At 44.9% G+C, this 60,102-nt stretch overlaps 2 protein-coding genes and 1 non-coding gene across 3 annotated transcripts in view; 2 read left to right on the top strand and 1 right to left on the bottom strand.

The window, feature by feature from the left end:
• The window catches only part of Pask (PAS domain containing serine/threonine kinase), a 29,866-nt gene extending 9,227 nt beyond the window's left edge, over positions 1-20,639 (bottom strand). Inside the window, exons 1-13 of the mRNA XM_055616763.1 lie at positions 20,450-20,639; positions 18,714-18,949; positions 17,574-17,744; positions 14,716-14,856; positions 14,119-14,253; positions 10,381-10,641; positions 8,506-8,674; positions 7,189-7,342; positions 4,642-6,116; positions 4,359-4,540; positions 3,820-3,987; positions 212-337; positions 1-102 (exon numbers count right to left, since the gene is read on the bottom strand). The exon at positions 1-102 is cut by the window's left edge and continues 33 nt beyond it. Coding sequence (XP_055472738.1) covers positions 1-102; positions 212-337; positions 3,820-3,987; positions 4,359-4,540; positions 4,642-6,116; positions 7,189-7,342; positions 8,506-8,674; positions 10,381-10,641; positions 14,119-14,253; positions 14,716-14,856; positions 17,574-17,744; positions 18,714-18,949; positions 20,450-20,636 — 3,507 coding nt within the window. The 5' untranslated portion in view covers positions 20,637-20,639. The remainder of the gene's footprint in view (positions 103-211; positions 338-3,819; positions 3,988-4,358; positions 4,541-4,641; positions 6,117-7,188; positions 7,343-8,505; positions 8,675-10,380; positions 10,642-14,118; positions 14,254-14,715; positions 14,857-17,573; positions 17,745-18,713; positions 18,950-20,449) is intronic.
• Positions 20,640-25,653: 5,014 nt separating this feature from the next.
• On the top strand, positions 25,654-53,363 carry Ppp1r7 (protein phosphatase 1 regulatory subunit 7). Its single transcript, XM_055616582.1, has 10 exons — positions 25,654-25,715; positions 28,467-28,595; positions 33,163-33,218; positions 34,246-34,311; positions 34,800-34,930; positions 36,354-36,516; positions 39,253-39,369; positions 42,051-42,155; positions 46,048-46,134; positions 52,013-53,363. The coding sequence occupies exons 1-10, from the start codon at positions 25,664-25,666 to the stop codon at positions 52,187-52,189; spliced, it is 1,083 nt and encodes a 360-aa protein (XP_055472557.1). The 5' UTR covers positions 25,654-25,663; the 3' UTR covers positions 52,190-53,363.
• Positions 50,176-50,277, top strand: LOC129684067 (U6 spliceosomal RNA). The gene has a single exon (XR_008721257.1). It is a non-coding gene; the product is annotated as a U6 spliceosomal RNA (small nuclear RNA).
• Positions 53,364-60,102: the final 6,739 nt, after the last annotated feature.

Genomic DNA, 60,102 nt, shown 5'->3' with positions numbered 1-60,102 from the left:
CAAGCAGGGATGGCGGTCAATGAAAGCAAAGAGGTCCAGGCCAGAGCCATGTTTTTCCATCACTAGCTGAAAGAACCCTTCGTTTTCAAATATATCCAGAACCTGAAAGAGACAAGGCTAGGTCTAGCTTTGTCTAGAAACATCTCCAACGTATAAATTAATGTTACAGAAGCAACATGAGGGTGACAGCACACAGAAAATCAACATCTACCTTGATTATGTTCTCATGTTCCACCTTGCACAGAATTGAGATCTCTAAAGTAACTTTTCCAAGTTTAGGATCCTCAATCCAACAATCGTCCAAAACTTTCTCTTTCTTAATAAACTTCACCACCACCTATACAAGAGAAAAGAGAAGGGTCCTCTACCATCTGTTAAACCCCCAAGACCCATGGCCATAAAAGGAGAAATGCAGCATGCCCTGCAACAAGAAAAAAGAAGGAGGCAGCAGCTTAACAGAAATGATGGTCATTTCTACCTGCCTATTAAGGGCAAGATGGGGTACATGGGGGTCCCTGGAAGTGCTAAGGAGCCATAGCCAGTGCTGGAGAAAAAAGTCTCAGAAACCTTAGAGCAAGTGTTCTCACAACACTTCATATCACCTCGAAGAAAATGAAATAAGCTAAAAAGTAGAGAAAATAAAGAAAACTGTAGGGGGTTGGTCTGATTCTTTATTTTGATGCTAATTTCTGGCCCTCAAGATCTGGTTACTGTCTGGATACACCTATCCTTGTTGTGTAAACCTGCCTAAGAGGTACCTACCTGATTGGTTGATTAAAGGCCTAAAACTTGGGCACAGTAGAATGGGGTAGGCATGGCTAAGGTTCCTGGGCTTTGGGAACTGCAGAATCACAGGAAACAGACAGACTAGAAGAGAGAAGGCAGAAGAACACTGTGATGGGTTAGCATGGAGAAAAAAAAAACACCTGGTCTGGGAGGAAGGACTCCAAGGATAGTGTGGATGGAGAAAACACCAAGATGAAAAATATAAGCACTTATCTTGGGATTACAGATGGAAGATAGACTAGATGAGGATGTTTAAGGTGAATGGCATTGGATGAGGGCTGGGAGGTGGATGGTAAGGTTGTTGAGACAGTGTAGGTATACTATCTGCCCAGCCCAAGGTGTTCTAAGGATATCATAACATATAATAGGTGTCTGTATATTACTTGATTGTGATAGCAGGTTAAAAAAATATCACCGCAACAATTACAGGGCTAATAATAAACATACACTCAACACCAATTTTTATTTAGAACACAAAACTGTCATCATTAGACAAGTGTTCAGCCCTGATACTGAAATTAACTAGGGAGCCCTTCAAGCCTGACATGTGTAGTACACATGAGAAACATCACATGGCAACAGCAAGTGACATTCAGTTACGAGGTGTAATAGGACAAAGTTCCATTGTAAAGAAAGAAAGACTTCATGTCATTCACCACAAGACAGGCTCGCCACTCAAGAGATAATGGTGGGGGTGGAAACAGAAGTAGCAGTCCGAAGTTTCTGCACTATATAACTATTTCTCACTCTGATCGGGAGAGAAGGGACATGGTTTGGGCGAAGCAGACAGATTCAGAAGATAATAGGGAAGAAAGGCTACTATGACTTGCCCAGGAGAGATATGAGAGAACTCAGAAAGATAAGGCAGAAGCAAGCCAGTAGGATTCTGAGGAACTTAAGAGGGGCTCAATGCCCAGGAAGAGAGGTCAACAGCCAGCAGATACAGTTTCAGACATCATACATAGATGCCTGATGCCCATCAACCTACACAGAGCAAGAAGACAAAAAAGGAAGGCAATCTCCAGGAGCTACCACACATTCCTAAAGTGAATTCAGAAAAATAAGGAAGAGGATTGATTAAAAACAAAAGAATAAGGTCTTTTAAAATAAAGCTTTAAACATCCAGATCCCGGTCTTACCAAGCATCAGGCAAGAATAAATACACACAAACTCCTAAATATATCCTGGTAATTTTTGAAATACACATACATGTAAAAACATATAAAATTAATCTACCCTCCCAAAAAAATCAATGCAGTGAGTTCAGCAAATATTCAGGGTACCAAGTGAAAAGAGAATCATCAATTTTAGGGCTAGCAAGATGGCTCAGCAGGTAGCTTGCTGCCAAGTCTGATAACCTGAGTTCAGTTCCCAGAAGTCAGATAGTGAAAGTAGAAAACCAAATCTTCCAAAGTTGTCCTCTGGCCTCCTCATACACTATGTAGCATGCACTTATATATACATCATGCATGTACACACATACAATAATAATAAAAAAATTGAGACAGGTCTAAGTAGGCCTGACTGTCCTGGAACTCACTATGTAGACCAGGCTAGCCTTTAACTCACAGAGCTCTGCCTGCCTCTGCCTCCTGAGTGCTGGGATAAAAGGCATGTTCCACCAAACCAGGCTTATAATCAACAAATTTTAAATAAAAATAAATACAGCAGCTAACTGAAGCTAGCAGTTATACATAAGCAAGGATGGAATCCATAAGCCTAAGAAAATCCATTAGTGTTATCATTGTATTTAAAAGGGAAGCAGATCAAGTCAGTAAGTGCTGGAAAGATATCATTCAACAGTTAACCACTCAAACTCATTCTGAAAAAGAAAAAAGAAAAAAATTCAGGGACAAGTGGGATGGCTCAGTGGGTAAAGGTGTCTGCCAACAAGCCTGACCAACTGAATTTGCTCCCCAGAACCCATATGGTGGAAAAACAGAACCAACTCCTTTAAGTGTTCTTTGATTCCATACATGTACACACACGCACAGACACAGACACACACACACACAAATAAATGTAAAAAATTAGCCCATCCAGCTGGTCTAACAATAAAATACAATGTCTTCAAAACTAAAGGTACCACAGTGACAGAGTGAAAGCCAGGGTAATCAGTGCCATAACTGTCAAGTAACGCTGGTCTGGGGTCCTAGCCAATGTGACAGGAAGAAGGATGAAAAGTGGACCAAAGAAAGGCAAGTCAAAATGGCTAAGCTATGGAGGAAAATCCCAAAATATGCTCTGAAAAAATTATTAGAACCAGAGAGACTATGATACAGCAACTAAGATACAGATCTTTGGGGCATTCTAGCAACAATGATAAGAAAGCACTCTATGGCAATGCTCCAGGGCCCTCGAGGAGCTGGCTGGTAGTTGTACACCTGGGGAGCCTAATGGTGTCCAAAGGAAGAAGTTGATGTGCTTCTGAGTAGGATGGTTGGTACTAAAACCACAGCATGCCAGTGGGATTTGGGAGTAAAGGACAATGAGTTCCAAGGCTCAGGTAGATAAGGAATGCATAGGAATAACCCTAATTACTGAGGAGGGAGGCCAGTTGGAGGAATTCAGTGTACCTAAAAGAATGCCTGGCACGCCAAAGGCATGTGAGAACTATCACAAAAAAATCTTTGGTAGACCCTGAGAGTATTTGTCAGATAGCCTGCTTCTTTGTTTAGTGGGGACATTATTTTTCCAGATGAGGTCCTAAGTTTAGTTTTAAAAGTGAGTTTTGCATGCCCATGAGGCATCATGGCATGTGTACAGCAGAAGAATAATATAAACCTCATGCTCAGAAGAGGGGAGTCATTAACATAGTAATGAGCTTGACCAGAGCCCAAGAGCCTGCAAGAAAAGCTGGGACTAAATATGAAACTCAACAGGGCTATTGTCTGGAGTTAAGAGTGTGTGATGCAGAGGCTTCCTCCTATATCTAGAAAGTACCCATATCCTGGTCCCTCCTCCTCCATTACAAGTCTCAGAGTCATAGATTGGGCACTTCCAGTAGGGTCATCCCCACATGAGCCCAAGCACCTCTTTGTTGTGCTCCTTCTCCACTGCAGTCCACACAAAGCCAAAGGCCCCGCTGCCAAGTGGGCTGATGGTACTATACTTCTGGGAGTACTCGCCCTCACAAGCTGCCAGCCCCTCCAGCTCTGCAGGTACTGGGGATTCCTCAAACCAAGGCTTGGCTTTGAGCATCTGTGGACACAAAGAAAGGTCTGGGACATCACAAGCCACCTCACCTTCATCAGTACAGCACCTGCAACCCATGCTGTTCTTATCTCCTGGGCTCACAGTGAGCTGATCTGACAATCTCCAGGGAGCCCTCGGGCAGTATGCACGCATTAACCCAAACTGTTTATGTCTAAATGCATCCACATCCCACTGCACAAGGCATATATCCATTTAAAGTCCTACATTTGCTTTATAGTTACACAGGGCTCTAGAAGAATGTTAAAAAGCCACATGCAGAAACTCCACCCATTCCAGCCAAAAAGGCAGCAGTGCCAGCTGAGAAACCTGCAGCACAACAAAAAGTGAAGAGAACTGAGCTGACCACAGATACCAACCTCTCCAAAGCTGGATCCAGAGAGCTCAGATATGGAGTGGGTAGAACTAGGCAGACTGGCAAGGAGCAGGCGGGTTCGATTAGCTGAGTCCTGGTGGCTGTGTAAGAGGTCCTTCACCAGCCAGCAACAGAACAGGGTCGCAGAGCTCTGGAGCTCCACGCGCTTCACTTCAAACTGTATACCTGTAGGGCAGGAAGGTGAGGAAGTACAGAGCTCTGCTGATCCCTCCAATGACCTCATTAAACAATGCTATGATTTAAAAAAACACTTCCCCAGAACATACTTAGCCATAAGCCATCTCGGTGGTAGCAGCATCCAGAATAGATGCCCTCCTGAATCTCGTGCTGCAAGGTGGTGGCCCCAGGTGCCACAGGAGTGGAAGTGACCTGGGTACTCAACATGGGCTTCTCTGCTGATAGACGCATATCATCCGGATCAGGATCTGGACTAGGAGGGCCACAACTTGGGCCTTCTATGTCACTAGTTTTATAATGTTCAGAGGATACCAAAGAAATGTCAGACAGTTCTGTTCGATCAAGTCCTGTGCCTATCTCCTGGAACTGTTGGCCTTCACCAAGGTCAAAATAGGTGCCAGTCAGGAGCAACATCTCTCGGTCACCTAGAATATCTGAACTCTGTCTGTGCAGAACACCCACATCTAAATCTGAGCCCACCACTGAAAGAGAAGGTGTCTCACTGAGTTCAGATGTAGTACAGGAACAATGTGATGGAGTGCGGTCTGTCTGGTCATTGAGAAAGAGCTCCCTGAGGTTCCAGGAACAAGAATTCACATCAGCCTCCTGGGCTTTCCCTGCCTCCAGGACACCAGGGAGGTCAGTGGCCAAAGCATAGCAGGCTGAGGAGCTGCCTAAGTGGCTAGCATGTAGGTCTTGGCTTCCCAGATCACAGAAGGGTACAGGGGCAGTGAAAGGAGGATATTCTGCTGGGACAAGCTCCATACAGGGAATGCCCATAGTTCCCTCAAAGCTCGACTTGGATAACTGCTCCTTAATCAAGCAAGTCTGCAGCTCTTCTCGGTCATTTCTCACTCCTGACCATGGTTCATCCAGAGTGGGTGTCCCAAGCAAAACACATGCCATTCCAGGGGGGCTGGGAGCCAAGTCCTGGCCTTGCTGCTGTAAGATCTGCTCACTTCTATACTGTGAGCAATTTGTCAGGAAGCTCCCTCCTGCTTGCTGCCCTGTGGTGTGGGGCTCCGGCATGGTGGCATCAGCCCAGGAGTTAGGACCGCTGGGGCTGCTGTCACCCATAATCTCCAAATGAGCTTCCTGATACAGACTGCATGTGTCCGCACTGCAGCTTCTGTTCTTAGCTGGGACTACAGGCTCAGAATTGTCACATGAAGCAAACTGTTTTGCATCCATTGGTTTGGACCTGCTTTCTTCTAAAAAACTCTTCCTGTAGCTCTCTGCTTCTGAAGGAGTCTCCTTTCCCAAAACATGAATATGCTGGCCTGAAAGCAATAACTGCTCATCGTGGATTGGCAGGCTTCCTTTTGTGGTGTCTTGCTGGCCCTTGGGCAACAACCATTTCCTGTGGGTTAGTGGGCTTTCTTCTGAGATATTTTTCTGAACTTCAGATAATAAATGTTCATTAAAGACTGGAGAGGATATTTCTGGGGTAGCTGGCTTGTTCTGAGATAGTAACTGTCCACCATGGGCTAGCAGGTTTCTCTTTGGAATGTTTTGCTGGTCTGTGTGTAATGAATGCTCACCGTACACTGGGTTGCTGTCCACCCTGGAGACAGGAATTTGAATAACAGTTACTAGTGACAATGAGAGGTCATACTGACTTTCCCTCTATGAGAGACAAGTACAATGAATTTAGCATGGGAAATTTATGACAGAAAGACCCAAATTTGTAACTAAACTAAAAAATAAAATATCTAAAATATTTTCATATAAATCTACATTTACCAAGGATGAATCAAAAAGCAACTAAAATGGATTTCAGAGTGTTCAATAAACTCACGACAGCAGACTATGACTGGGTCTCAACACCATTCAACACCTAGTTGCACAAAGATGAGGAGACTAGAGCAAGGACCAAGAAGGACAAGAGGAGCAGAGCTGGGGTGAGCACATTTAGTGTGAGCAAGCTGTACAAGTAGGGAGGGCTGCCACATAGTCTAGGCAGAGTGACCAACCTTGACCAGCCCTTCCTTCATTGTGTCCACAAGCTTGCTATATTGTATCTGCTCAGATCAATCATGTCTAAGGTCAAGCACCTGGTGATGAGATATACTACTGTGGTCTTGAAATGGAAATCAAATTATATGGCAGAAGTTCATGACGATAAGGGGAAAGGTCTATTTGAGGATGGTGCCACAGTGAAAGACGTTGTGGGTCGAGTTCTAAAGGTAAAGGCTTCCTGGAGAAGCAGGAATGAGATGAAGGTCTGCAGAGAAGAGGCAAAAAAACAGTCTACCCACTACTCTCTAGCCTCTCTGTCCATTCCTCCCATGTCACAGGATGAGTCTTGCATTCTCTAGGAACAGAGTACAGAGTCAACCAGAGGATGAAGGCTTAAGGGACACAGACCAGAAAAGCTTCATTGAGACTCTGCCAAGAGGTCTGGATAGTCCCTGGGCATGGTATTCATTCACCCTCTTGGAATCTCCAAATGCTGCTGGATGCTGGTGGTTCACCTGCTCCTATACCCTATTTACCCCAAACCCTGACAAATAGCTCTGGGATTTTAGAGACAGAGTAGATGACCGGTACACATTCCATCACTTACATTACCTATGAGCTGAATATTACCAAACTGGGTGTTTAGTAAACTTGGAGCTTCCCATCAAGGCACTTACCCCAGGGAGGACTGAGATGACTGAGAAGGAAGTATCCGGCATCCAGTTTCCAATCGTGTCTCAGTCTTAGGGGAAACTTGTTTTCCTACCAGCTTCAGGGTCTCATCTTGTGATAACACGTGGTCACAGGCCAACGCCACATCTACCCTAGGATCTAACAGCAAAATCAAGAGTGTTTTCTATTCCCAACCACTGTGTTAAAATATACCTGTATCAAAACCTCAAATAATCAGACAGCCTACACTTACCATATATATCAGTACACCAACAGCTTCGCTTTCTACTAGCATTGATCCCTCATATTTGCTTCTGTTTTATCATTTTTCTCCCCTCCCTAGATTAGAGATCCTGCCCACTCCACATCACCGAGATTTACAGGCCCCAGCACTGCACAGGAATTCCCAAGAGATCAAGACACTTGAATCTGCAGAGCATCTGCAAGTCCCACTCTCTCAGTATCCTGAGACAAGAGATCTTTTGGGACAGAAAGCTTACACTATCTCTACAAACTAGTCTCTAAAGACCTTAAACTATGGGATATATATTTGTGTGTGTGTGTGTATATATATATATATATATATATACACACACACACACACACACACACACAACAGGTATGTTACATAATTTAGAAACAGTTATGATAAGCTACAACAATTCAATCTTATACTACATGAAACTACATAAATGTATTGTTATTGAGGCACCTTCTTGTTTCTAGATAGGCTTGAGAGAGGGTTTCTCTGTGTAGCCTTAGCTGTCCTGGACTCACTTTGTAAACCAGACTGGCCTCGAACTCAAGGAGATCGGCCTGCCTTTGCCTCCTAGAATGCTGGGATTACAGGCATGAGCCACCATGTCCAGCTCGAGATAGGGTCTTTCTATGTATTCCAGGCTGACCTCATATAACTACATGGCCTCAAATAACTGCAACCCTCCAACTTGGGATTACACATGTACCTGGTTATAAATTCTCTTTAAATAGACAAGACTTAGGCCAGTGATTTGTATCTAACATACGCACAAGTGATTCAGTCTTGGAGGACTTCCTAATTCCCTTCTAGATGACAATATGTTAGTTTAAAAAAAAAAAAAAAAAGACAGAAACAAACAAGCCATAACCGTCCCATCTCCTAGGAAGGAAAAACGAGAGGCCTGTACAAGACAGCCTCAAACTAAGACAGAGCTTCTCACACCTCTGTCCACTCTTCGGAAAGGTCACCAGCAGCTTCTCTGTTCATCTCTGTCACAGTGCCACCAACCTGTAAGGGGCTACAAAGCCACAGAAATGCTGTGGTGGAGGAGGCTATGCCTTACCCTGGGCCCCACCGGCCAGTTCCCAGTCCTGCTGGGCTTTGGAGTTCATCTTTCCACGCCCACTCTTGCTGCCAATGTCCAGGCAGTTGACCAGATCTGGCAGTTGTACAGAACTGTCATAAGCAAGGTCCATGTAGTGGTAGAAACCAGGAATCAGAAAAGTGATGTTCTAGGAAGCAAAGCAGTGACATTTCAGAACCTAGAAGGATCCATTCTGATCCACTGAACTCATCCTCTTTGGAAAAAGTGAAAATAGCAACAATGTGAACAGTTCAGCCCTCAGAATGAAAAAGATCTGGATCACACACATTTGGCTAATCTACAGGTCCTCTCGCATTTGACATATAATTTACTTTTTTTCTTTATTTTTAGTAAAAAAGAAAAACCTAATACACTCTAAGGCAAGTTATACAAATACCTTTATGTCATCCAAGCAGACATCTGGCATTTGACTTCACATTTACCTAGAGCAGAGACCATGCTCACTGGGCCTAACTAACCAGGCCAAGCTAACATCTTAAAGCTTTTAGTCCAAGAACACTGATGTGTACCCATCAGGGGCCATATTAGCACACTAAGAACAGAAGATGCTACTTCTGAACATGTATGTGGCCCCATGCCTAAACAGCTGCCTGTGCCACAAGAATCCAAGCAACTCTAACCTCGATGAAAGTCAAGAATCTATACCTATGAAGCAAGCTGAAAGGATCAATGCCTGTAATACTCTTGCAGAAAGCCATCATCCAGGGATTCTGCTAGCTGCCGTTTAATCATATATAACTCGATTGAACTAAACTTTTCAGTTAGTTACTCTTTAGGGTTTTATTGAAAAGCAGAATAACCTCTTTTTAGAGCCTCATAGGAGAATACTCTAACCACCTGTCACACATAGTCTCATATTACCCAGTAGAAATGACAAGGAGAGATAAAGGCTTCTGCCTTAGAGGCAGTCCCCAAGTGATCAAGGTGGCAAGTAAAGGACCACAAGCATTTGCACTAGGAACCAGGTGAGCCTGGTAGGCACTCAAAAGGTGTCAAAGCAGAGGAGGGATATGCAGATGGCAAAAGCTGGCAGGAATAGCTCCCAAGGCTGCTCTAGCATATGGAGCTATGTATCCTCGCACAGAGCTCACACCACTGTGATCCATCTCTAGATAAGAGGTGGTGGGGGCTGTGAGGCATGACTTGTGAGGCTGAGGTAAGCCTTAAAAGGTAGGATGTTCCCATGAATGTCCAAACAACATCCAAGCCAAGAATGTCAGCCATCAAGCTTGCCCAGGGTTACCACACTCTGCTAGTGGATCGACCCAGTTGGCACCATGTAAAGCAAAATGGCCTTTCCATACTCAGGCTGGGCCAACAGTCTGATTCGTGGCCAAAGTGCATGACTTGGAGTGTGTTAAACATTGTCTGTGGAGGCTTGGACAAAGCTATGATGAGACTGCACCCTGCAGGTCTGGGTGAGGATAAAGGGGAAGCTAGGGCCTAAATTCTGCTGAGTAAGATGCCTACGAAACCCCAGACCCAGGAAGGGAAGTTTCAGAACCCCTTCTCTTTCGCTGCCAAACACCAACCATGCTCAGGACATGTGAACAAGCAGTATCTACAGTGTGACCAAAACCTAGTTCAATAATGGGCAAACCAGAGGCAGCTGGGTGACAACAGAGATCCCAAGCACAGGACCATCATCCTTTTCAGGAATGATCCAGGAGACAACCAGTCCAAAAGTAGCCCCTGCTGTGGGGCCCATGAAGATGAGATGATTGCTTGTTGAGTGGAATGGATATAGCCTGTAAGTGTTACAACTCATCAGGCTCAGGTCCTATGACACATGCACAACAGTTTCCTCAGAGTACTGAGGACCTGGGAAACTACCTTGCCCAGGAGCTCGGTCTTTCCATAACCAAACAACATTAGTGCAAAGCTGTGGTTGACGCCATAAATTGTGCCGTCAGGCAGGAGGGTGATGAGTCCACTGATGGTGCAGAACACCCACACAGATGCCTGGTAACCTGGTTCAGAGGTAGCCTCACTGTCAGCTGCAGCCTCTTCACTGGGCTTGGATTTCAGCTTCAGACTGAGCGGGAAGGTGGTGCCGTCTCTGGCTCTCCCAACAGACCTTTGAATCTTGAGACTCTGAAAGATAGGACAGCCTGCCTCAGGATTATAGCAGCACTATGTGGGCTCAGTCCTGAGCTGTGACATTTCAAATCCCAGCTCCACTCACATAACTGTACTAGGAACATCCCTCATCCATGGCATTCTATCCCCTAGCCCCACCCTGGCCCAAGAATTCAGAACCTTGCAAAGCAGCAGTAGGTGGGGAGGACCAGGGTCCAGACCAAATACATAATAAAAGGACCAAGGTACTTTAAGGTTTTATTGAAACACAGAATAACCTCTTTTTAGAGCCTTGTAGAATACTCTAACCACCTGTCACACAGTATCGTCCCTAGCAAAGATGGACCCAGTCTCATCCCAAGCAGGCATCTGTACCAAACTACAGCCTGCTGGCATCCACAGGCGACACCCATATCCTCAGCTCAAAGTATGAAAGGGGAAGAAAGCTGTCATGTTTCTCCAGCACCTTATGGTCTCAGTGAATGCAGGATCCATCTATGAGAGTAATTATGACAATTAGGGTCATCATGACAGTCTAGAACCACCTTCAAGACAGGCCTCTGAGCATGCCCACAGGAGGTTATTTTGACTGCAGTGACTGAGGTAGGAAGACCCACCCACTGTGGGCAGCACCATTTCCTGGCTGGGAACCTGGACTGTACAGTGGAGAAAGGAAGCTGAGCAACAGCATGCAGCCATCACTCTCTGCTTCCTGATAATGATGCAATGTGACCAGCTTCTTCATACTCCTGATGCCTTAGATTGTACCCTCAAGCCAAAATAAACCCTTTCTGTAACTTGCTTTTGTCAGAGTATTTTTTTTTTCATAGCAATAGCAGTAGCCATGACTCCACCCTAGTCTTCTGTCCTTCCAACCTAGAGGCATTGGTTTCCTGCTGTCACTCTGAGGGACCATCCCATCTATCTTCTCAGCTCTTCCCCCAACATACAACCATTATATACTGTCCTTACATTATATACTATCAGCTTCTATTATTTGTAAAGACTTTGAATACACCAGGCATGTGGTGTACACTGTAATCCTAGTACTTGAATGGCAGTAACACATGGAATCTGTAAATTTGGGGCCAGGCTAATCTACACAGAGTTCCAGGACAGCAAGGACTACATAGAGAAAATGTGTCTCAAATAAAGTAAAATAAAATAAAATACAAACAACTAATACAGTATTCTTAACCAGGATGAATCAGGTTTCAGGTAAGAGCCTGGATCTAAACTTTTATTTTTTTTTCATTGTTTCAGGGACCATCCTGGAAGACATGAGAAGTTAGGGACCTTGTTGGATGCCTGGTGGCTCATCTACTCTGACCTGAAAATAGTGAGTACCCAGTCTATGAGTACTGAGTAATGAAAATTCAAGACCCACCTACCGCAGAGGAACTGCTGACCAGGACCCACTTCTGCCAATCCCACCTAACCCCAAGACCCACGAGCACAGCAATGAAAGAACACAAGTTAGTTCCCTTGTATAGTTTCCATCTGCTCCCAGGGGAGATGGTGACTTGTTTTGGGCTAAGAACATACTTCCAGTGTCTTCTCTTGCCATCTCCAGGACACCTGCCTCAGAAAATTAGAAGTCTGCCTGAGAGCTAGACTATAGGACTGCTGTATAGGACTGTTACCAACCAATGCCCTGCCAATCTGTTAGCTACTTCCTCAGAGTAGAACAGAGAATGCAGAAAAAAAGATGGGAGCAGGGCTGCATCTCATGAACCAGAAAATTTGACACATATAAGCCAGCACAGAGGATCGAGTTTAGAGAACCACATCTGGGGAATATTCTGTATGACTTCTCTTTTAAAAACAAATAAAAAGCAAGCAGACTGTGATGGCGTATACCTGTAATCCCAGCACTCAGGGAGGCAGAGGCAGGCAGATCTCTGTGAGTTTGAGGCCAACCTGGTCTACACAGTAAGTCCAGGACAGCCAAGGCTACACAGAGAATTCTATCTGTCTCAAAAAAAAAAAAAAAAAAAAAAAAAGAAAAAAGAAAAACTTACTTCTCTTACAAAGCTCTGTTGGTAGTGCCGTTGGTTGGCACTCTTAATCCCAGGGTCATGGGTTCAAGCCCCACATTGACGCCAAATATGTTGTAGAATGGATATTAGACTCTAGAGAGCTTCCCTACACTAACTAGTTCCCAAATAATTGAGACAGAGACCTTTTGCATTTATAAAAGCTTTAAAGCACCATAGCTGAACAGATATCAATCCTCTGAGCTATTTTGCTATTTCCCAGCTACACACCCCAAGTTACCTGCCATAATTGTTCCTGCCTGGGGTGCTTCTGTTCCATCAGGACAGTTTTCATGGCCACGTGCTCATGATCCATACTGCCCATGGCTGCTTCCTTCTCTCTAGCTTCCTTTCCTGCTTCTCTCTCCTGCCTCAAGGCCCATCTCACCCCAAGCCCAGGAACTGAAGCTCTGCCTACCTCTCGTCTGCCTAGCTATGGGCTATCGGCAACTTTATTTAACCAGTCAGAGAATATTCGTGAGCAAAGTTTATACAACATCACCTGATGTATGTAAGAATGTGCTCTTATGGATAGCAACAAGATCTGGGGAGCCAGAATTTTGAATCTGAATACACTGCACCAGACTAACCCCCAACATTGGTCAAAACAGCTGTCCAGTCAGTCCATTTCCAAAGGCACAGAAATGACAGCAGGTAAAGCCCTCGGGTCCCTGAGTGGAGGCCACACACTGGCTGAAAAATGGGAACCCTAAAAATTCAACATGAGTCAAGCTTCCACCGTACCCCAATCTCTCATCTCCCGTCTGAGATATGGCTGTCCACCTCCAGGAGGTGATGCCTGACTAACAAATACCTAATGCTGTTCAAGCATTATTTCTAAATGCGTCTTTGAGGGTGTCTCCAGGCATGTCTGTGATTCTGAGTGGTCTGAATAAAAAAAGTCATGCTCAATGTGGGCAGCACCATGCAGTCAGCTCAAGGTCTGAAGAGAAAATGGGGGAAGGACTAGTGGGAACCTCTGTTTTGCATCTGAGATGCCCCATGTCAGAACTCCAGGCTCTCTGGGCTTTGAACTCTAGGATTTCCCTCAGAGGCCCTCCAGGTTCTCAGTCCTTCAACCTTGGGTGAGGGACACCCAAGGCATACACCAGGGTCTCCAGGTTGGTACAACAGCCTCATAATTACAAGCATCAGTTTCCCCAAACTCATCATGTGTCTCTGTACAAAACCCTATCTGTTCTGTTTGGAGAACTCTATCAGGGTACAAGGTTTCCCTACAGATCAGCCCATCCTCCGAGACCATGGAAAGAGAGGGCTGAGGAGACAAGGCTAGTCAGCCAAGAGACCACTCAGACTCTGGACCTTGGTTGAGCCACAATGTTCAGAGAATTAAAGCTAGAGCTTGCCCTGGACAAGAATGATCCTGAAATCAAGTTACAGGGTCTAGTCTAAGAACCCAAGACGCAACACCCAGTGCAGATGGTTGAGAACCTACCTTTGGGATGTGTTGGCCAGGAGGAGGGAGCTGCATGTATGGAATCAAGTCTGTGACATACTGCCCAACTACATCCTTTGAAGATGTGAACCCATGGAGATGAGCAAAGAGACTGTCACATGATGTGATAGTTCCCTGGGGGGAAAAAAAAGCAATGGTCCTGACAGAAGCTTCTCACACTTCTTTAAAATTCACTGAAGGTTATGCTCTAGTGTTTATAAACTAAATGCAAGAACAATGTTACAACTTCTGCAACCAAAATGCAAGAGGCATGTCATGGGCTTTCACAAGAACAATAACATTTTCTCAAGTACTCTCCAAAAGCCCACACCAGAATCTTCAGTAACAACATCCCAGTTCATGCTCAAGTACTATTCTAAAAGTGTGACATCTTTAAGCTTAAGAACAATCCTAAATAGTTAATCCTAAGAAAACTTGTGACATCTGTGACTGGACTCCTTGCCCAAGCATGCAGTTAGTAAGGGCCATAGCCAAGACAAACCTCCAGTTAGCTCTGGTACTTCCTTCCTGAAGTTATGAAAGGAAGAGAGAGCAGTGTGTTAACAGAAGATAGCTGAGGTTTTAAAATACACTCACATCACTCTGGAAGGCAACCCAGGCCGAGACCCTCTCCACAGGCTCCAGAACTACCACACAGCACAAGCCGCCATCTTGTTGCAACCTCTTTATCCATACAGAGACTGGAATCTTCTCGCCGCTTCGGCTGACAATGTCCACCTGCAGACACACATTTACTGAACCAGGGTGCGCAGCATCTGCAGTGTGGACCCTGCAACTAGCATGGGAAAGTGCTTGTCATCAGGAGAGACCCTCCCCTGTGCATTAATGCTTCGGTGCAGTTAAGCTCCACCCACCTTTCAGAAATCTACCACAGTATAAAGGAGGTTGTAGTCCTTGGCACTACCATCGAGTGATTTTTTTTTTTTTTTATCAAGAGAGCTTTCATAGTCAATGTGAATGGCTAATCTTGGATTGCCACACTTGACTGAGAAACATCTAGAAAACTCTTGAAGCACACACAGGGTTTATCTATGATGGCACTTGAAGAGAGGACTGGTGTGAGTCAATGGACCAAGAAGGCAAAAGAAGCTGGAGCCTATATGGAAAAGAAAAGCAGCACATAAGAAAAACCTCACATGCACACTCAACTATATTTTTGCTTTCGGTATTGGTACGTTTTGTTGCTTCTATTTGTTTTAAAATAGGTTCTCATGCAGGAAAGGCTAACCCCAAGCCCCCTACATAGCCCAAGCTGGCCTTCAAATTCTTGTCTCCTACATAGTGGGATTATAGGTATAAATTATCTGGCTTTATGACTTGAGTGTGTGCTTTTTGCTACTACTATCATTCATGGACACTGAACTCCAGAGTAGTCACCCTTGAATAGTGCACACTTGCATCAGCAACTTTCTGGGACTTCATCCTCCAGACTGAGGTTCCATCATCAGTGCCTGTGGTTCTGAGGCATTTGGATTCCTAAACTGAGTAGTGATTGGTTCCACTGATTCTTCAGCCTGCTTAGTTACTGGAGAACTATCTAGCTTCCAACCATGCGAATAAATTTATTCAGATACATAGTTGATTTTGTGCTTCTAAAAAAACTGACCAATATACTCAGCTTCACAGTAAAGGTAGCAGGAAAAAAAGGTAGTATCTTAAGGAAATGTGCACCAAAGGCTGAGAGACAGCTCAGTGGTTAAAAGCACTTGCTGCTCTTCCAAAGGATCTGAGTTCAGTGCCACATTAGGCAACTCAAAATTGCCTATAACCCTAGATCCAGGGGCTACCACACCTTACTCTGGCTTCCCTGGCTTCCCATATATATGTGTACATATACATACACATGCACATAAACAAAAATAAGTATTTTTAAAAGGAAAACAAAATAAAGAGGCATGAACATGTGCTGAAGGCTATAATTAATTTCTTAGTAGTAATCAGCTTCTTAATCCAGTAATTTGTTGATACAACTGTCTGTCCAAGTTGTGCCTGGGGCTCAGGCCTCAGCATTCAGTAATTCAACTCACCTGCCAATGTCCCAGATACACCCAGCAGCCTAAGAGGAAGAAACAAAACTCTCCAAACAAAACACTCCCATCCCACCACCAAACACACAGTAAATAAATAGAATATGTGGATTTAAAGGTAAGAATCAGGTTCAATAACACAATTATATCATTTCGGAGGGCTTAGGAGATGGTTCAGCAGCTAAAGTACTTGCCATACAAACCTGAAAACCTGTGTCAGGATCCTCAAAGACTCACTTAAATGCTGGGTGAGAGTGGAGGCCCATCTGTAAGTCCGTCCTCAGAAGCCAGTCTAAACCCCAGAGCAAGCCAGCCACCAAAGCTAGCTATTAGAGAGAACCCTGGGTCTGAGAGGCCTGCCTCAATGCATAAGGTGGGAGAGGGATGGAGGATGGTCCCTGACACCAAACTCAAAGCTGCCACATGCACGCACACACACATTAAAAATAAAATAAAATTTTAAAATGGGGGAAATTATATCACTTTCCTAGGACTCTCACATGATATCTGCAGTATTATTTTTAAATGTAGTCCAAGCCTCAACCTTTACCAAAACATGGTGCTCTCCAAAGACAGCAAAGAATCACAGCCATTATATACAATCTTAGGGATACTTTGGTTTTAAAGGGCCCATCCCTCTTCTCATCTGAGGTAGAGAAATAGTACCATGTAATGGAAGTTTTAGTTTCTTTAAAAACTGTTATGTTGTGGAAAAATGTTTTTGTTTTAATCCCAAGTGTGGGATTTTAGTTTGGGCTTTATTTTGTCCACAGCTGATAATTGCTTTGTGTGGGGCATGGTCTTTGACAGCTGGTAATGGCATGCCTCGTGGGGCATGGAAAAGGGCGTGATCTAGAGCCCTGAGGATATAAATATGAGAACCCAGAAAGAGAAAGTGTGGCGGGAAGTGGAGGCATGTGGCGAGTGGCAGTTTGGAAAGACCAGAGCCAGATGGCGTGGCAGCTTGAAGACAGAGAGAAACATTTCAACACAGCAATTTGGAGGAGAATTCTTGCTGCTTTTGCTGTTCATGAAGAACTGGTATATCCCCAAAAGAACATAGCCAGGCAAAGTAAAGGGGTCTATGCCCCCTCTCCCCACTAACCTTTTCTCTCCTACCTAGGGTTGGGGGGTTGGAAGAGAGAAGCATTAAGGAACCCCAAAAAAATAGAGCTTAAAAATGAGCACAACAATACCAAGAGCAAGTTTCAGTGAAGATGCTAACGTTGCAGGTGCTGCCAACTTCACGGCAGAACAGGTCAAAGTCAGAACTGAGGCAGAGAAATGGAGGCCTTCCCTTTATATGCTACTCTTGACTTAAAGGCAGGGAAAGCATCCCTCTAACCCTCCAACTCAACCCTATGCATGCACTCATACAAACCTGTGCATGAGCACATACTCACTCACCACTGTGCCGAACACCACTGCAGCATGGCCATCAGCCTCTACATGCTCCTCGCTGAGGGCTTCCACCACTTCGGAATCGGACTTGAGGAAGAACTGTGCAAGCTTCTGGCCAATCAGGTCATGACTGCTATACCCTAGGAGACTGCAGGCTTTGTCATTGGCAACCAGAATCTGCAGAGTACACACATATCACCAGCAATTCCTCAGGCCCCTAGAAACAACCAAGGAGAAAACAACACAGGAAGCAACAAGGAGGCCCAAGACCTGCCCTTTCCCAGTACTGCCTCTAGGATAGCAGTTTTCAACCTGTGAGTTGAGACCCGTTTGGTAAGCCTCTATCTCCAAAATATTTACATTATGACTCATAACAGTAGCAAAATTACAAAGTAGGAATAAAAATGATTTTATGTTTGGGGGTCACCGCAACATGAGGAACCACATTAAAGGGCTGTTGCAGCACTAGGAAGGTTGAGAACTGTAGCACCTTCCCATCAGGGGCTCAGATACTGATGCTCACACTATGAACCTCAGGCATCTTTACCTCACAGATACAGCCATCACAACCAACTATACCCAGGACACTCCACCAGTCAAAACAAGCACATGCTAACCAAGAATAGGAAGCTAGAAAATGGCTGGAGGGATAGCTCAGCAGATAAAGGTGCTTACCATCAAGCCTAACAACTTGACTTCAGTCCCTGGGACCCACAAGGTAGGAGAAAACTGACTCTCATAGGTTATCCTAATCTGCACACTCACACTGTGGCACACATGTGCCAAAACACACACAGACATGTAATATGACCAATTAACCTAAAAGGCTACAATGAAAATGTAGAGATTTGTATCACACTCCACTCCTGCCTAACAGTCTCAGCTCCTATAGAGATGAATCAACACGATACAAACACATTTCATTCAGGCACTGAATGTCACTTACATTTAAGCATAACAAAGCATGCACCCCATCCTTTCTATCAAACCTGTCCTAAAAGGATAAATTCTTATCTCTTTGCAATCATATGGGTAAAACCATCTATTTTTCTAATTACACTTAAAACACAAATTCTTCTATTGAAGGGACCACATTTGACAACTTCAAATCCACAGCCATGCTGGGCCTCAAACTGCAGCAAATACCTCTGTGGTCTTGGCATCCACGGTAAAGACAGCCTTGTTGGGGTTGCACACAGGGGCCGAGAGCAGGGGTGCAGAGCACCCTGTAGCCAGGCCACGCAGCAGGGAGCAGCAGGATGTACTGCCCAGTGGCCCAGCTGCAGGGTCGGCATGCTCAAGCGCAGCGGTGCAGTGCAGTTTGCTTGTGCAGATGTTCTGGGCAGCCAAGGATGAAAGACAGTAAGAGCTCCACCTGTCCTCTGTGAGAAGAGGAAGGACAGAAAGCATTAGATCTCAAATGGCTGCCAAAACAGGCCTCTAAAGCAGGCAGAGTACACAGCCTACACAGGCCTCAAGCACTTGTTTAACCCACAGTGCTAACACACAAGCTGTCACTGAATGAGCCTCTCCAAAATAGCCCATGGGCCCTCAGCAGCGTGGATCAATATTCTCCAAGAAGTTCAGACAGCTCAAGATAAACATTCTGTGTATGTCATAATCTTAAGGCCTTGCTTGCCCTTCATTCCCAGAAAGTTCTTGCTTACAATGTCTCCTCTCAAATATCAGTCACCTCTAGCCACTGGCCTAGCCACTTGTTCCTGGGAAATGTCATACAATTCAAAGGCTACCTGTCGCCCACCCCTCTGCCTGCTTCCTCCCATGTGCTTTTTCCCCACCACTTAAAGGAGATGTTCATAGGCTCTCCAATGGCTCCAAAATGCTCAATTAGTGAACCCCAAGTCTTCAAACCACTCCACCTACTTACTAGAAGCACTGAGCTCCTCTTCCACTACCACCTCCAGCCAGACCCCTATTTAAGCACCTGAGTGTCTTTCCCTTCCCCACCTCTCACCACCAACTGACCCGTCCACCCCACCCATTCCTTGGTACCTTTACTACCCTGGAAAGACAGTATTTTGGCCCACACACCTGTATCTAGCTCCAATCATCTCCAAGACTCAACTCCCCGCGCCTCCCACTCTGGCTTCCATTCTTCCTAACCAAACACATATAACCTGAGTCTTCACCACTCTCCTGTCCCATCCTTTCTCCTTTCCTCTGTGTCCATCATCTAGAATCAAGACTTCCTCAGGACATGGCCTTGGCTTAACCTTCCAAGGCCACCCACTTAACCCAGTAGTGACCATGCCAGTGACCTCCTCACACCTTTACCTCTTGCCCCTGTTCCCTGGGCAGATGCCTGTGATATCCTCTTGAAACCAATCTACCATAGCAACACTGACATACAGAACCTGGCCAATGCCAGGGGATGCAGCCTCCTGGGAAGCTGTGGCCTCTGCCTTGCTTTCAGCAGCACCACTGGCCCTCTCCCAGGATTCACTGTTCGCACTGTCCCAAGATACAAACACCAGCTGGGCCTCAATATGTGATGCCCCAGCAAGCTGCTCTATGACCTCAAGACAGGATCCTAACTCTTCCCCGTGTTCTGCCTCTTGCTCCTGGACACCTCTGTCATCCTAAAGGATTTCCCTGCTGTCTAGATCCTCCTCAATTTCAAGCACACACCTTGCTGTTCCTCAGTCCTCCCCAACCCCAATCCCACCACTCTGTCACACATTTGACAGGCTTTTTCCTCCTGGCTATGACCTAGGACCAGGGGCATAGCCCAGTACCTTGGAAGACACCTCTGAAAACATAAACCATCTTTTGGTTCTGGACAACAGGACTCCCAGGGAAGGAAACTACAACTCTGTTTTCAGTTCACAAGATTGATGCCCACAACATCACAAGGTGATTACCAGAGAGTGCTATCCGGCTCTGGCAGAGTCTAGAAAGCCCATTCTTCCTGCTCAGATGTCTGTGGGCTATGGAGAGTGGCTTGCTGGGCTCAGAGGCGTCCTGGGTAGCTAGGCCTTCCTGAGCAGGAGGACTCTCAGACAAGCATCTCCAGTCATCAGCAGAAACAGGTGAACCTCTGTCCTCCATGGAGAGCAGGCCAACTGTTCACCACACACCTGCCTCCAGCAGCCTCCACCTGAAAAACAGTGTGCAATTAACATCTACAGTACAGAACACAAAAGCAGTCCAGCCAGCCTAAGTCCTGGCATCCTGGATCAGGGCCTATAGTGAGTGCAGTGAAGTCAAGTCTGTGCCACACAAAGCTTTCTTAGAGAAATACACAAAAATCATGGGAAAACAAGAAGGGAAGTCAGAAAGACTCTAAAAATGCAGTAGGAGGGGCCACAAGAGAAAGCAGGAAATGCGGGTCCACATGTGCGGAAATGCTCCCAAGCCAAGGTCTTTACAGATGCCATAAGAACCAGCCACACACACAGAGCATACAACAAAAGCAAGACCATATTCAGAGAAAAGTCAGGTCAGCGCATGTGTTGTTTCCAACACTTTATTTTGACATAAGTGTAGACTCAAATACAGATATTAAGAAAAAAAAAACACAGAAGAAGCTTGTCATCCTTACTGAGTTTCTGCGTGACAACAAATTTCATTTTAGAGCTACAACACAGTGTCACTAGGAAACTAACCTTACTATCACAGGTGTTGACCCACCCTCCTGGGTGTATGCTGAGTTCCTGCAGCTTTGACCCAAGTGCTCAGTCCCAATGACTTCCCATAGTGAGTGGCTCCATGCATCTGATTGGCAAGCATGTCAACCCTAGCTCCCCATGCTTAAGGCTACTCACAGTCAGCCAGCCACTAAAAAGAAAGTATTCTCTGCCAGGAGCAGGCAAGGCCCATTAGTTGTAAGCACCTGTTATAATTAACAAGTCATGAACTTGATTATACCTTGGTCACTAGTTGATCTCAATGCAGTGTCTGGTAGACTCACAAATCTATGGGCCTTAGCCAAAAGCTCCTGAGCATAGCAAGGCAGGGCCCCTTACATAGAAAAAAACAAAATGCTGGCATCACAACATTCCATGAAGCTACACAAAGTAAGTAAAGGGACAACAGGACAAAGTCAATTTCAGAAGCAGACCAACAAATATAAGCCTGACATACATGGGAAATTCATGAGGTCTCCCCCAGCACAACTACACTGAATAGATAACAGGCCTTCAAGTTGTCCTCTAACCCACCTTGTGCTTCTACATATATACATGTACACACATACATACCTTATGCATATATAATAACAAAATTAGAATACAAATAAAGTGAACTTTGATCCTCCCAAAAAAAAAAAAAAAAGAAAGAAAAAGCCAAGGCTAGGAATGAGGTCTGAGCAACCCATGTATTTTATAATAACGAGCACTCACCAAGAATGCCATTCTATACATCTCTGAGACGAAAGGAGGGGAACTTCCAAAAGGTAAATATGACATGAACTGAAATCAGAGGCAAGGTATCCTACAACGCGTAAAACAGGAGAGGGAGTCTAGAGGAGAGCTACTGTGGCCCCAACTCTGTAAAACCATTATGTCCTAGTAATTTCAGAATCAAAGACTGTGAAACACAGATAGGCCCAAAGTTTTTCAAAATTACCATCTTCAAACCAACTGAGAAGAAAAGCCACCTTCCTGAGAGGCTACACTGCAGAGACTAATCTAGAGAACTCCACATAAACAACAAAATACACAAGGACAATTCCAGGCCAGGATGGTTGACAATGGTAAAGGTTGTCAAACTAGTCAGGTAGAAAGGCAAGTAGGCAAAAAGTAGAGAGAAGGGAAGGAAGGAAAGAGGGCAAACAGGCAAAAGGAAAATAAAACTTAAATACTCATCAAGAAGAAAGCTCTGGTATAAACAGCAGTGAAAACAAAGAAATTATGTACAAGAACCAATTTTAGCAGTATAAGGATTGTAAAAACCTTCCAGTTACAAAAGGTTATGCACAACAAGATTCCTTTCTTATAATATTTTTAAAAATTCAATACCCTGCTTAAAATATAGACATATAGGATAAGACTTCAACAAGACTGGAAACCCATACTTCAGGCAAACAGTTCCCTTGAATCTGGCAGAGCACTAACATTAGGAGAAAAAAACAGAACAGCCTCTTACTTAATTAGGTAGTGGGTTTAAATGTGTTTGTTTTAATTTTTTAAATTCTTTTTATGTATATGTGTCTGTATATCTATAGCCATTCAGGGTATATATATTGTGCATTCAGGAGCCTAAAGAACTCAAAAGAGGCATCCTATTCCCTGGAACTGTAATTATAGACAGCTGAGTCACTATGTATGTGCCATGAACTGAACCCAGGTCTTCTATAAAACAGTAAATGCTCATAACTGCTAGCCATCTCTACAGCCCTCACTTTATTTTCATTATGTTGGGTTTTTTGTTGTTGTTTTGGTTTGTTTGGAGTTGTTTTGTTTTGAGACAGGGTTTCTCTGTGTAGCCTTGGCTGTCTCTGCCTCTCTCAGTGCTGGGACTGAAGGCATGTGCTACCACACCCAGCTATTTTCATTATGATGCATGATTTTAAAACTTATTTTTATTACATTTGTTTGTGTGGGTGTGTGTGTGGGTGTGTGTGTGTGAGAAAGAGAGAGAGAGAGAGCACCCTGGTGGAGATCAGAAAACAACTTTCAATTTTCTGTTTTCAGCTGTCAGTTCTCTCTTCCTACCATTTGGGTCCCAGGAATCAAATTCAAATTGTCAGACCTTGGCAGGAAGTGTCTTTCCCCAATGAGCCATATTGCTGGGCCCAAAGTGTAGGGCTTTGTTTCCTTTTGTTTTCTGAGGCAAGGTTTCCAGAGGTGTTGGAAGTACTGGGAAGACAGGAAGGAGCCATCAGCCTGACAACTGTTATTTCTGTGTGGAGGTGGGTGACAATTAAGCCCAAAGCTAGCCACATGTTCACCAAACCCTCCAACACTGACTGATAATGTAGGACTATTTGCCTTCATTATTTTTTGTGTTATATACATAGGCATATGTGCTTGATTTGAGATCCTCAAAAGCAAAAGCTCAATATGAAATAAAAGATGAATAGCTACATAGTGTCTAAGGCTATATGACACCACCTTGTCTCAAACAAAAGGGTGTGTACGAGATACAAGTCTTCAGACTACAGGACTTCCCTTCAAATAGCAGCATGAATGTCAAAGGTGTACATCTTCTCTCGGCATCCGAACGCACGAAATGCTGCTACAGCAAACAATGTGCAATCACTCTGCGGTTCTCTACTTCCAGACCCAAACTCTGAACAAAGCTCAGGACATTTAACTGTGGCTTCTAAACACACTGCCAATGTCATAAAACCTGACGTCGTTTAGAAGTTGTATAACTTCAGAATACATTGTTATGAAATCTTAATTTATATATTAAAAAAATACCACATCAAACTAAATTGTCAATGCTACCAATTTTTACTATAAAATACATAAGCAGGCTGGAGAGATGGCTCTGCAGTTAAGAGCACTGGCTGTTCTTTCAGAGGATATGGGTTCAATTCCCAGCGCCCATATGGCAGCTCGCACCTGACTGTAGCTCCAATTCCAGGAAATTGGGCACTTTCACAGACATTCATGCAGGCGAAACACCAATGCACCAAAAAAATAAGGAAAAAGTAATACAGAAACTGGGGAAGATGGCTCTTTGTATTAAAAGCTCTAGCGATAGTTGGGTGTGATGGCGCACACCTTTAATCTCAGCACTTGGGAGGCAGAGGCAGGCGGATCTCTGTGAGTTCGAGGCCAGCCTGATGTACAGAGTGAGTCCAGGACAGCCAGGGCTACACAGAGAGAAAAGCTGTCTCTGTGGGAAAAATACACACACATACACACACAAAACAACAACCTCTTGCCATGCAAATATGAAGACCTGAGTTTAAATCTTTATCCACATGAAAAGCCAGGCATGGCTGCACATACCTGCAACCCCAGCATTAGGGGGTTAAGACAAGCGAGTCCCCAGAGCTCACTGGCCCGCTAGTCTAATAAAACGAAAGCTAGTTCAGTCGGGGACTTTCGGGCGCTGGCGGCTCCAGTGCGCGGGTCAAACGGCCGGAACCCGCCACCACCCCAGGCCGGGGACGGGCGGAGGGAGTGCGGGCGCGTGAGCCAAGTGCCGAGGCCGCCTCCACGTCTACGCGGGAGTGAGCCTCGCCGCTACCCGGAGCTCTTTCGAACGCAGGTGTCTCACCTGAGGCAGGCGACCGTGTGCTGGATTCACAACGGGAAGATCCGCGCGCGTCTAGCCCACAGACCAATCGCAGAACGACTTGCGCAGAGTGACAGGAGACAGGAACCAACCAGACACCTCGACAGGCGGGCCTCAGGGAAAGCGAGCGGCGGAGCGCGCGCAAACGGTTGCTAGGGACGCGTCGGACTCCCCCTACAGCGCCTCCAAGGAGCCAAAAAAAGGCCGGTCTTTCCGTTTTCCTCCCCCGACCCCCACACCAAGCGACTGTAGTTTACTCCTACAGCGGAACCGAGGACAGTAAGCGATGCGCAGGCCGCCTTTCGACGGCCACATTTTCAAGGTGAGGACGGTGAACGGAAACGGATGACTCGGTAGAGTTCGCCGTGGGCTAGAGGCGGCGAACGTGCGCCCCGGAGCCGGACAGCGCCCCCCACTCCCGCCTTCCTCCAGCATCCGCGGAAGGCGGCCCGTGGAACCAGAACAAACTGGTCTCCCTGGCCTACCGACCCATCTGCAGAGACACAGCAGCGAGGATGCAAGTCTAACCTGCCTCACCTGTGGCCTGCAGAGCTCTCCTGGCCGCAGTCCCTCCGAAGTGGGCACGGTGACTTGAGCGAACCCGCAAGCTCGAAGTATCTCCCATACTGCCTAATACCTTACTGGGATGTTCGCTTTCGCCGTACTCGCCCAGACTCCACTCATTGATCAAACACCTAACTCAGTTGGAGTTGGGGGAGCTGGAGCGCCTGCTGGAACTACAAGTCCCATGAAGCACTGCGTCCGCGCAAGCGTGTCAGCTCGCGCTTCTATGCTTGGTTCCATTGGCTGGTTGACTGAGTCTGAAGTCCCGATTGGCCCATGGCCTGAGGCGACAGATTCCGGAAAGGGGAAGAGCAGCCAATATGGCGGCGGAGCGCGGCGAGGGGCAGCAACAGTCGCAAGAGATGATGGAGGGTGAGCGGCCCCTGCGGGCGACCGGGAAGCGGCGAGCTGGGGGCTGGGCGGGCACGGCCTCTGGCGGGATCGGAACTCGGACTCCAGTCTCCGGCCACAGCCACGGAGCTCTGACAGCTGCTAAACGGGCTGGACAGGGCGGGGGAGGCTCGGAGTCCGGGAGCTCCGACCCGGGGGCGGCAGCGGCCAGAAGAACCAGAGCCCCAGGAACAACGTGGCGCGAGCCCGCCCAGGGATTGGGGACGGATGAGGAAGCCGCGGCTATAGGAACCTAGTCTTAAAGCTCCGAGATTGACAGGCGAGGGGCCGGGGGACAGTCCTCTGTAAGCTCATTGGGAAACTGAGGCTTCAGGCGTGGGTACCTGCAAAGTCTACAGTTTGTTCACGCGGCGTGGGTGGAAAAGAGTCTGCTCTGGAAGAGAATGGGTTGTGGCAGAGGGATGGGTAACAAGGCGCTCCAGAGACTGGGTTTACAAGACAGTGTCTTATTTTCTAGGGGTTCAAGTCTCAAAAGGACTAAATTCAACTTTCTTCCCTTTTTCACTCTGTTGGATTATGTTATATGCATATATAAATATATAGCTTTTGTCCACAGTTGTGTAGCTACGTAAATATTACATGTGTGCTTACATATTATATGTATAGTATGTGTGCACTTACTCTGTATATACATATGTGTGTGTATAGATATACATATATCTCTGTGTGTGTTTACTTACCTTACTCATTGTAGCCTCAAGTGAGTCTTAAATTCCTTTGAAAGACTCCTATTTCGATGAGAATTGCTCACTTCTGGAAGGTCACTCACTTCTCTGAGAAGAGTCCTAGGGAAGAGCAAGGGATGGGGGTGCGGAAGAAAAGACCAGTGAGTTTCAAGAGTGGTGAACGCTTCCCTGAATTGGGCCTTGAAAAATCACTAGATGTCACCCAGACTGGGACGGGTTGGGAGGACCAGTGTCGTGCCAGAGAAAGGAAACCCAGTCAAAAACAGAGGAGTATGGAAAAGTGACCTAAATTAGCAGTCATATGCAGTGGGGATTGGAAAGAGCCAGCAAGGCTGCTCAGAAAAGCTCTTGGAGAGCTAGAGGTCGGGTTTTTTTGTTTGTTCCATTGGTTTGGGTTTTTTTTGTTTGATTGTTTGGTTTTTGGTTCTTTGAGACAAGGTTTCTTTATGTACTTGGCTGTCCTAGCCTCACTTTGTAGACCAGGCTGGCCTTAATCCATGTGCCTCTGCCTCCCCAAGTACTGGGATTACAGGTGTACTCAGCCTGTTTTAACTCTTGAATCTTTCCTAAGCAAGGAAATGCTTCTTCCCATCCTCCTCTTCCTTCCTACAGTGCACCGCTCTCCCTTCTTTCTCTGTTTCTCTGTAAAGAGCAAATACAAAAGCCAGGCTTTTCTCTCTTCCACTCCCACACATGTCATTACCAGCTGACATTTATGTTTCTACAGCCCTGCATCTTTTTAGAGGGTTTGTTGTTGTTGTTGTTTGGTTGTTTTGTTTGGGGAGGGGGTTGTTTGTTTTTGGCTTAGTTTGGTTTTGCTTTGTTTTTTAGGGTAGGCTGTCAATATATAGCTTTGGCTGTCCTGAAGTTTGCAGTGTAGACCAGGCTGACCTAGAACTCTTTAGAGATCCACCCGCATCAATCTGCCAGAGTGCTAGCATTTAAAGGCATGAGCCACCATGCCCAGTGACCTCCATATTTTGACACCTTCTCTATCACTGTTATACCTTAATTCAAACTTTCCTCCTCTTAACAGATTTCATTGTCTTTTTACTAGCTTATCATACCCATAGCTACATGGTCACATTCTTGCACATTGTCCCAGGCTCCAGAACCTCTCTGCTACCCTGAGGATAGAGGCACAGGTTACAACTACTGTCCCTTAAGTCTTCTGGCTCCTCCTGAGGGAGGTGCAGACTGTAATAGTTCAGAACCTAGTTTCCCTAATCCTTGATCACAGACTATCCTGGGCTTCTTGGCTTAATACATTCTCCTACATGTCGTACACATGAGACATTCTTGTGCCCTTTCTCATTCAGTCCTGACAAGGGTAATTGCTCCACTAACTCTTTTCTACAGATATGAATATTGTGGTTTAGAAAAAATCATTTTCCAAAGCAACATTTCATTGTTGCTTTATTCATAATTCAGAATCTGTTTATTTACTCAAAAAGCTTTGCATTGCCAACACTCTGTCCTGTGATCATTTAACATCAGCAGTTTACCTGGGGCATTTGGCACTATTGACACATTCTCATTTTCATTAGAGCTCCTCCCTGCCCACAGTCTGATTTTAGCTAGTCTTGATTTCTTTCAGAATGTGGGCCTGTAAATTGAGCCAGTTATCTTGGCCAATGAATAGTGAGACATCAATGAAGGTATGTGACAAAAGGGTCACAGTGGTTCCCTCTTGTGGACATAAGGTCAAATGTGAGCGCTGCCTGGAATGTACTTCACTAAGTGGTGCCATTAGTGTTCCTGATTGCAGATGATCCAGGTTTCAGAACACTTGACAATTCTTTACAAGCTCTTGGAGGAGAAGAACAGCATGTTCATTGTGTCTATGTGGTCTACCGTTTCCTGCCTCTATAACTTAGTGTTTGGATGTAGAAAACATTCAAGTGTTCATAAACTGAATTCAACTATTTTAGAAAGACGCCTTGCTTACTTACAACTGGTGTTAATCTCTTCTATGTTCCTCAAATTGTCACATGAAGTGAATTCTCACTGATGTGTGTGGGTTCAGTTGACAGGCGGGTTGAATCTGAAGAATCAGGTGATGAGGAAGGGAAGAAGCACGGCGCTGGCATCGTGACAGACCTCAGTGAGCAAAGCCTGAAGGATGGAGTAACACGAGGGGCAGAGGACCCAGAAGGTACTAGGCTTAGTTAACCTTGGACTCACCAAATAGGGGGAAGGGTTCTGTTGAAGACTGCTGCTTCTTTGTACACAATGTCTCCTCACAGCAGTAGTTATGTTCCTCAAATGTCCTCAGGAGACTGGGCAAGTAGGCATGCTGGCAGAGGGCAGCCTGCTCTCTAGAGTGCTGCCTCAGCAAATGACTGATTTACATTTATGAGTACAGTGGGTCCATTTCTGCTGAAAGGACAGTAGTACTACTGATGGTATTGGCATTAGTGTATCACCTAGAACAGAGACAGAAAATGATTTTTTAATCCTTTACTCAAAAAGCAAATTTTGAAGAGAACATGGTGGATGACTGCTATGCTTCTATATCCTGCCACAGTGATGAGGAATTGCTTCTGATCCAACCTCATTTCTTTTCTTTGAGACAGGGTCTCACTGTGTAGTCCTGCTTGGTCTTCAAACCATTATATAGAAAAGGCTGGCCTAGAACTAACATCTGCCTGCCTCTGCCTCCTGAATGCTAGGATTAAGGGTATGTACTACCATGCCTACATCCATTTCAACATTTATATAGGCCTGAGAATCACCTTAATCACAAGCAGAGATGTTAGGATAATCCCTTCATTTGGAACTGAACAGCTTCCTGTGGGAGTTTTAGACCCTCCTCAATAATAGTCTATGCTTATGTGTTTGCTTAGAAATGTAGTTTACATGGAAAAGAATGAAAGAAAACATGAACACAGAAAAATGTCCCAGCTGAATTGTTAGGTTTGTGGGGGCATATAAATTTCTAAGTAGTATGCATTTTAAAATGTTTTTTAGTTTTAAAATGAGTATTTAGTTTTTCCTGCTTAAAAAGAAAATACATTAGCATTGCTTAGAATCTCTTTTTAACAGCAGGCTTGAGAGAAAATTCTGCCTCTTACATTTTTCCAGATCTGTGTGGATTTTTCAGGTATTCATAATTATGCATTACCTTTATAAAAATAAATTTGTAAAAACCTAGCTACTTTTTAAAATAGCATTGTGCGCTGTGTGCCAGCAAAGATGATTGGTAACTATGGTAACCAAATTTTAAGGCAAAAGGAGATTACCACAAAAGTACCCGCCAGTTAGTTTAGAACTTCAGAGCTGGTATCTGGAGGTGATGTGGGTGGATAAAGCAAATGGGCTCTGTCCTCATTGTTGGCAGTTACGAAGGGCTGAGATCTGTGCCACTGAAATGGAGGCAACCTACAAGACTTGGAAGTTAGAGCAGCATGGTCCTGAGCTTTGTGTTCTGGCTAGCAATGTGATTGTGATGGGTCATTCATTGTAAGACTCTAATGTATGCTAGGTGAAAAGAGCCCTATGCCAGCCAGAGATCCCTACTGCAAAGCAGGCCAGTTGGGCTAGAGCCCAGCTTAAAGTCCACACTCTTACCTCCAGATGACTAGAACATGTAATAATTCTGTGGGGACATGTATTTCTAGTCCTTGGAGAAACTAGAACTGTTCTTACTTATTTTTACCTAAGTCTCAGCAAAACACATTCAAACATGTCAGTTATTACTTTCTTGTATTTCTCAACTTTGTGTGTATATGTGTGCATGTTCACGCTTGTGAAGTGTGTGTATGTGCAGGCATATGTTTGAGTATGTGTGCTAGTAGATGCTAGAAGACAGTCTCAGGTATTGTTTGTTCCTTAGGCACTGTTTACTTTGTCTTTTACTCTCCTGGAAATTGCCATTTAGGCTAGACTGACAGCAGTAAGCCAGTATGGTTTGACTTCTCAAGTACCAGGATTACAAATGCACCACCGTGCTCAGAGATCTAACCCATGTCCTGTGCTTCTACAAACACTTCACTAAGCTATCTCCCAGCTTTCCTGGCCACCACTCCTTTTTGTTTTTGTTTTTGTTTTTTTTTTGTTGTTGTTGTTTTTGTTTTTTTTTTTTTTTAGTACTAGGTATTGAACCCAGAGCCTTAAGTACTCTGTAGCTGAGCTCTGTCTTCAGCCCTATAGTCTAAAAAATATACCACTTTGTGGCATTCGGAAGTAAGTTCCACTTGGTAACCTTGTTCTGGGTTAAGCTAGTATTTCAAGTAGGGACAGGAACATCCCAAAGGGAACTTTGGACTGTGGACTGAGGAGCCTAGGGTAGCCCAGTTCCAACTTCTTGTAATTTTACAATGTCTGACTTGGACACTAGTGACCTGGCTACCTTGCCTGAGTTGTAATGTGTCTCCTGCCACAGCTTCCTGAGCTCGTGACAGTGAATTACTGCTGTCTTTTGAGGACAAGGAGATCTTGTAATGTCTTCTTAGTCTTGTCTAGTTCCTTTTATTTAACACCAGATTGGTTGGTATCCAATTGTGTTGGTATCTAATAAATGATGGGTAAACTATAGAAAAACAACATTTTAATTGGATACTGTTGATTGTTGTAGAAAAGACATCATGGAAAGTCAGTGAAGTGAATTCAGGCTTGTAGGGCCAATTTGTCTTTGTTAAGCTGGGCCCCTGCCGCATGATCCTCTCTGAGACCTCCAATGAAGAAACATGCTGACCAGCACATAGTCTACTAATGTTTGGGGAAGCTAGACAGGGGCTGATGTGTAAAGATGTGTGGCGTGTCAAGGATGTACGAACTGGCTCCACTGCAGATGCAAGTACTTGTTTGCTCTAAGGAAAATAAAGAGGAAGAAGAAAGGCCTAGAAAAAATAGTAAACAGTGATAAGAAGTTCAAGGAAATGGAGGAGAAAAAGAAAGAGAGCATTCTGGGATAGAACAAAGAGTTTAGACTCAAAAGAAGCACTCAAAAAAGCAGTCTCCTTCCTATAGAAAGTTTCAAAATAGAAAGGGTCTTAAGAGAAACACCATCTGTGAAGCTAGGTATAGTGGTACATGTCTGTCATCCAGCATCTGAAAATCTGAAACAGGATTAAAAATTCAAGGCCAAGGGCTAGAGGGATAGCTTAGTTTAAAACTGTATGCACTTCTGTGCCCACCCCAGCTCTGAATAATGACATGGAGACTTATATTTATTTATAATAGCTTTTGCCCTTCTCATTCTTGTTCCCTACTAGCTCTTATAACTTAAATTAACCCATTTATATTCATCTCTGTTCTGACACATAGTTCATTACCTCGCAGTCTCTAGTTCTGGCACTTGCTTCTTCCTTCATGTCTGGCTGGCAAATTCTCCTGCACATACTTCTTTCCCAGAGTTCCAATCTCTGCCTGGAAGTCCTGCCTCTCTCTCCCGCCTTTGCTATAGGCCATTCAGTTCTTTATTCAAGCAATCAAAAGGTGATGGAGAACAATGCTTACAAAATACTAAGGCAGGAGATGCTTCATAAAAACAACAATATCAAAGTTTGGCCTATATCAGCTGTATCAACTGGGTACAAAAATCAACCTTTGAATAACATGAGGACAGTTTTTACACAGTGCATAAAAAGATCACCCTAACACTTAGTGGTTAACAGCACTGGCTGCTTGTCCAGAGGACATGAGTTCAATTCCACATGTTGGCACACAACCATCTTGTGACTAGTTCCAGGGAGATAATGGAATTACAGGCCTCTACTGGCCTTGCAAGTGATGGAGAGATATACATGCAGACAAAGCATCCATGTGCATAAGTAAATACAAAAGTTCAAGGCCAGCCTACGCTACACAATTGATCTAAAATGGGGGGTTGTAATTGGGGGAGCAGGAATCCAATTAAAATAGATAGCTTTATTTGGATCAATTAGTGTAAACTAAGGAAAGAAATTATAAGATCACTGGGAAAAGTGGGTAACACTTTGATGGTAGGAAAAATGCTGTTACCCTCAAAGTATTATAGGGAATGTGTGCACACATATTTGCATTTCTATGTGTCATAGTTCTTTCAACATCATACTTAATCAGGTTCTAATGAAATTAAAACAAGGAACCGTTCATATGAAGCTCTCCCCTGCAGCAGGGAGCAATTTATAGCTGGCTCTCAAGGGTGGATAGTCTCATGAAATCCAAATGGACTTCTCTGCTGGAACAAGTTTACCAGGCTTCCAGTTGAGACGTACACTTAAATTATTTAATGAAGCAATTTGAGCCTGTCTGTTGAGCTCTGCTTCATTTTGTTTCCCTCTTTTCAGAGAAGTATCTGTAGATGCTGGGCTACTTTCCAAAGCAATAAAAGGCACATCCCAGAACATGTAATATGCCCCACATGATCTGTATTCAAGTGGCTTGATTTATTGCCCCAAACAAAAGGGAAAGAATAAATGGGTAGATAGGCTGCTTGGCACACTCCCCAGACTCCAAGGGGACATGCTTCCCAGCAGTGACGAGGCTTGAGTAGGTTCACCAAGACTCAGGCAAGCTGTCGCTCTCCTCTTTCCCACCAGATCAAGCTGCATGGGATTTTTGTGAGAGGTTCAGAAGCATGCATGTACACTTGGAGATTTTGCTGTCACCCTTTTCCTCTCTAGTGTCCCCTGCTTTATAAAACTTCTTTAGCCCTAGGGCAAAGGGGCAACCCTTTATTAAGACCTGTCGCCACTGACTCTTACAAACAAAATTGTTTCTTCTTTCTTTCTTTGTAGAGGAACATGAGCTGACAGTGGATATGGAAACCATCAGCCTAGATGGAGATGCAGAGGTAATGCTGCCTGCCTGGCCCAGCCTCAGGGGCCGTGGTTACAGATGATGGTCCTAACCATTAGCTTATCTTTTTTTTTTTTTCTTTTTGGTGAGGGGGAAATTAGTTTTTTATTTTGTTTTTGTTTTTTCCTTTTTCTCTTTTTTGGGGGTTTTTTGATTGTTGTTTTTTATTTTTATTTTTGGGGGTTTTGTTTGGTTTTTAGATTTTTCAAGACAGGGTTTCTCTGTAGCCTTGGCTGTTCTGGACTCACTTTGTAGACCAGGCTCACCGCGAACTCACAGAGATCCGCCTAACTCTGCCTCCCCAAATGCTGGGATTACAGGTGTGTGCCATCATGTCTGGCTCATTAGCTTATCTTCCTCTCCCTCTCCCGCCTTTTTTTTTTTTTTCAAGACTGGGTTTCTCTGTGTAGCCTTGGCTCTCCTGGACTCACTTTGTAGACCAGGCTAGACTCACAAAGATCTGCCTGTCTCTGCCTCCCAGGGTGCTGGGATTAGAGGAGTGTACCACCATGCCCTAGTTAGCATATCTTTTATAAAGTCGACAAATTAGTGACATCTAAGCCTCCCTTGATTGGGTTGGTTTCATGTATTTTAACTATTTTTAATACCAGTGGTTGAAATCTATTTCTGTGTAACCAAATGAAATGTTTTTGACTCACAAGTTACTTGAGTCCATTGATCATGTTGATGGTGGGGTCCTCACAACCCCCATTTATGGAAAACTCTGTGTGTGCATGTTTAAGTGTGTTTGTGTCCAGTTGCTAAGGGATTTAATTCAGACTGACAACTAGATTAGTTTTACGTAAAACTAATACACTAAATCATAGCTAAACAACAACAACAACAAAAAGCTAAACCTGGTGACCTTCCCTGTGTCTTTATCACTGTCATATGCCAGTCACAATGGATCTGCTTAGCATCACATCATCTGCCCTGCTCCCCACTTGAGAATCTCCTGAACAGCTTCTGGCCAGGTCTCCAAAAACTCTGGCAGATCTGAGCATGATTCCTCTGTGTTTCAGGATGTTGATCTGAATCATTATCGAATTGGAAAGATTGAAGGTTTTGAGGTGCTGAAGAAAGTGAAGGTGAGAGGGATCTGTCCTTGCATACAAGGTGACTTGGTAACATTTACTTGGGGAATATACACAATTCTTGTTCCTGTCATGTGGGTGGTACTGGCCTATTATTTTCATATGTCTGTTATGAATGGGGCAGGTGTTTTCCTGCATTTGGGTAGCTCAAGCCTGGCTGGGTTCTGAGGCTGCCTCAGTGAGCACTTGCAGAGTCTTCTGTCTCACTGCAGTTAAGTTTGCTTCTCAAAATGGAGCCTAGTAAAGGCTCCAAGTCCTGGCACATGGAGAAGCCCTTATTCAGTCCCTCCCTCCCCAGACAGCTATGTTCAAGTATGGGGTCAGCCTGGCTTCCCTTTAGGCCTATGCCTGTCCTCAATACAGGAGGTTAATTCCAGCTTCTCACCCTTAACTCACCTGCCTCCTGAAGGCCAACATAAAACAGCCCCTGAGAGGTGGCCCTGTGTTGCTTTACTAATGCCAATCCTCCTCCTGCCCTCCAGTCACTCTGCCTTCGTCAAAACTTAATTAAATGTATTGAAAACCTGGAGGAACTACAGAGTCTTCGAGAACTGGATCTCTATGATAATCAGATCAAGAAGATTGAGAATCTTGAAGCGTTGACAGAATTGGAGTGAGTATGGGGACCTAGAAGAGATGGGACAAGTTGGGTGGCCAGTTTCCCCAGAACCTACCCACCCTGGCCATAAGCTTCAGGGGCTGGTCTGTACCAGGTCCTGCTGATACTAGGGCTCTAAGAGAGAGCAATAGCTTCATACATGCCATTAGCATTGAAGGCTTGTTGTATTCGGTTTTTAATATTTACTATTAATATATCTTTTTGTAAAGGTGTAGTTAATCCTAAACAGCTATATAACCAAATCACCACACAGAGACTAGGATTTATTTAGTTAACCTAGAACACAATGCTGGGCAATAGTTACTCTATCCTAAACCTCCAAGCCTACATAGTTCCTGCCATTCAGATTCACTCATTATACTTGCTTTTAGTGATATCTTAGGTCTGGTTCATTTCTCCATGTTGTTCCAAGACCTCTCCTCCAGCTTCTGCTGTCCCCGCTTCTGCTCCTCTTCTCCTTCCTATCCCTTCCTCTCCTCCAGCTCCTCCCCTCTCCCTTCTACTCCTTCCTCTCCTCTGGCTCTTCTTCCTTCCTCTCCTCCCACTCTGAACCAGGATGTCCCACCCTATCCTCCCCATTGCTCAACATTGTGGCTGGTTGTTTTAATTGACAAATTAGAGAACAAATGGTGGCATGTTTACACAAACTTGAGACAGGTGATGCTTAGAAAAAGTATCACAATGCAATGTTCGGATTGAAACCAGATAGTTGGGGAGAGAAATCCAAATTTGAATTAACAAGGGTAAGGTGTATACATTCCAAAAGAACATTATACCAACAAAGGCTGGAACTGGGCATCTGGCTGGATTCCATTCAATAATGATGTCAGAATTAGAGAGAGGGGACCTTTAATCCATAATCCCTTTTTAAAGCAAAAGTGTCAGCAACATTTAAAAAAAACATTTAAAAGAGTCAGCTTTACCTAGTTGCAGCCTTAGCTGGACTTTGGTCATTTGTTGGTACTGGGTTTTGTTTTGGTTTTTTGAATAGAATATCATGGAGCCCAGGCTCAGATGAATTCTCTGTAGCTGAGGATGATCCTGAATTTTGATCCTCATGCCTCCACCTCGATAGTACTGGCCTTCCAGACATGCATCACCATGCCCAGCTGTCCAACACTGCTCAGGTTGAATTTGTACAAGGCATGGTACTAGCTTCTGCCCTGGACACAGGCACCTGGTTTCTGCTCTTAAGTAAGGCCATAGGAGACAGTGTTTATAGCCTACAAGTTGCTTTTACTGCCTTCCCACGTTCCAGGCAACCCCATGATCACATAGGACAGCTCCAGGGTGAGCCACTCAATGAGTGGTGGGGGCATGGTCAGATCTCTGTATACCTTGGAGGCAGATACGCTCTAAGTGGGATTCCAACTCTTACACGGTCTGTTCATTCAAGAAATATTTTGTTTCTTTCCAGGGTTCTAGATATTTCTTTTAATCTGCTGAGGAACATTGAAGGGATTGACAAACTGACACGGCTGAAAAAACTCTTCTTGGTCAACAATAAAATCAATAAAATTGAGAATATAAGCAGCTTACATCAACTGCAAATGCTAGAGCTGGGATCTAACCGGATCCGGGTAGGTACAGGTTACACTATGTCTTGGGAACAACTCACTGAGCTGTCTGGCTCTTCAGTGGTATATACAGAGTGTGTACTTGGCTGAGTTTTTCTTATGTTCATATTATTTGAAGCAGAGAAATATTTGTTAAGGAAAAATGCTAACTGTAAGCCAGTATTAATAAGAACCATGCTCATACCAACTGGTTTAGTCTGGTAGTTAGCTTTCATTGGCTCTTCATCTATATCATAGTCCTGTGCCAAGCCTGTCCACAAAGTAAGCAGCCAAGCTTTCTTTTTAAACCTGTTCATAGTGGGTTTCCTCCATCTGCATATAAGATGTTTCCCAGGGTGGTCACTTGCAGTGATCTGTCATGTGATAAGCAAGTATCTTGCTGTTGAAATGCCCCGGAATACTGGGCTGGCCCTTCATCCCCTAAACATGTCCTCTGGCAGGATTTGGTTTATTGTTCAATATCCATTTGACCTTGAAAACATAGATCAGAATGGAAATGAGAGACTGGCTTGTTTGTATGTTTGTTTGTTTGTTTGTTTGTTTGAGACTTGGTTTCTCTGCATTGCCTTGGCTATAGGAACTCACTCTGTAGACCAAGCTGGCTTTGAACTCAGAGATCTACCTGCCTTGGCCTCCTAAGTACTGGGATTAAAGGCATGCGCCACCACTGCCCAAGAGGCCTTTTTTTCCGATTAATTATTTAATAACTTTACTACCTGATTGAACCCCCCACTTTCACTCCCCATCCCCCCCACTTCTCAGGGAAGGGGACTCCCCACACCTCCCCATGGTACCAGCCCACACTGACACATCAAATCGAAGCAGTATTAAGTGCATTCTATCCCACTGAAGCCAGGCAAGGCGGCCCAGCTAGGGGAAAGGGATCCAAAGGCAGGCAACAGAGTCAGAGACAGCCCCCACTCTAATTGTTAGGAGAACCACATGAAGAACAACTGCACATCTGCTAAATATGTGCAGGGGCTGGTTCAATCTCTGTGAACCCTCATGGGCCCAGGTCAGTTGACTATATACTCCTTAAAGTATCTTTGACCCCTCCAGCTCCCTCAGTCCTTCCTCCTACTTTTCCACAAGTCTTCTAGAGCTCTGCCTGTTGTTTGGCTGTGAGTCTCTGCATCTGATTTCATCAGCTGCTGGCTGGAAGCTCTTAGAAGACAATTATGCTAGGCTACTGTCTATAACCATAGCAGAGTATCATTAATAGTGTCAAGAATTGGCTTTCTCCCATAGACTGAGTCTCCAGTTGGGCCAGTCTTTGGTTGACCCATTCCTTCAATCTCTCCTCCATTTTTATCCCTACACTTCTTGAAGTCAGGACAAATTTTGGGTCAATGGTTTTATGGGTGGGTTGATGTCCCCCTCCTTCCACTGGAAGTCCCACCGGACTACAGGAGGTGTCAACTTCAGGCTCCTTATCCCCTGCTGCTAGGAATCTCAGCTAGGAACACCCCCTGTAGACTCCTGAGAGCCTCCCCCATCCCAGAGATGCCCTTCCCCACGGATTTCCTTTTTCCCAGTCCTCCTCCTCCCCACTCCCCTAACTCTACCCACACCTGATCCCCACCCCCAATCCTCTTCCATCCTCTCTTCCATCCAGTACCCTCCCTCTATCTACTTCAGATAAGTGTATTTCCCCTTTGGAGTGAAATTCAAGCATCCTCCCATAGGCCCTCCTTGTTACTAAAAAAAATCAAAACAAAAACTGATGTAGGAGAACACAGAAACAAAGTCTTTTTGAGACAAGGTCTTACTGACTACGTAGGCCAGACTGGCCTGAAACTCACAGAGATCTCCCAGTTCTAGGATTAAAGACATGTACCCCCACACCCAGTACAACAAAACCAATTCTTTACCACTTGACTTATAACTACAGGGAAAAGTGCCTTGTATCTGACAGAGGAACTTCAAAGGGTCATATAGGTGCCAATATTGGAAGAGGATCTTCCAGGCAGAGGAAGGAGGCTTTCCCATGGGCAGATAAGTGGGATTAGTAAGTTATAAGGCTGAGCCTAATTTCAACATCATTGTGTCATTGTGCTGTGCCTGTCCTCACCCTCGTTGGTTAGTGGCTGAGGAAGGTATTTACATGGATGTGTCTGCCCACCCCATGATCGGAGTACCCTTCATTTGGTGTTTGGAAGTACTGTACCACACTGGTTCTCTAAGAACCATAAGGGTACAAAGCTAGGGCTAGAAAAAGCTAGGGCCTGCAGCAAGAAAAAGCACAGGAAGAGAAATGCACAGTCTCAAAGGCTAGGTAGGATGAAGTACCACAAGGGCTAGAAAAATCAGCTAGCTTCTGAGATTTCAAATAATCCCAGAGCTCTTTGAAAGCATGAGGGTTGTTGGGGTGGTGGTGGCGCATGCCTTGGGAGGCAGAGGCAGGTGATCTCTGGTCTGCAGAGCAAGTTCCAGAATAGCCAGAGGCTACACAGAGAAACCCTGTCTCAGTAAAGAAAAGAAAAAGAGAAAGGGATAAAGCATGTGGGGTTGGGAGTGAGCCCAGGAAAAAAGAAAGTGTGAGGGTTGGAAGTGAGCCCAGGAATCAGTCTGCAGTTGTCATCGTGTCCCTCCTTTTATTCAAGAGAGTTCATTGAAAACTTCGCAGAGTGCAGACATCGCAGAGCCGAAGCCTTAGACTGCCTTGGTCTAGGCACCTCCCTTGGTACAGGTTTCCAGACCGCAGAGAACATTTACCTTGATGTTTCATCTGTTTCACAGGCAATTGAAAATATCGACACATTAACCAACTTGGAGAGTTTGTTTCTGGGGAAAAACAAAATTACAAAACTTCAGAACCTGGATGCACTTACCAACCTGACAGTCCTCAGTATGCAGGTATTGGACCTCATCAGCTCCCAGCTTCTCATTCCCACAGGGCTGACCCCACCACACACAGCCTGGTTTTATTCCCTTTTATGTTTTGGTCTACACTGTTTCACAATTAGTAGATGACTCAAGCATTAGAAGCCACAGACTGTATATACACATACCCTATAACTAAAATTCTGTTCTTTTTATATAATTTATTTTTACTGTTAAGAATTTTACTTTTGAGAGCTGGAGTAATGGCTCAGTGAGGAAGAGCACCAGCTATTCTTGCAGAGGATCCAGGTTCAAGGCCCACAGGTTCATGGCAGCTCACAAGCTGTCTATAATCTATTCCCAGGGAATCTGAGCCTTCCTTCTGGCCTCCACAGGCACCAGTCACATATATGGTGGTGCACAGAAAAATGTATGTTTAGGCAAAACACTCATATACACAAAATTTAATTTAAAAAAAATTTTTTTTACATCCCTGGGGCTAGAGAGGTGGCTCGGAAGTTAGGAGCACTGGCTGCTGTCTCATAATACAGGTTCAGTTCCCAGCACTCAACTCACAAATATCTGTAACCCTCTTCTGACCTCTGAGGGTACCAGGCAAGTATGTGATATACAGACATACTTGTAGACAAACGTTTATGCACATAAAATAGTAATGAAAGACTCTCATTCCTTCCATATTAATTTCGGCATCTTCAGAAGGAGAGCTTACCCAAGTCCTCAAACGTGTCTGTTCAGTGGTAGAAATGGAGAGATTTGTCAAGGTTGCACATAGAGTGCAGGCCCTGTGGGGACTGTTCAGCTGTTCAGCACTTTCTAACAGATTCATACATTCACACTAACTTTTTTTTTTTTTTTTTTGAGACTGGGTCTCATTATGAAGCTTTGGCTAGCCAAGAACTTACTGTGAATCAGGCTAGTCTCTAACTCACAAGAGATCCAACTGTCTCTGCCTCCTGCATACTGGGATAATGGCATGCACCACTGTCTGTGCCTGGCTCATGTCAAATTATTTTGTTGCTGTTTTTTAAGGTTTTGTTTTTGTTGCAGGGTGGGAGGTCGGGTTCAGTTTGGCAGCAGTTAGTAGAATCAGACCTTGAGGGTCAAGAGAGATGTGACTGGGTATCCCTGGGATACCTGTTTGTTTGGCAGGACCCACCAACAGCCTCAGAAAACCTCATAGACTCTGAGTAAAATAGATGCTTCATAGACTGCTCTGGAAGAGACACTCTTGAACTGACCGAATTGTAAAATACCCTAAAAGAAATGAAAACTGGTTTGTTTCAAAAAAAAAAAAAAAATGTTAGGATAGGGAGATGACTCAGTAAGTAAAGGTACTTGTTCCCAAGCCTCATGAGCTCAGTTCAACTCCCCAGGTCCCATATAGTACAGAGAACCGACTTCCTGAAAGTTGTTTTTTACTTGAAATACACATATATAATGTTTATGTGTATGTATCATGATATATGTATCATAGAGAGCTGGAGAGGTGGCTCAGTAGTTGAGAGCACTAGCTGCTTTCCAGAGAACCTCGGCCTCAGCATCCATGTGGCATCTCTAACACCCTCTTCTGGCCTCAGTATCAGGCATGTACATGGTGCGCTGACATGCATGCAGACAGAACACCCATACATGAATGACGTTTTCATTATACCTCTGACATTTTAGATTGTTAATTAACTCAGTGATCCAGTGAGACGGCAGGGCAAGTAGGCTATTGCTCCAAAACTGGCCACCTGAGCTCAGTCCCATGTGATAGAAGGAGCAAACTCACTCCTACAAGTTTTCCCCGACCTCCTTGTATCCGCCATCTCACGGCCATGTACACATACACAAGATAAACAAATGTATTTTAATTACTTCAAGTAAACCTTATGAAGATATAGCTTTAAAAAAAAGTGAGATTTTCATATAAAAGATCCTGAATGTCCAGATAGGAATTTCAACCAAGTACAGAGATGTTAAGTCTTCTCTAATTCCTATTCAAGAACATTAAATTTTTTATTTTATGTGTGTGGATGCTTTGCCTGCATATATGTCAGTGCACCACATATATACCTAGTGCCCTTGGAGGCCAGAAAAAGGCACTGGATTCCCCAGGACTGGAGTTACAGGTGATTATGAGCAGCCATGTGGGTTCTAGGAATGAGCCGAAGTCCTCTGGAAGGACAGCCAGTGCTCTTAATTACTGAGCTATTTTACCCCATCACCATCCTAATACAGTTTATATAAAATACCTTTTCTTAGGAGTCTTCAGGATAAAGAAGCTTCATTTGTGAAACCATTCTATTTCTAACCTGTGTAGCTGACAGCTTTTTTTTTTTTTACTCTTTTAACATTTGTATGTATGTGGCATGAATATCTGTATATTCATGCACATGTGTGTGCATGCATGTGGAGGTCGAAGCTTGAAGTTGGGAGTCATCCCTTGACAAGGGAACCCACCTCACTCATAAAAGGGTCTTTCAGGCAAATGCAGAGCTAACTGACATGGCTGCTTTTGCTGGCCAGCTTGTTTTGGAGAACTCTAGTCTCAGGCCTTCCAGGTCTGGAATTAGAAGCAAGTCACCACACTCGCCTGGTATTAGTATGGGTTCTGGGAGTCTAAACTCTGGGTGTCCTCAAACTTGAGTGGCAAATGTTTTAACCACTGAACCATCTCAGCCCCAAGGCTGACATCTAACTCTCTTTTACAGAGCAACCGGCTAACAAAGATAGAGGGTCTACAGAGCTTGGTGAACCTGCGGGAGCTGTACCTCAGCCACAATGGCATCGAGGTTATCGAAGGCCTGGAGAACAACGTAAGAGCCCCTTGGTCTGTCTGAGGGAGATAAAGGGAGGGAGAGAGGAAGGAGTGGGTGCTGGTATCCACTGCCCTCCAGGCCTGGCCTCAGGTGGACATACCACCTACAGGATGTGAGCTAAGGGCCCTCTGTCCCAATAAGTCAAAGGGCCAATGTGTTGTTATCATGGCTGCCTGTGCATTTTCAAGTATCACAGGCACCCTCTAGGGCAGCTCACTGCACATCTGCCCTGTAATCTAGGCCTTTGGGTGCTTTGAGAAATCTTTATCTGCCTCTGCCTCACACAGATAGCTAACACAAGTATCCCTAGCTCTATCCTTCCCATTTCTCCTGAGCTTAGTGCCTTGCCTCAGCCCCACCCCCAGCATGCAAAGGCTACAGGGTGAGCTTGGCTAGGCTGCTTAGAAGAAAGAGCATGGCTCCTGCTTCCCTGCCCCTCTCCCTGAGTCCAGTGTGCATATGGTCTCCTCCTCCCAACTGCCTCTCACCTTCCTCCTGTACTCCTCCCACCCATCTCCAGCCTCCCATCAAGAAGAGCCTCTCATATAGGTTGCCTTTGGCCCCACCTGTTTTTCCTCCAAGCATGATTCAACACAAATAAAATATATTTTACTTGTTCAATTTTACTGGGGTTGTTTTGTTTTGTTTGTGGGGAACATTTTTGTTTATTTGCTTGCTTGCTTGCTTGGTTTTGTTAAATTGACAGCAAATATACCAAGATTGGGTGAGGCTTTTGTTCTTGGAAGCATCATTCTTCAGATCTCATCACAGGTTCCTTTGCCCTCTGTACCCCATCCAGGCCTGAGTTACAGCAGTGTTATCATTCTGGAGGAAAACCAGTGTTTTGGGTTTTAGCATCATGTATGTAAGAATTTTTGGAAAAACTAAAATTTGCCTGTGCAACAGTTTGGTACTTTCCACTAAGTTAAATTAAGAGTTTAGTCAGCTTGTGAAGCCAGGTGTGGTAGCACACACTTATAACCACAGCACCTGAATGGTGAACAAAGAAGAATCAGAAGTTGAAGGCTGAACCTGACTACAAAGTGAGCTCAAGGCTAGCCTGGGCAGCCTGAGACCCTGCCTCAGACACATGTACAATTAAACCAGCTTCTGAACTTCTGTAGAAGGGGAGATAGGGGCAGCCACTGGAGCAAGGAGACCTCGGAAAGCCTTGAGGGGCTGGGTAGATCACACACTGAGAGCACCGATACCCTTGCTCCCCACAGGTCGCAGCCCCCACTAAGAGACCAGTACATCTGCATTGTAGTTCCCTTGTGGTACAGGGCTGTCTTCAAGCACACAGGAAGCATGGGTGTAGAATACTACCTAAGACATGTAATATCTCCATCTTGGTTAAACTTCATGTCACTCCTAGGTCTCAAAAACAAAAGAGAAAAATACTGTTAACATTTACTGTGGTCAAATGTGACATTCTTTCAGATTTTATTTTAACTAATGATAAAATATTTACCTAATATTGTCCCAAGTTTTATTCTCTCTCTCTGTTTGGGGAGGGTTGTTTGTTTTTTTGTTTTTGAGCAGGTGTTTTTCTATGTAGCCCTCCATGTCCTGGAACAACTCTGTAGACCAGGATGCCTCAAACTCAGAGAATCACCTGCCTCTGCCTCCTCAGTGCTGGCATCAAAGATGTGCACCACCATGCCCAGCCCAAGTTTTATCTCCTAATCAGGAATTTACTTTCATGGTGGGAGAAGAAGAAATGCTTTTTTCCCAAGTGGCACATACATTGTCACTGCCCACTTGTCAGATGCTCATTCTTCAACATCCCAAGGCATCTATCTAATGTATCTGACTCCTTAGCTTTTTCCCTTCCGTCTAACATGTTTGTTCTAGCTTTTGACCTGGGCGTTACTAGGTATCATGGGAAGCTATGACCTATGCTGTGGGAAAACAGTCCCACCTTCCCTGTTTGGTTTTGTTTTTTGGTTTGTTTATTTGTTAAGACAGAGTGTATCTGTGTAGCCCTGGCTATCCTGGCCTCCTTTTGTAGACCAGGCTGGCCTCAAGAAGATCCACCTGCCTCTGCCTTCCCAGCACTGGAATTAAAGGCATGCACCACCACACCTGGCTTTGTTTTGTTTTTTAATTAAACAAAAGTAAGTTCTTGCTAGCACTCAAATCCTCCTCACACAGAAGGTGTACAACTGCATCTCAGGTTAGATTAGGGCCAATCCTGTTGTTCAGTGTATACCATCAGCCATCTTTGCTCCAAGCCTTTGTACTTGGACTTCTCTTTTGCTAGTTTGCAGTCTTGCACACAGTTTGAACACCACAGGACCATCACAAAGTGCTGGGGGATGTTGCCATTAGTGGGTGTGGTCTGTCCCTTTAGTCCCTTTGTACATACAGTTGTCTTGTGGCCCTTTTGACTCTGAAGCCCTCTGAATTGCTGTTGGGTAGGAACACTACCGCTTAGTGCATTGGGAACAGAAGTGGCTAAGGATAAGGTGGTGAGAAGGAGCTGCCTCTCCATGTATATGACATGTCACAGGGGCAGTAACATGATGAAGGTGACATTCGTACGTGTGCACATCTGGACTCAGTGCTTCTGGCATACGTGCCTCTGCTGGTGTGATGTTTGTTGTGTCAGGTGTGGAGGCAGGTAGGTTGGTAGTATGAAACCGTCAAGGAACTGGGAAGCCACAGGTGTAATATTTTTTACAATAGCTATGTAAAATAGCTATGTAGCTACTGGCTATGTTTGAAATTTTTATCTTTTTTAATTTCCATTAAAACTTGGAAAGACTTGGAATCAAGACACCAGGAATGCAAAGACACCGGAAAACAGGGATCATGAGTCTAAAGTGCTGGGAGGTCCTGAGGGCAGAAGGGGAAGGACTGTTATCAGGTTCCCAGCCAGTGCAAGGTTCCCGTGGAGTCAAGGGAAAAAATTCCAATGGTTTGTTAAAACATATTGGCCAGCACTGTGAGCTACAGGAGACTTAACTTTCACCATGAAATTGTTCTTCTGTTGAATCTTGAAACTAGAAACTTTAAAACAGTTACCAAAGCTGAGCTGATGTGTTTCAGGCGACATTTGACACGTTTTAGAGCACATAAAACAGAGTGCTGTGAGCAGAGTGGTGGTGCCACACACCTTTAATCCCAGCACTCAGAACACAGAAGTGGGCAGATCTCTGTGACTTCAAGCCCAACCTGGTCTACAGAGCTAGTCCCATGACAATCAGGGCTACACAGAGAAACCCTATCTCAAAAAACTGAAAGAAAAAGAAAAAAACCACAATGCTGTGTCCTGCAGGATGCATGGTATCCACAGACACCACCATTAGTTGCTAAGGTTCGCTTTTCCCTTGTTGCCATCATTTCTCAGTCCCAACAGACAACAACATTGGCCCTTCTTAAATACCTAGGCCCTAGGTAGTTTTGTCCAAGATAAGAAGACCTCTTTGTGTTACTCCCACCTCCACTGTGTGCCTGGTGTGTCTTATCCTCACTAAGTCCTCATTGAAGAGAAGCTGTAGGGTAATTCCACTGTAGGGTACTATGTATTTCTTCATGGTGAACACTAAAGGCACACTACAACGATTGTCATTTCCTCCTCAGCTCAGGGTCACTGCTCTTCCCAGATCATAAGAACAGGAGCAAGGGTCTCACTGGGGTCCCCAGTGGTTATCGGGGCTTCACACTGAAGCAAATTTTAGAGACTGAAAGCTTCATGAAGCTTTGAGCAGAAACACTGCATCAGTCCACCTGGAGAAGCTGTAGGTATCAGCCTGGAGTATCAAAGCCAAGCCAAGGCGGAGGGTGGTTCACCTGAAGCCTTCAGCTCAGCTCCACACTGTTGCATGTGGCTGCATGCTGCTGTGGAACTTCAGTAATCCAGAAAAAAAATATTTTCTTATTTTAGAACAAACTCACCATGTTGGATATTGCATCAAATAGAATAAAAAAGATTGAAAATATCAGTCATCTAACAGAACTGCAAGAATTCTGGGTAAGTTTTAAACTTAGTGGGATTGGTAGCTATCTCTTTGGCTCAGTGAGTCCCGTTGAGCAAAACGTGAATCATTGCAAGTCTGCCAGTCCTGGAAGCCTTGATGCTCAGTGAACTATGTATGCATGTGTTCTGGGGATCACACTCAAGTTGTTAACAAGTGTTTTTCTCTCCTGATCCATTTTATTTACCATTCCCACCTGTAAAAGGAATTTTTATTTGCCTGCTACAGTTGTTGTTTAGGAGGATTACTGCATCCTACTAACCTGGGCCTGGGCCTGGAAGCTTCTAGCCTCCATACAATTTAACCTAGGCCTAGAATATTTTCAGTCTCTGAAAATTACTGCTTAATAAGCTCACCCTTTCTTGTTCTTACTGAGTTCTGGGCTGGCTGGTTCAATTCCATTGTTCTGGCTCAAACTCCTTTCCCAGCTGACTTACTCACTTTGGCTTCTCTCTCAGTCCCCTAATTGCTCTGCTTGGCCTCAAACTCCAGCAGTCTGCTCTATCTCCTGGCTCCTTATTCTCGGGCTCATTCAATCTTCACCTGAGTGCTCTCTCTGCAACCTGTCTTTATGTTACTGTCCCAGTAAAACTGCCTTCTCTCTCTCTCTCTCTCTGCATTGCCTCTTAAGTAGTTTCCCTTTCCCCCCCCCCCTCTCTCTCCTGTGAGAGTTGGGCATATTCTATTTTGTCAAATCTTTCTCTGATTTGTCACTGTTTCTGTCAGTCAGTAAACATCAAACATGGGTGCTTCCTTCTACAAACTAACTTTACCTTCATTGTTTGGGTTTAAAGGCATGAAATACCATGCCTGGACCTAAGCTTTTCTTTACCTGAAACTTGCTCTATACAATGCTAATCTTAAACTCAAATCTGCTTGTTTCTGTCTCCCAGATTAAAGGCATGTCTCTATTCCAGCCAGATCACACAGACCTAGATCTTTGGATGTGATCTCTTGCCAGAGCAGCCATGTTCTGTTAAAATTCCTCTACACTCACCTTCACATTTTTTTAGTACAGTATTACAGATATACATTTTTTTTTTTAAGTGAGGTCTCTATGTAGCTCTGACTGTTGTGGAACTCTCTACATAGGACAGGCTTACATCACAGAGATCCACCTGCCTCCACCTCCCAAGTGCTGGGATCAAAGGCATGTGCCACCACATAAGACTGAGCTTTTTAAATCTGTAAATGTATAGCTTTTGTGCAATCTAGGCAAGTTTTTTTTTTTCTCTAAAATTGTTCTAGTCTCTATCAACCCTTAGTTTCTTCTAAATATATAAATATACGTATATTAGTCCTTTGGTGATTAGATCAACATCTGTTGCTCATCTCTCCCACTCCTGTCCTCAGGCTTTGCTCTGGTCTGAGCCTCAGTTTATGTGCTTTCAGTTTCTCTATCTTCAAGCTATTGTTTATCCTTCTTCAAAATCTTCCTCATTAATTAACTACTTACATTTATAAAGATCTATTTGTCTATTTTTATGTCTTTATAGTACATATGTGTCTGAGTGTGTGCCCGTGCCTTTGTGTGGGACAGAGGCAAGAAGAGGGCACCTGTGCCCTTCTCTGCCACCCCTGCCTGTTCTCATGAGGCACTTTCTCCCTGAACCTGGCTCGGACATTTTCTCACTCACCTAGGCTAGAAAAAACAGCCTGGTGATCCCCCTGTCTCCTCCTCCTTTGGAGCTGGGATTACATGCACATGCAGGATACCTGGATTGTTACATAGGATACCATCTCCATTATTATGCAGCAAACACTTCTAACTGCTGAGCCACATCTCCAGCCCTAGTTACTTCTCTTGACAAGATAACTGACAAAGACAACTTAAGAGGAAAAGGATTTATTTTTGCTCACAGTTTAAAAGGGCACAGTCTGTCATGGCAGAGTTCATGGGAGCAGGAGCATGCAGCTAGACTCTGGTCCCTTCAAGCTTGGGAAGGCTGGGAAGCAGAGAGAGGGTCTGATGACACTGCTTTTCTCTGTCTATGCAGCCCAAGATCCCAGCCCCAAGGGGTGATGCTACCCACAGTCAGGGTAGGCTTCCTTCCTTTGGAAATTCCCTCAGACATCCCCAGAGGTATAGCTCCTTACTGATTCTAAATCTAATCACACTGACAGTGAAGTTGACCAAAGTGCCTATGCAATGAATTTTTGTTCTAGTTGTACTTTCAGCTCTTTGAGAACATGTTGTTAAGAACATGTTTTTAGTTATGTGTATATATGTATACACATAACTGAGTATGAATTATGCACACATGAGGACCTGTGCCCCTGGAGGCCCCAAGATTGTATTCTTAGAGCTGGAGTTACAGGAGGGTGTGTGTCATCCGATAAGCTTGGGACGCAAGTTCAGACATTACAAGAACAGTACCTGATGACTCTAGACTATATTCTGTTTCTCCTTGATTTGACTTTTCTTCTCATTAGATTTTTTTTTTTTATGTTTCTTTGTCATTCCTTCTCTACATGACTAGTAACTCCTTGTATGTTGGGTATTATGAAACTAAACAGTTGCATATATACGTGTACTTGAAGTGTTACACTGTTATAGTCTGGACTTAAGAGGAATGGCACAGGTCTCTCAGGGGTCCATTCCTGACCCTTCCCCTTACCAAGCCAGCAAAGCAAACATGCTGAACAAAATCTAGATCAGGGAGGGAGAACCTCTGGCAGCAGCCTGCTTGATTGACGGCAGACATTACCTACTTATATTACCAGCACATGATTGAATCAGTTGCTTCTCTTTGTATTTTCCTGTGCTGGCCTCGCCCCACACATTCTCAATCAGTGGTAAGCAGTAGCTGCTGGCACAGAGGCTGTGTAGCCCACCCTGGCACCATGCACGCTTGCCAGCTCTCAGACACCTCCCACACACAGCTACTGCCTCTTCTCTGCAGACAGTTCACTCTCTCTGACACTGCTTTTTCTGTCTACATTACTGGTAATACCAGCATCCCTGTAGATGATTTTTCTGATGACCTAACATCTCAGTCCCTTGATTGACTTCCTTATCATTTGTAGCCTTTTCCATGAACTTCAAGCTCATTGGCCTGATTTCATCCTAAGTCTCACCTTGGCCTAACTCCTTCCCCTGCATTGTCCTCTCTCAGCTCCCTTTTACAGCTAGCTGTTGTCTAGCCTGGCTGCAGCAGTGGACCCTTATCTGCTGAAGTGGACCCAGAGATGAAAGGGCAGGAAAGGGAGCTCATGATCTCAGGCTTGAACTTCCTCTGTTTAGGTGATAACAGGTAGGGCTTTTTCTTCCTGAGCCTGCTGCAATTAAGAATGCAGCCACCAGCATGACCTGACAGCCAACATCCATTCCAGTGGGTCAGTGCCCATACTGCTTTTTATACGTCTCTTTGAATTCCATTCTGCCAGTGGACACATTTCAGATCCAACATCCTTTCCATTCCTCATCTTTCTCCCACTTCTAATCAAATATATTTAATTGCTGTACATTTCTCAAAACATACAGAAAACTACTGGCCTCAGTTCTCCTATCACCCTAAGTCCTTGGTTGTCTTTGCTTGTTCCTCTGCTATCTTGCACCCACAAGAGTGCTCTAGCATTGAGTCTTCATTTTCCTTTCTCCTTGGCAGCCCTATCCAGTCTTACAGTTTTAAATGTCACCACTCTGTTCCTGGTAGCCAAACTTCTCTAGCTCAGTGCCTTTCTTGGATCTAGCTGTCTGCTCATGTGTTGAGCCATCATCCAAATAGGACAAGTCCAAGCCTGAGATCATGGGTTGTACCCACAGTCCCTCCATTTGGCTCAACCTCAGGGGACAATGACTATCCTTCCAGATCCTCATACCAGAGTCTTGACATCCTCCTATACTTCCCCTTTCCTGTGTACCAGATCCACTCCAACATCTAAATTCTTGCTTCTACCTTCAAAATACATCTAAAACCCTGTATTTCCCCACCTCTGCTGCTGCCACCTGGCCCAAACCACCAACTTCTTTCCCTGTACTGTTTAGGTCATCTTCTGACTTGGAGCCCTATTTGTACTCTCCAGATAAAATCCTTGTGCTTGCTTTGGCTACACATGTACTAAATTGAACAATACAGAAATTACCACGGCCCCTGTGCAAGGATGAAACACAAATGTGTGAAGCACTCCATATGTTTATTGTATATAGGTTAATAAAAAGACAGAAACCAGAGGGAAACATAGAGGCCCTTCTAGAAAACCTGTATTGGATTCCCATCCCATTTAGGAATAAAAGCCAAATTTCTACAAAGCCCCATGATTCTCCACGGTGCCTCTCACTGTTGTATTGCAGATCCCCTCCCTGTCTTTCCCTATGGACATCATCACTCTGTCAAATCCCAGCATTCTTCAGAGCTTCACACAGGATAGGGCCTCATGAATCATCAGCAAAAGAGAAGCAACACTTCCAAGATCTATACTCACTAGATGCTTCAAACCCAGGAATGGTGCCTTGCCACATCCTGAGGACAGTAGAATCTCAGGGCAAGTGCCTGAGAGGCTCTTAATTCTAAGGCCTTGAGATGCCCCCTCCATGCATTCTCACCCAGGGACCTTTCACCCTGACTGCAGGCCTCCACTTCTCTTCTGCTTTACATGTAGATTGTCCATGTCCTAATGTGTGTCATTTTAGCTTATGCTCTCCCCATCTCTGGCCATGGTAAGTTCTCAGACTAGAGAGGTCTCTTCCCCATGGTGGTGCCCTACTTCCTGTAGCAGCTTGGTGCAGGCCCTGCAGCTTGGAGTGTCTATAGACATGACTTCTGACTCTGTGGACAAAATGGGACTGTAGTCAGAGTCAGTGTGAAGCTAGACTGGCTACTCAGTTTGGACTGTTGATGTGGTTGCTTGCTCTGCCGTTTAGTTTCTGTCTTCAAGCCATTAAGTGCACTGGACTACATCCAGCCTGGGTGACATGAGTAGCCAATTGTGCACACCCCTGACGGCTGTAGTTACTGGCATCATGTTGGTACCAATTCAGTCATGCTATTTACACCACAGAAAGTAGCACACTCAACTAATCATGTGTCTTCTCTGTTCTGTAGAACAAGCTGGTGATTAAATATTTGCTAGCATTCCTTGGGCCCACACCTTTGTGGCTGATCTGAAAAGGTGCCCTTTCCAAACCTCTGCCATAGCACTTAGTCAAACTGGAAAATGGGTTTGAACAGTTTTACCTGGCACTACAGGTTCTCACCCAAGGTAGCTTTTGTCTCAAAAATTGATCCCATCATTAGACAGTGTGGAAGTCAACCAGCTCCAGGCTCATGTAGATGCCTCTTTTGATTAGGGAGAGCACTCTTCTGCCAGGCTCACCTCTTCTAGATGGGCTGGCATAGATGAGACTGTGAATCCCACAGCTCAGGCCCCAGCCCACTGCAGGATCTGGTGTTCCTCATGAGGTGTTGGCAGTGTTGGCCAGCCATGGGTGGCCTTTGTATACAGGAGCTAGCTAGCAGTGGAAACATCTTCAAAAATGTAGCACAGAGGTGATCTCAGTCATGCTTGGAGTAGAGCAGCTTCCTGTCAGCTGTTATGGTCAGCACAGTCTCAGCCTCGACAGCAGGTGGTGAGATCAGGTATGTAGGAAGAGTACCCAAAGCAGCTTCAGACCTGCTTGAGGGCTTCAGCTCTTCTCTAACGAACTTAGTGTAGATGGAGGCCTGTCACAGCAGGGTGACCCAAGTGAGTGTGTGCACAGGTATCATTTTTCACAGCGCTGCTAAAAGGCAGCCAAGAAATACCAAGTGGTAATTGAGGGATTGGATAAGAAAGACCATAGACAGTTTTAATGACCCCTGTCTCATATTTGGGGATCCCGGGACATAGGGGCCAGAGCCCATCTCCAAAGGCTTTTTCCACGTGTTCCCTCAGATGAATGACAATCTCCTGGAGAGCTGGAGTGACCTTGATGAGCTGAAGGGTGCCAGGAACCTGGAGACCGTGTACCTGGAGCGCAACCCCCTGCAGAAGGACCCACAGTACCGGCGGAAGATCATGCTGGCCCTACCCTCCGTTCGGCAGATCGATGCCACATTCGTCAGGTTCTGAGTCCTTCCTCTTCACCTGGTCCCTCTTTTCAAAAGAACTTCCCAGCCACGGTTTTTTAATCTACCTATGCTCCTGAAGTTGTCACTATACCAACAGTCACAACCCAATGGCAATAATAAGGCATTGGTGGTACCTGGCCTGTGATGCCATACACCATTTGGAGATGCCAACACTATTAAATCTTGCCACATGGTCTTCCTGGTGAATTGATGATGGTTATTGTAGCCATGGAGAGAATGCAGGACTTTTCACAGTCATTTGTTCTTCCTGTCTGTCTGTGTCCTTAGATTGGTGGGCATTCTGGGCTGCCCTAGCAGGCCTTCAAGTCAGTTTTCAGGTCTTAAGTAATCATGACCCACAACAGCACACTTGATAGTCTTTCAGACCAATTTTGGAAAGAAAAAATATTTTCTTGGCCAATTTTGAAAAAAAAAATTTTTGAGTAAAAGATGATCCAATCTCCAAAGCTGTAATCCTTAGAGTCCTTCTGCCATGAGTAATGACTGAGCATGCTCGGTGCTGTATGACCTTGTTCCCACTTGGTAAAAGCTGAACTATGGAGAACTTCACTCCATATTGCCCAGCTAATGTTGAACGTGCATAACTAAGCTCTTGGCCACTGGTTACTAGTTACATGGCCTCCTATTCTCACCCGTAATCCTCTGGCCTTATTTAGATGAAATTTCTGTGAGCAAACTCCTAGCGTGTGAATCTAATGCTGAAAGAGCATTGTTATCCATCTGCGTTTCACATTTCCTCTTTCACCCAGTAAGGACTAAATATGGTCACCAAAGACCCCTCAGCTTCCAGGGATCTAGTTCTACACCGTCCAAAATGGGACCACTAACCGCCTCATGTGGCGGTTACTGTTCATACCTAAGTCCATTGGGTTCACTCTGTCTCTTCATTTGTGCTTACACTTAATCTGCTCAGAGACCACATCCCATGAAAGGCATCCCATTTACATCACAGAAGATTCCAGAAAGCACTGATCTCAGCTTTGTTCAGTATCAGGGGGATAGCCTGCCCTGAGTTGTGAGGCATGTGCCCAGGTGTCCAAGGTAACCGTTGGCCAACTGCCTGGGAGTTTGTAATGTCAGAATGGTTATATGGGATTTAACAACCATTTTCTGATTCTAATTCTCACCAGAATAAACTATATGATCTGACTCTATGCAGCATCTCCCTGTCAAGAAATAAGCTCTGAACAAGGAATGTTGAATGGAGCAGCATGCAGCCCAGAGAACACTGTGCCATAGTCCTGGGATTGTGCCAGGCACCATTGATGTTGAGAACAAGAGAAGACATTTTAGACACCCCAGGACTAAAATGTAGGTGTCTTTACTGCAGTACCTCACAGGAGCCCCCCCCCACATGGGTGTGGCTTCTATAGAGTATGCAGAGAGAAGTGATAAGAGAGGGAGTGGCAGGCACCAAAGCCAGCAGAGCCCTCCCAAGGATGTATCTACAGCAGTCCTTTGTGAGAAAATCCTAACAGTTACATGGAATAGGCAGAGGAAAGTATCTCCAAGTAAATTCAAATTCTGGAATTAGGAAGAAATGACAAAAAGTTATTCCTCAAAACAGTTCTAAGTCCCAGGAAGAACCTCCAGAGTCTAGAACTGGCTGGAGCCCCCAGTTATGTTGAGTAGAAAATGCCCCTGCTAAAAATCTTGACAAATACAGTACAAAAATGAAAACACTGCTTTTACATAGGAATATAAATACAGAAGGCTTGAATAAAAGATCAGCAAGTCAGAGAATATTGCTTCTTGGCAAAAAAGGTTTTGTCTCAGGAATGCAAGGATGTTTTAAAAGTAGGCAGGACTGGACCTGGGATGCAGGCCTGTAATCCCAGCTGCTCGGGGAGCTGAGAGAGGAGGATGAGAGTTTAAGGCATGCTTTGGTTATAGAGGGAAATCAAGGCCAGCCTGGGCAATCTAATGAAGCCCTCTCTCAAAATAAAAAGTAACAATGGGCTGGGAGTACAGCTCAAGAATAGAATTCCTGCCAAGCATGTAGGAGATCCTGGGCTCAGTCCCTAATATTAGGGGGAAGGAAAGGAAACAGAAACAGAGTTTATATAAATCACCACTTAGTGTATTATTATTACTATTATTATTACCGTTATTAAATACATCGTGTGTGTGTGTGTGTGTGTGTGTAGGTACATATACACCATGGTGCACCATGTGAACCTCAAAGGACAGATTTGTTGAGTTGGTTCTGGGAAATGAACTCAGGTTGTCAGGTTTGTGCGGTAAGCATGTTTCACCTGTTGACTCACCTCGCTGGCTCTGTATCCTGGATTTCAACATCTTTATTCCTTTATAAAGAAAAAGATGTCTTAAAGATTGTAGAAGCTGATAGACTTGAGCTGTGGAGAAAGGCCAATGGGTAAGAAAGCTTGCTCTGCAAACCTGAGAACCTGAGTTCAAATCCCCATCACCCACATTAAAAAGAAAATTTAAAAAAAAAAAAAAAAAACTGGCTTTTGGCCGAGCTTGCAATGCTAGAACCCTAGAAGACGTTAGCTCAATCATAGAGTATGGTTCCATTGCTTGTGGTTAGGAGATTATTAAGGGTGAAGACACTTCCCCACTGAATTACACACTGTTATTTTATTGTCTCTGTGCTAAAATACCTTGAAGAAACAGCGTAAGGAAGGAAGGACTTTAGTCTGGCTCAGGGCTCAATGAATGTAGTGTCAGCAGGAGCGGTTTCCCGCCGCAACAGTGGGAAGTGACAGTCCAGAGGCAAAGACCCAGTCAACTGGGGTCGCCTCCCAGTGATCCACTTCCAGCTAGGTTCTGTACCATAAAGGCTCCACAGCCTTCCCAAGTAGCACCGTCAACTGAGGACTAAGTATTTAAATGTATACCATGCCGTATTTCATCAGATCTGAACACTGTGAATTTCAAGATATTGATACTTTATGAACAATTAAAACACCCTGCCAGTTAGTTGTACCACTAAATCTACAATTAATTGTACAACATATGCTCAGTCCAGAGATGTTGAAATGTGAAAAGTAAAGCAAATTGCATAAACACCAGTTCTAGAAATTGCAGTCACTGAAATGGACATTTTTTTTTTTTTTTTTTTTCAGAAACTAAGCAAGTAGATATTGATACAAGGTATGTTTCCAGCAGGCAGAAAGATTTGTTCTTCAGATGAAGTTATTGGTGAACCATGCTAACATTTGGATAGAAATTACATTGACTTCCTCTCTAAAGAAGATTTTCTAGATATGAGACTAGAACCCTAACTTAGGAAGGAAAAGCAGTGAGAAGTATTAGCTGCCTGATTAAAGGGCCACTCTTACCAAAAGGCATATTAAAACAATCAAGTTACCTATATGTGAAAGAACATGATTTAATGTATAGAATACCTACAGTCCACAAAAAAAAAAAAAAGGCCATCTAGATCTAGATACCTTAACTGGTAAAGGCACTGGCCACCAATCCTGCTGATCAGAGTTCTGTCTTTCAGAGTCACATGGTGGGAGGAAAGAACCAACTACTGTGAGTTGTCCTCTGACCTCCATATGTCCTCTGGCATGTACACACAAAGAAGTGTGAATTTTTTTAAATAAAAAGTCAGAAAGCTGGATTTTTCATCAGAAGAGACAGATGCATAGCATGTGGCTCTTAATAATCAATGAAGGGTAATTAAAACCAACTATCAGCCTGGGGGTGTAGCTGAGTGGTAGAGCACTTGCCTAGCATGTGGGAGCACCACAAAATAATGAAACAAACCCCCACAATAATAGAACCATTCCTGACTGCAGTCTGTGGGGACTAAGTAACTCAGAGGTTGTAGGGATTCAGGGAATGAGCACTTTGTTCCCTCGATGAAATCTGGGGAGCCCACAGCACCCTGGGCCTGCAGCAGTCCTACCTTGTGCTGAGGTCTTCCTCCACGCAGCCACTCAGCACCGCTCTTCAGAAGCTTTGCCTTGCAGAAATGATCAGACATGTACACAGAGACTTAAGGCCTATTGCTCAGTAGAGCCAACTTGAGCCCCCAAACATCCACTTCCAACCTCGGAGACCTGGTGCAGCAGGAGAGGGGGTTTCAGTTTGGTTTGGATTAAACTGGGGAGGTATGACACTGGGAGATGGCTTGTTACATGAAAGGATGACTGAAGACAAAAGAGAATCATAAATCAGCCTTTCCTCTGAAACTGGAAAGGGCTGCTCCCAGTCCCCAGGATAGAATGGGGCCTGGTGACACCCTGACCTTAGTCTAGTGGCAGACTCAGACTTGACATCTCCAGAACTGGGATGTGGATTTTTGTTGTTGCTTTTGGTTGGTTGATTGATTGGTTGGTTTGGTTTGGGTTTTTCAAAACAGGATTTCTCTGTGTAGCCCTTGACAGTCCTGGAACATGCTATGTAGACCAGGCTGAAATCCACCTGCCTCTGCCCTCTGAGCACTGGTATTAAAGGTGTGTACCACCATGTCTAGCTTGGGATTTTTCTTTTTTGTTTTGTTTTTTTAGATTTATTTATTTATTGTTTATATAGTAACTCTTCCTGCATGTACTCCTATACACCAGAAGAGGGCACCAGATCGCTTTATAGATGGTTGTGAGCCACCATGTGGGTGCTGGGAATTGAGCTCAGGACCTTTGGAAGAGCAGACAGTGCTCTTAACCACTGAGCCATCTCTCCAGCTCCACCCTCCTTTTTTTTGGGGGGGGGGTGTTTTAAGATGGAAGATTTTTGCTAATATTTGTTAGATTAGCAGTAGGAAACAGTTTACTGTATAAAAGTGAACTCTTATTTCCCCGGCATTCTGCCTGTGGGCTCTGGATTTTTTGATGTCTAATCAAAGCATGACTGATTATTAAAACAAGGCTTGCTTCTGTCTGTGGCAAGACTGAGTACTATGTCCCTTCAAAGTTGTTCCCCAAGAACACAGCATACCAGGAGGCCTCTTCTGGGAGGACTGGGCCCACAGGTAAGTTCCCTACTCACTTGCCCTCCAGAAATGACCTCTTTTCTCTCCCAGTTCCTCTTCTACATCACTCTCCAACTAGAGGGTAGAAGGCTCCTGTTCCTGTGGTAGTTTATGTTGATCCCTGTCTGCTCCCTCCTATTTGGAGCCCATAGGACATGTTCACTGCTTCTCCTTTTCAGCCCTAGTTATCTCAGACCCACCCGCCAGCTCTTTCTAGCCCTATCCAGTTCAGCTCTGCTAGGATGGAGCAGGCATTGTCTCATAATACTCCCAACCCTGCTGCAGCTTCACCATCTCTACCACTATGGAGCTGTGGAGGGGCATAAGGGACCTGTTCTCAGGGATCTGTAGTAGGGCCCTGCTTTCTGCCAGGTAGTGACCACATGCCCACTTATGTACGCATTCAGAGTACAGAAGAGCTGGACAGAGGGTTAGAGGTGACCTGGGGCTTCTACCTTGTTTCCCTGCCCCTGCCCCTGGGCACCAAGCCTGGAGAGGATGTTTTAAGAAAGGGAATGGGTAGGGACACCCTAGGCAGGTGCCAGCCCAAGTGTGTTAGTGTAACATAGGCTGGGTCTGGCCCAGCAGGTTACAACACTCATGGACAGAGAAAGGTATCACTGGGCCTTGACCTTCGTGGGATGTGGGCTGAGAGGCATCAAAACAATCTAGGGACAGCAGGCTGGAGAGGTATACAGAGCTAGACTTAGGAAAGCCATCTTGAGTTAGGCGTGGGAGCCTGTGACCCGATTGCTAGGACCCAGCCCCAGCTTCCAGCTGAAGAGGAAACATCCTAAGGCCCAGGGCCCTGTGCCCAGCCTACCTAGACATCACCACCTCTTCCCCCACAGATACCCAGCATCTGAGCAGGGCTGCGTCAGGGCTCACTCTCTTGCTATGCATTTTAATTTTATGTGGGTGTTTTTCCTCCATCTAAGTATACTGCTTTGCTCTTGGAAGCCAGAAGAGGGCATTGGTCCTCTGGTACTGAGTGAGAGATGGTTGTGTGTGCTTGGAACAGAACACTGGTCCTCTGCAAGAGAAGCAAGTGTTTCTAACCACTGGGCCACCTCTCCAGCCCCTGGACTTACAGTTACATAAACCCATAGAAAAAGTTACAGCCAAGTAAAGCTGGTGTCAAAGATTAGGGGCTTGATTCCTCCTAGCACCTGGGATCTAACAAGATACTTGTACTAATTCCTTCCTTTCCTCCTGCAAAAAAAAGTAATACAGCTTGGGGGGGGGGGGGGGAGTTTAAATTAGCCCAGGGAAGCTAGTGAAATGGCTTAGTGGGTTAGGACACTCGCCACCAACCAAGCCGATGACCTGAGTTCAGTCCTTGGAGAACCAGATGGTAGCGGAAGAACAGTGACTCTTACAAGTTGCCCTTCACATACATGTGACGGCATGTGCGCATGGGTCTGTGTGCACACACAGTCTTACACAAATAAATATAACTTTTAAATTAAAAACCAGCCCAGGGATGAGATGAGAACCCTTTCCGATGTTTTGCATGCAGATACCTGAGGGCTTTCTTGCCGTCCGTCCCTGTAGTGTGAAGTGATTGCCAGCAGCATGCTCTAATTGCTATCAAAAGCAGAGACTGGAACGTCCCAGCATTCAGGAGGCCGAAGCAAGGTGGTTGCACATAGTTTGAAATTACCCCAGGCTACATAGCAAGATCAGTCTCAAAAAAAAGCAACAGCAACAACAAAAAAACCTACATAGCGGGCATGGTGGTGCATACCTCTAATCCCAAAATTAATTGGGCAGAGGCAGGTGGTTTTCTGAGTTTGAAGCTAACCTGGCTACAGAAGTTCCAGGACAGTCAGCGCTACACAGAGAAACCCTGTCTCAAAAAACAAAAACAAACAAAAAAACAGTACAAGAGCAGAGATTTAGGATTGGAGAGCCTGGAGAGTGACTGTTTTCTTGTGATGGTCCTCTACTGTTGACCAACCAGTGAAAGAGTAAGGTTACAGCAGGCTGAGGAGGTGTGATCGTGTGCTTTCAGCTTACCCCAGTGGTTCAAGCTACACATGCCTTCTGGGACTTGCTGAGATCCACTGCTCCCTCACCCCCACCTCTCTGGTCCTCCTCCCTTTGTCCTGTCCATGTGCTCTCCTGTTTCCTGCAAGACTTGATTGCATTCATGTTCAGAGTCCATCTCTGAGTCTGGTCTCCATGGCGTATTCAGGGCCTACTGCACACCAGGATCTGCTGCCCACAGGGGCTTTACCTTTTCAAGGACATATCACAGGACCCAGAATGGAGGCTTCCTGGGGGCAGGGGAGCTGCCAAGGGCTGAAGTTACTGAGAGGGTTTAGAGTCTTGAGTCTGAATTCCTTAGATCTGAGAAGGTATCTCCCTGCTTGCAAGGAGAAACAAGGAGACAGGGAGTGGCCCAAAACCAAGGAGGAGAAGAGCTGTGACAACTCTCCATTTAGAGAGCCCTTTCACAGGAAGCCCTGAGAAAGTGCACATGCCTGTTGAGGTCAGGCTGAACCTTGCCCTAAGTAACTCCATATTGTGTAAACAGTGGCTTTGCACACTGACTACCCTGTGAGACTGTTTACAGGCAGCTTTGTACTCCATATTGAAGATGGAAGGTGACTGTTCAACACCATTCACATGGCACAGACAGATAGTGACTATCCTGGGAGTAGAAAGGGTGCTCCGTCATGGTGGATTGGGGCTATGGGGGCACATGGGCATATTAAAGTCATATCAGGAAAATCAGGCCCAAGAACTTACTGGGCACCCCAGGGTAAGGAAAGTAACTCTTCCATCTGACCCCATGAGAAGTAAACATGTAGCAGTCGGGTGGTGACAGTCCCCTCTGATCTGTCTCCTCACCACTCGGCATATATCAAGGACTGACTGACAGGCAAAGGTCCCCTCACTCTCCGAGGCTTCAGATTGTCTGTTTCCACTGTTGATGCAGCCTA

This window comes from Psammomys obesus, unplaced genomic scaffold (genome assembly GCF_907164565.1).
Source record: "Psammomys obesus unplaced genomic scaffold, mPsaObe1.curated_primary_1811, whole genome shotgun sequence".
In the NCBI taxonomy this organism is placed as follows: Eukaryota; Metazoa; Chordata; class Mammalia; order Rodentia; family Muridae; genus Psammomys; species Psammomys obesus.
The sequence above is the reverse complement of the archived record's forward strand: the minus strand, read 5'-3'. Positions and strand labels throughout refer to the sequence as shown.

Bases quoted from the DNA above. Each gene is read 5' to 3' on its own strand.
- Ppp1r7 (XM_055616582.1), top strand. From the start codon at position 25,664: ATGGCGGCGGAGCGCGGCGAGGGGCAGCAACAGTCGCAAGAGATGATG. The intron at 28,596-33,162 runs GTACTAGGCTTA...CTTTCTTTGTAG, and splicing joins AGGGGCAGAGGACCCAGAAG to AGGAACATGAGCTGACAGTG. The intron at 34,931-36,353 runs GTGAGTATGGGG...GTTTCTTTCCAG, and splicing joins GAAGCGTTGACAGAATTGGA to GGTTCTAGATATTTCTTTTA.